Source organism: Choloepus didactylus, chromosome 11 (assembly GCF_015220235.1).
Source record: "Choloepus didactylus isolate mChoDid1 chromosome 11, mChoDid1.pri, whole genome shotgun sequence".
Classification (NCBI taxonomy): Eukaryota; Metazoa; Chordata; class Mammalia; order Pilosa; family Megalonychidae; genus Choloepus; species Choloepus didactylus.
In genome coordinates, this window is record NC_051317.1 from 2224134 (window position 1) to 2296222 (window position 72089).

Genomic DNA, 72089 nt, shown 5'->3' on the forward strand with positions numbered 1-72089 from the left:
CAACAAAAATAGCTATTGTTTGTTTAGCATTTGCTTGTGCCAAGAACTTACCATATCTAAGCACAGTGAATCTTGATAATCACTCTGTGAGATGGAATGTATCCATTTATAGATGCAAAGACTGAGGCCCAGAGAGGTACAATAATTTCACCAGGGTTACACAGTAAATAATTGTCAGAGCCAGGTTCAGTATTCAAGACCAGATCTGCTTGATTGCAGAGCACGTGATCTTAATGATGAGGGGAGCACCCGATCTAAATCTTCTCCTGTGGTAGCACATTTCTGCCTTCTGAAGCCTCTTACAACCATGACAGCTAGTTGATCCTTCCTCCAAACCAACGAGGCAACACTGAGGAAGTCATACTAGCTCCTCTTTCAGAGAAGGAAACTGAAGCACCGAAGGATTAAGTGACTTGCACAGTGTGGTGGTTCCCAGTATTTTCTGAGTTCATGGGCCTCTTTGGAATACTGGAATTTCAGGGACATACTCAAATGGATTCCAAAGTGAACACTGAATTTTAGAAATAAGTTTGGGGGATGATATCAAAGTTTTGGATGTGTTTACTAAACACATGCATGAAGACATGAATAGAGATGTCTATTTTCAGCTCTGCATCCTCAGCATCTCCTCCAGGACTGGATACCCAGAGCATCCTTGAGCCTACTTTGTTGATGGAAGGAGTAAGCCCATTGAGTGACACTCAAGATCTCAGTGACTCCCCAGATTCTGTGGAGGCCTGGGGTGCAGGAATGTGGCATAGCCTCAGATCAAATAGTCTCCCATGACTTCTCAAGGGCTGCCATTCCCATTCAGGCCAGATAAAGGGGTGTGGGAGGCCCTGGTTGCACCTGCAATGTAGCTCCAGAACAACAGCAGGTCAAGATGCCTTTCCCAAGTTTATAAAGGCTGGTGCTAGGATGCTTTTTGCTTCAAATAATTTTAAAAAGCTGACCAAAAGTGCCTTGAGCAGTGAGTTCATTTATTACTCCACATTACTTGGAACTTGGATGTTCCAGGGTGGGTCAGCAAGGGCCAGGCTCCTCCCATCTTTCCCACCCTTTGAACGTTAGTGTGGTCCTGGGCTTGTCCCTTCCTGGTTGCAACATGGCAGCCATAGCCCCCAGCATCATGGTATCCACATGGACATAGGGTCAAAAAAGGATGTTTCCTTCCACAAATATCTTTTCATCAGGGACATAAACCTTTCCCAGACTCCCTTTTCTAGCAGAATTCTCTTCAGATCCCATTCTCCAGGAATTGCTCACATGCCCACATGCAAGGGAGCCTGGGAAAGACAGTATCTAATATTTTCAGCATCTAGGATGGGGAATGGGTTCTGCCTGCAAGGAGGAAGGAGATGTGTTGGTAAATGGCTGTTGATTAGGCAATCAATAGCACCTGCCCCACTGGCAAAGAAGCATCTATGGTCCAGGCCTCCATCACAGTTCTGCAGCTGACTCCCATGTGGGACATGGAACGATGTGGCCAAAGGAAGCTCCTGCTGGGGTCAATCCCCTACCCTGCCCATCGTTCCACCTTCTCCCTTCATCCCTGAGGGGATGGGAGCTATAACATGGAGATCCTTATTGCAAAGACTGGCTACCACGAGCATCCACAGCATGCCACCTATCTATTTTTTTTTTTTTTTTCAATCATCCTTGTTTTCCAAATAAGGAAATTGAAGCTCAAAGAGTGACTTGTTCAGGGTCACATAGATGATGAGGGAGAAACCGGGTTTTTTGGCCCTGAACCTGCCTTCCTAGCAGCTATGGTTAAATTGCCCTGATATAAAGTCTCTGAGACTCCAATTCTAGGGCCTATTGCTGGAGCCCTGATTTTCATTTTGCTAACATCTTCCTGACTACAGGGCCGAGCAGACAGTGCCCTACTGTCCCTCAACCTGGCCTGACCTCAGCTACCCCTAATCTAGGCTCCGTCCCCTGGCTGGCTCCTTTGCTCCTCCGTTACTTTCTGTGTGTGTGTGTGTGTGTGTGTGTGTGTGTCAGGGAGGGGGCACATACACCTGCCACCTTCAGGAGTGCCTCTCTCCAGGCAACTCAGACCCATAGCTGCTCCGCGTCCCCTGCTCCGCCCCTGGCAGGCCTGGGAAGGCACACGGGCAGGCAATCAGACCTGATCTTGAAATTGCCGATGTGGAAAATCCAGAGGAATGAATCCTGTTGGCTCTGGGCAGGTGCAGCTGTCACTGTCCCCAGACCTATGTTTGAGCCAACTGGGTCCCTCTCTCGGGCTCAGGCACAGGCAGGGGAGACCGAGGGTGCCGTGGGACAGCAAGGCAGCAGGGTGCTTTGTGCATGCTCGCACAGACATGCCCAGGCCGGTCCCAGCAGCCCCTCTGCTAGAACAAACCTGTTCCCCACCTTGGAAAGGAAACCCCATGGACGGAAGGAGGCTGCATCTGCCAAATAAACACAGTTAAGCCTCCGTGGTGTTCATCCCAAAAGAAAGGCTGTCAGACTCCCCCAATCTCCAGGGTCAGGCTCTTTGGGAAGTGACCCTCTCCTATAACTAGCCCTCATAAGAAAATTCTGGCTCAGGAGAGAGCTGTCAGACCAATGGCAAATACCCTGTGGCGTCTTGCCCACCTCAGTCTCCACATTCCCTTTTCTGGACCTGAAATGTCCAAAGAGGAAGGATATTCCTTATTCAGTGGAATCCTACTTGAGGCAGGAAGTTGGTCACCCTGGAATCCAATAAATATTTTTGGAGCCCAGCAGTGGTTTCAGGCTGTCCTCCCAAGCTTGAAGCACTGTGGCCGTGGCACCTAGTTAAACATCCATCCATCTATCTGTCCTTCTATCCACCTGTCCTTCCAACAAGCATCTGCTGAGTGCTGCCATCTGTGTGTCAGGCCCTGTGCTAGACTTGGAAGATCCAGAGTGAGCAAGACAGGCACATCCCTGCCTGAGCAGAGTTTATAGCACGGTGGAGGGAAAGACAGGCAAGCCATGATCACGAGAGATGGAGCTAAGTGTCTTGAAAGAGGTCCTGAACCACTGAAGACTGGCATGAAGCAGCCATCCATGCTTTACCTCAGAGCTTTGAGTTTAGCTGGGCTTGGCTGTCACCTCTGCTCTTTGAGGCACAGCAAATGCTGCAGGAATCTCCCCAGGCAGGGAGTGATCAGATTTGTGTTTTTAGGAAGATCACCTTGTACCTGAAAGGGTGAGATTGGAGAGAGAGACTGGCTGGGAGACAGATCCAGAGATGAGATGGTGGCAGCCTCAACAGGGCTATTGAAGAGGGTATGGAGAGCAGGTGGAGAAGGGAATGGATAGGGATGGATTTGAACAATATTTAGGAGGTAGTGCCAATAGGACCAGATGAGTGATGAGATAGATGGTGGACTTTAAGGAAGAGAGAGGCTCAAGGGTGATGCCCACATTTCAGAGTTAGGCAATTGGTTGGGGCCCTTCATTGAGTTAGAGAATATAGGTTTGGAGTTGGGTGGTTTGGTTGGCATTATCCACTTTAGGGCACACTGCTTTTGAGATGCCTGAAAGACATTTAGCCAGGGCAAGCAGTTAGAAATAGGGATCAGGAAAGGTCTGGGCTGGATAGAAATTAGGGAGCCATGACCCTCAAGCCTGGTCTTCTCCTAGTGTTCTCTATGCCTGCAAATGTCATCACTACTAACCATGTCACACAAGCCAGAAACTGGGAGATGTCTCTAACCCTCTCTCTTCCATGCACCTCATTCATTCCATTACCAGGATCTGCCCATTCTGTCTCTAAATACCTCTCAAGTCTCCCCATTTCTCTCCTTCTCCACTATTACTCCTAGTTTAAGCCATGACCATGATCTCTTGTCTGGTTGTCTACAAGAGACGTCAAATTTTTCTCCCTGCATCTACTCTGCTCAGTTTCTAATCCATTCTCCACACTGAAACCAGAGTATTCTTTATAATTCATAAAACTGATCACCCTCTCTCCCCACTTAAAGCATGACAAAAGCTTGCCCACTCTCTCGGGAGGAATCCTCGCCATGACATACAGTCTTACATGGTCTCCAGCTCCATCTTGCACCAGGCTCCCCCTCATCCTCTGTACCCCCAACCCACTGCACTCCTCTCCTTCCACATGCTACTCTCTCAGCCTGGAATGTTCTTCCCAACCTTTTTGGGCTTATTCACTTCTACCTCCTTCATACAACAGAAAAATCCTACCTCCCTCACAGAACTCCCTGATGAGGTCATTTCTCTCAAGGATGGGACCTCAGAGCCACATCTTTGTCCTTATCATGTGGGAAATACAACATTCATTGTAGGAGTCTTTGATCTATCATCTTCCCCCACTAGTCTGAGAGTAAACTCTAGGTAGGGAAGGAGCATTTCCTTTTTTCTTCATGTTTCTTTTATTTTATCACTAGCTCCTGGCACAGAACCTAGCACAGAGGAATTAATAAATATCTGTTGAATCAATGCATGTTGGAATGAATGAATAAAAGGATGAAGGAATGAAGCAAGCCATGGGAGCTGACGGGATCACCCAAGAAGAGGGGGAAAACAGGGAAGAGGATCTGGAACAGGATCCTAGGGGACCCTAATGTTTACAGGGTAGGTAGATGAAGAGGAGATCCCCCAAGGGAGACTGAGAAGGGAAAGGGAAAGAGGAGAGCAGGAAAGAAGAGTGACATGGAAACCAAGGGAGGGCATAGACTTAGGATGGAAGAGATTATCAGCAGGGTCTAATGCTGCTAGGAGGTCAAGTAGGAAGAGAATTTAAAAGAGGGCATTTGCTTTTGTAAGTAGAAGGTCAGGAGTGGCCTTGACAGGAACTGTTTTCCCCAGAAGGGGCAGACACTAGATGAAGGGGTTCAAGGAATGGATGGTAAGTAAAGAAGCAGAGCAGGGAAATGAATGGTGAACACTCTTACGAGTTGTTGGCCAAGAAAGGAAGGAACAAGACAGACAGGTAGAGTCTCCATTAGGGGTGGGCTTTTTCCTTATAATGGAGGTGTCCAGAGGGAGCTGGGCTCAGGGCCCCACCAGGAATACCAAGGGGCCACCCAGAGTTTAGACATCTTGATCTGGACTCTGAGCTACCAAGCAACAAGCTCTTCCCTTCTGCACAGGGAGAGACAGTGGGAAAGCAGGATCAGAAAACAGGTAAAGTTGGAGGAAACATTCCAAGGGCCAAGAGGCAGTGGAGAGAGTACTGCCAGAGAGGGCAGGAGAGAAATCTTTTCTCAAAGGTTTTCAAGAGCCAGGAGACACATATCACCATCTGGACTGGAGTGGCTCCTCTCCACAGAATGTTCTGGAATCTAGAGTTTCCTGCGGGAAAAAGCAGAGCTTAGAAGACAATGTTGGTGTTCTTTTGGGAGGAGGAAGGTGGTCAGTAGCCATTCACCCCTGTAATTTTGCCCACTCTGAAAAATGAGACCATCAAGCCACTCTACCCAACAAACAACATGGCGGCCATAAAAATGAACAGTGGCTCACACGATGGCGGTGCTTCTCTGGCCTCCAGGTGCCCCATGTCCACCCTCAAAGACCCCTGAAAGTGCAGACTCCTGGGAGGGCAGGATGGGAAGCAGCCTCACAGGAAATCTTATTCTGTATTTGCCACACTTAGCCATTGGGGCACCCTCTACAAGATCCTGTTCTAATCAGGTAACATAGTACATCATCATCAACATTCTGCCATCCACCACCTGGACCATTATTTACTTGATAGTTCTTCCTTTTAAAAAACTGTTTTAAAAATAACTTAAATAAATTTAATTGCATTTTAAAAGAAAAGCTGTGTCACTACTGTGAGTGGAAAACTAGATTTAATTGTGTCTAGAAAGTAATGGTAAAAGTAATACAAGGAAATAGTATTCTCAAATTTCAGCTAGATCATGCTGCCTGCTAGATGATGGGCTGAAGACCTGAACCCCTTCCTTTTTTTTCTCTTTTGTGATTTTAATGGAAGCAATGCTATTTCATTTTTTAAAAATTCTCTTATAAGCACTAAATTTTAATAGCAAAGTCAATTTTTTGACAAGAAACACTATCAAGAACTTCCTTCAGGAACAAAACAATGCTGTTCATTCTTCCTAACATCCAAATTGAAGGTCTACCCATAAAAAGATCCCACACAGAAATAAAAAGTAACAAAAACCACATTCTAAGGATTCAGTGCATTCAGCAGCCTTCACTGTGCTGCCTAATCATCTTTTAGCTGACTTTCAAAAAATAACACCCTAGGTCATCAAAATATACATTTTCCATTTGCTTTTTTAAAAATTAAAAATAATAATTAAAAAAAACTTTAAAGCAATTCTCAATCAATTGCCTGACTCATTTCGGTTTCACCTAAAGCTTACAGAGGTCAGGATGGCTATTTGAAGAACACATGATTAGATAATATTAATCTTCAAGGTTTAGTTTTCTTCCAAACAGTGTAAAATACCCACAACTCCAAGTTTGAAGGGACAAAGACAATCTTCGAGAATTCCACAGGGAAATACAGGCCCCAGAGCTGTTTTCATAGTGTCAGGGCTTTTGTCAGATTAGCACAGTTCCCCTGTTTAAAATATTTCTCATCCTGTTTCAACACTCTCCATTGAAAGGTCAAGAATCAGTCTGAGAAACTCCCATGTGGAATCTTCTTCCGGAGATGTGGAGATTGGAACAGCTGTCAAATCATTAACCACGTAATCAAACTTTCTCCCTTCTTTGGCATTATTTCTTCAGATCTGGGATACGGTCTTCTATTAGAACCTGATAGCATTCTCCTTTAAGATTGTCCAAGACGTCTCCACAAGTTTCTCACATATATTTCTTACACCCATCAATCACCATTTGGTCAATGTCTACCATAGAGACCATCTTTGGTTTCAGTTTGACTGTTTTACATAATATGCCCCCATCTCCACCACCTAGAATCAATGCATCTTTGCCAGTTAATCTTCTTTTCCACTGCCCATGATATATGCCAAATCACTCTCTGCCAAATTAACAACCTGCTGACAATAAGAGTATTCTACAATATTATACATTGCTTTGAGTGTAGAATTTTAATATTCTGATAAGGTGAGTCTTCATCAAACACCACTTCATCTATGTCATACTCAACCAGGCACCCATCAGCAGTGAGCCAGGATCTGTCCATGGCACTGCCTCGTGCAAGGGGTGGTAATTGCAACACCCTCCCTGGACTGTCCTGACTCAATTCTTTCATTCTTTCTTTTACTTTATTCAAAAGATTGGCAATTTCTTCTTTGCCTTGTGCATCACTGTCATAACCCTGAAGGTCCACCAACACCTATCCATGTGGGTAAATTCTCAAATTGGCAAAGCTGCCTTTTTTGTTCGTGTAGGTTGGCTAAATAGCCGTGGTCCTGCCAGGTGTACACTGACTCCGTCATTCCCTGCTCCTGGGAAATGGACTGGAGGTCTATTAGAATGGTCTTGCCCTCAGCTTTTGCACCAAGCTTGAAGTCGAGGGTGTGTGCCCCGCAGCTGCCACTGTGCAGCGAGGCCCTGTGCCATGCCTGGGGAGGTGGCTGTGGGAGACTCGGGGCTGTGCGGGGTGTCAGGCTGTGGTGGCCTGAACCCCCTTCTTTAAAGGGGAGGAAATGAGTGTCAGAGAAGTGTAAAAGCCACAAGCCCACCCAAACCAAGTGTCCTCCTTGCGGGAATATGACTCAGTGGTGGTTACTATTTTACGATCTCCTCTCACACCTCTGAGTGCCTTTTTTCTAGGAATCCTGAGCAAGTCCAACCTTTTCATCTTCCAGCTGAGGGAGTAATGCCAAGGGCAGGTTGAATCATCAGGCCACTCGGCCAGGTGGCGGAGCTGGAACAGAATGTAAACTTCCCGACTGCCGAGGCACCTTACTGTCCTGTCCCAGGAGGGGATGGCCTTGGGGTGCCAGTGGGGAGAGGGCTGCTGTTGGCTTGGGAGAGGAGAAGGGCAGTGTTCCCCATGGAGCAGTGGTTCTCAACTGAGGGTTCTCAACCCAGGGGACATTTAGCAGTGGCTGGAGACAATTTTGGTTTTCACAATTGAAGGGGTAGGAGGGTGGTGGATGCTACAGGTGTCTAGTGGGTAAAGGCCAGGGAAACTGCTACCCATAACCATCCCACAACACACAGGACAGGCCCTGCTACAACGAAGAATGACCAGACTCAAAATGTGAATAGTGTTGAGGTTGAGAAACCAAGTAGTGAAGTGGTTCAATCGTGGTGGCTATAGTGCCAGATGCTGTGTTTCCAATCTCACTGCCACCACTTAGTTCTGGACTAAGTGGTGAGTGTTTAATTAACCACCAAGTACTAAACTTGTTTGGGCAAGTTACCTAGCTGCTCTGGGCCTCATTTCAAATGAGCTAATGCACATTGTGCATTTAGTATGGTGCCTTGAGTGGAGGCATTTTGTAAAATATTGAGCAGTCTCCAGACTTGTTCACCCATCAGTTCAGATGGCCACACCCTGGGTGTGTGAGGGAGCTGATGTTTCCCAGGCACCTGCTCAGCCATGACCTCTAGATCAGCTAGCTGTGGTGGTGGGAAGGATAATCAGGCTCTGACTATATTCTAGGCATCAAGGTGTTTTCCATGCATTAGCTCATATAACCCTCACAAAACTCCTGCCAAGTAGAGATTTTATTCCCATTTTATAGGCAGGAAAACAGACTCAAAGAGGTTGAGTGAATGAGTGTGTTCAAGGCACTAAGAATACACAGAAAAATAAGACTCATCTGAGATTTCCAGACCTTAGTCAAGTAAGGGAAACAGGAGAATAAATCAACACAGTAAAATAATAACAGAAACTGTAACTACCAAGCCTGCCTCATCTGATATGCATAAAACAGATAGTTGTTGAGCATCTACCATGGGCCAGGTCCTGTCTTGGTCATCCAGGCTCCTGTCATTGAGTTGCTCACAGTCTAGTGGGCAAGACAGATTACAGGACAATGTAGTCCTACAGTGTGGTGGCTAATTTCACGTGTCAACTGGGCTAGGTTATGGTGTCCAATTGTTTGGTCAAGCAAGCACTGGCCTGATTGTTGCAGTGAGGGTATTTTGTAGTTAGATTTGCAGCTATAGTCCACTGATTGCATCTATGATGGATTGCATCTACAATCAACAAAGGAGATGGATTTCAGCAATGAGGGGGGCCTCCTTATCCAAATCCTCAGCTAGAACTGGGAGTTTCAGCAGTCAGAAAGAAGAACTTCTGTCCCTACTTCAGTCACTGGTTTCTCCTGGTGAATTTAACTTCAGCTTCATCAGAGTTTCCTGTTTGTGGACTGCCCTATAGAATTGAGACTTGCCAATCTCTACAGACATGTGAGCCAATTCCTATAATAAATCTCTTCATATTTACACAAGTATGCTCTGGTTCTCTGAGAACCCTGACTCATACAAATAGGTACCACCTGCTCATGCCTGACACCCAGTGGCTTTTCTACCACCCTCTGTCTGTAGGTCCCAGGCATCCCTTTGAACTTCACGCCTCCATGAGTGGTCAGCAGTCAGCCCTGGGCTTGCTCAGCATAGGGGAGAAGGGCCTTTGCATTGTTTGAATATGGTGGAGACCTGAGAGGTGGTAGCCAGAAGCTTGTTCTTCTGAAGCCCAGAGAAGTAATAGACAGAACTGAGCAGTCCTAGAGCAACACCCCAGACCTCAGACAGCTCCCTGAGAGCACTTCCCACCCATCCAGGTAGGATCTCCTTGCACCCATGGGATCTTCAACCAGGAAAATACAGGTGCCACTGTTCTCTGAGTGAGCCTGTGACATGTGTGTCTCAAAGGAAACGGAAGAGGGAACTTAAAAGGACAGTCTCATAAAAAGATGGTCCCTGCAGGGACCCAGGGAGGTTCATTCACTTTTCCTAGTTTCCTTTCTAAGTTTCCTTCAGTGAAACCCAGGCAAGATGTGGTTCCAGAGAACTCACATTTTGCAAAATATGGGCCAGTGGATCCCACTCTGCTCATCATAAGAGTTATTGTAGGGTGCCAGCATTTCAATAGATTGCCCGATTATTGACTGCATGCTGAACAATTAACACATCTTGCACATTTATGTTCCCCTGTTTTATGGTTCCGTTTATTCCACAAATTTTCACAGCACATCTATGAAACACCAGGCACTGTACTGCAAACCAAAGACATACTGGTGATCCCTCAAGAAGTACTCTAAATAGAAACTATTTTTAGGATTAAAATGGCTGGGGGTGGGGTCTCCTGCTTTCAGCAGTAGACAGTCTTTTTAGAGGAACAACACAACAGGCCACACAACTATGACATGGAAAGTTCTGAGATAAGAGTGTTGGGCAGCTGTCCACATTGAGCTGGGATGTCCCAAAATGCCTCCCAGATGTGGTGGCCACTGACCAGACAGGCTTCTCACAGGCAGAGTTGGAGAAGTTCCTTTAGGTGGAGAAAAAACTCTCAGGCAGATATCATGAGGATTAGTTAGAAATTTTGCCATATTCCAGTCTCCATGTGAGTTCCACAAATCACATATGAAAAGGGCTTAAATGAGGCTGGAGCTGAGATGCCTCCCAACCATTCCTTCATCCACTTATTCATTCATTCAAGAAATATTTAATGTGTATTTAATGTGCCCAGTGCTTTACATAAGCTCTCTCCTCTATGACTGCCAGCATTTAACAGATATGGAAACTGAAGCTCAGAGAGGTGAAGGGCTTTGCCCAAATTTGCACAGCCAATAAATGTTACTGAGCAGACTTGCCACCTTCAGCTATGTGACCTTGGAAAGTAACTTCAGCAAGCCTGGGTTTGCTCATGTGCAAAACGACTGTGATGAACCCGACCACACAGAGCTTCTGTAAAGCTTAAATGAGAATGTCCCCCATGGACACCTTTAGGATATTTCAATTCTCCTCCCTTTTCCTGGCTCCAAGGGGTCCGAGCCTTACCTCCCTCTAGAACCAGGCAGGGCTTACTCTGTCGCTGTGAATTAGCCTCCTCACCCCCGACCCCCCATTCCTGACCTTTTGGGGGCATCTAGGGCAGTTCAGGGCCTTGCCATCCAGGTCCCTGCCAAATGCCCTGGGGGTAGCTACCCTGTGGGGAGGGTGGGTGCTGCCCTCCGCCAAGAATTTAAGGACTCAGAAACCCGTTTCCTCATATCTCTGTATCTGGGCACTGCTGCCGGAAACTAGCAAGGCAATAAATGTTTTAAATGTAAGGCAATAAAAATTTGGAAAAAAAAATTTTGAACTCCTGCCTAAGTGCTAGCTCCTGAAAGGACCTGTTTGTCTTAAGTGGAGCCAGATGAACTGGTTTTAATGGAAATGGCTGGTACCAGTCAGGCACCTGGCTCAGCCTGAGAGGGGTCCCCACTGCCCCCTGACTTCTGAGGGCTCTGCTTCCTAGTGCTGGGGTAGTGTGCTCCCTGAAAAATACCTCCCTGGGCCCCTATGGGCTGGAAGACTCAGAAACCCAGCTTGCAGAACAGGAGTCAGATGAAGGAGGTAAGAGAGGGGAAGAGAAGGTGACATCCCAGGTTAGCTCCACATTTTTAGCACTGTTTCTTGGAAGCTTTCATAAATGCATTGTTTCAAATCTCTCTAGCATCCCTATGAGGTAACATCAGGGACTGTAATGTCAGATAGACCTGAGACTTATTGGTTTTTGACAGGGCTAGGACTAGGGTAAGGCAAGGTAGGCTCGAGGGCACAGAATTTAAGAAGGCACTCACTCTCAGGCTCCTTCTTGTCAGTGTAGGTTGGCATCTGACAGCAAGGATCTCCTTGAATTTTGTGCCTGGGTGCCTCACCCTGGTCTGATATTATCAGTCCATTTTACAGACAAGGAAACTGAGGCTTAGAGAGATCCCATAGCTAGTAGGCAGAGCTGGATTTGAACCCAGGCTAAGGTGGGGGTTTAAACTAAGTGAGGGTTGAGACAAGGCATTTGAATTTGTGGTTCGGTGATGAGATGAAAAGGTGGGAGTGTTGCAAGATGAGGTGGCTTGGGCCAGGGTGGTAGCTTTGTCCAGCATTGCTGTCAGGTTCTGGATGTGTCCTGAAAGGAAATCCAACTTCTTTGAGAATCTGAGGGATGCTAGAGAGCATCTCCCCCAAACTGTCACTCCTCACCCCCCCTCTACACATACACAGATACACAACCTGTTTCACACACTGTCAAGGGGTCCACTGACCTCTCTGAAGTCATCCTTGGTCTCGGTGGGAAAGAAGCACACGATTTTAGGAACTTGTTGCTCTGTGGGTGCAGCATCAACAGGAGCCCTGGACCACACTTTCTGTATCCTGCTTTGCTCAAAATTTATGTCCATTGACCCCTCTCCCTTCCCTTCTCTTTGCACGGTGCAGAAACCTGCTGGGATGGCACAGCCACTGGGGTTCCCAAGGGTCTCCCCACTCTCCCTGGCCCCTGTTGGAGAGGCCCAGATTGAATGTCCATGCCATGACCTACACCGTGGCAGTGGCCCTTCCTGCTGTGGGCACGTCCACATGTTACAGAAATGGGAGGGCTAGTGCCACAGATCAGGAACCCACCAAAAGGGTGCAGAACCTGTGCATGCTTTTGCCATGATCCTGATATAGTTATTTGTATCTAGTCATTGTCTTCCCATTAAATTGTTTGATCTTTGAGGACAGAGGATAGGGACCTTGAATTATTCATCTCTGAATAAGAGATGGAAGGAAGGATGGAAGGGAGAGGCAGAAAGAAAGGAGTTATAGTTGTAGTTACCATTGGCCTGGCTAGGACCTCTTTCTCTATGGACTAAGTAGCTTGGGAGAATATGAAGGTGGAGCTGCAGATTGTCTGAAGCAATCTGGAGGGAGAGATGGATTGCAACACAGAGAGATGGAGCTGAAAGCCTGGACATTATCATTTGAGCTCCTGGATCCAGCTGTACCTGAAGGCCCTTCCCAGTTGTATGAGTTAATAGCTTTCTGTTTTGTCCTCTTATCTATTTTTTCCTAATACTAGTTGCATGGGGTGTCTGCTGCCTGTAACTAGGAGTCCTGACTGATACAGATGGGGAGAAGAAATGGAGAGGGAAGGGAGGGAGGAAGAGAGAACAATTGGGAAGTCTCTTGTGTACGGTGAGTACTTTAGTGCTTGTGCTAGTTCAGATGCAGTTCAGCTCCTAAGGCCTCTGCAGCTTCTTTTGCGATGGATCTAGGCTTAGAATGTGGCCTCCAGGGTCTGTTGGAGTAGAGGACCTTAGGGAGGCTGGGAGGCTGAAGGTGGCAGGGTGCTGGGTGGGCAGAAGCCCCGGGGGAGGGGTGGAGAGAGGATTAGTGGAAGCCTGAGCAGCAGCTCTGGGTGTTTACAGTAAACAGAAGACGGGTGGCTGGGCCTCCCCTGGCCCTCAGAGGGGAGGCAAACTGTTGATGGAAAACTCCTCCCTGCCACCCCTCTGGGTTATTAAACTGGGTTGGAGGGAGGAGTGTGGGCAGGAAGGAGTGCCATAATCACCCCTCTTCCCAGTAACCTTGACCTCTTTCAGCATTTGGGTTATCCCCCTGAACCTCCATTCTCCCCTGAAAGACCCTATGTTTTGAGCTCTCCCCAGCCTCCTCCTCCCACCCCAATCTCCCCAAATTCAAAGATCTAGGTTGGAGCCCAGAGATGTGCATTTTCTCAGATTTCCCAGGTGAGTTTCATGACCTCTCAGGTTGGGAAGCCACTGGGTTAATTCAAACCCCTTTATTTTACAGATGGGAGACTGAGGACCAGAGAAGGAAAAGGGCAGAGCAGAAGCAGAGCCTAGCACCCAGGTAGCCCAAGCTGAGTCGACAAAACTGTATTGATGTCTCAGGGCAGGGGCCGTGAATATCCAGCAGGGCCTGGAGTTCTGTCTGGAGAAGAACGGAAGGTACTGGTGTTCTGGGGCCTCCCTCTGCCTTTCTAAACTTGCAGACCTTGAAGAGCAGGGAGAAGCTCTAGAGGCAGGCTTCTGTGCTCTGCGATGTACTGACTGTGTGTTAAGTAAGAGTAAAGTGGCCCTGAGTGAGGGCTAAGGAGAAAACAGTCCACCCAAAGGCAGGGGCCAGATGACAGCCTTGGAGTGACATCATCTGAAAGCACCTCTCTCCTCCCTGCATCTTTTCAGGTTCTAGGGAAGTCTGACCCCCTATGCTGGTTTGGATGTATTATGCCATGTTCTTTGATGCAATCTTGTGGGGGCAGACATATTAGTGTTGATGGGACTGGAATCCTTTGACTGAGTGTTTCCATGGAGTTATGACTCAATCAACTGTAAGTGAAATCTTTGACTGGATAATTTCCATGGAGGTGTTGCCCCACCCATTCACAGTGGGTGTTAATTGAATCACTGGAGTCGTATAAAGGAATTCACAGACAGAAGGCCCTCAGAGTAGCTAAGAGTGATATTTTGAAGAAGAGCTGCAGCTAAGAGAGGACAAAACGCCCCAAGAGCAACATTTTGGAGAACACCATTTTTTTTTTTATTAAATTCAGTTTTATTGAAATACATTCACACATCATACAATCATCCATGGTATACAATCCACTGTCCACAGTATGATAACATAGTTATGTGTTCATCACCACAATCTATCTCTGAACATTTTCCTTACATCAGAAAGAACCAGAACAAGAATACAAAATAAAAGTGAAAAAAGAACACCCAAATCATCCCCCCATCCCACTCCATTTGTCCTTTAGTTTTTATCCCCATTTTTCTACTCATCCATACACTAGATAAAGGGGGTGTGATCCACAAAGTCTTCACAATCACACTGTCACCCCTTATAATCTACATTATTATATAATTGTCTTCATGAGTCCAGACTGCTGGGTTGGAGTTTGGTAATTTCAGGTATTTACTTCTAGCTATTCCAATACATTAAAGCCTAAGAGGTGTTATCTATATAGTGCGTAAGAATGTCCACCAGAGTGACCTCTCGACTCCATTTGGAATCTCTCAGCCACTGAAACTGTTTTGTCTCATTTTGCATCCCCCTTTTGGTCAAGAAGATACTCTCAGTCCCATGATGCCGGGTCCACATTCATCCCTGGGAGTCATACTCTGCATTGCCAGGGAGATTTACACCCCTGGGAGTCAGGTCCCACGATGGGGGGAAGGCAGCGAGTTCACCTGTCGAGATGGCTCAGTTAGAGAGAGAGAGGGCCACATCTGAGCAACAAAGAGGTACTCAGGGGGAGACTCTTAGGCACCATTACATGCAGGTTTAGACTCTCCTTTGTGGTAATGAGCTTCATAAGGGCAAGTCCCATGATCGAGGACTCAGCACATCAAACCACCAGTCCCAATGTTTGTGACAACATCAACACCAGTCAAGGTGAGGGTGTCCAACACATCCGCACCTTCCCCCAGATCCTCGGGGCTGGGGAGGGGGAGGCTGTAAATATATTTTTTATTATCTGCCCAAATTACTCTGGAATGTGTCACTATTTCGCTCCAGCCTATACTAACCTACCGTATCTCACTTCCTATTCAAAGTTCCATGCAATTGTGTGTTTGAACAAATCGACTGTAGGGTTGTACCATTTAGAAAATTTAGATCCTGTACTAAATAGATATCTCTTCCCTTGGTGTCATATGGAAGTTGAAGTTTTAAAACACAATCAGTTTCAACCTTTACCCTTTGGCCTGGCTTGCCCTGGTCTTAACCAGACCTGCTTCATTCATATCACTAATTGAAGTCTGGGCTCTTTTTCAGCTTTTTTTTTCTTTTTTTAACAGCAGCTGTATGCACTAATACTGACATTCATATCTGCCAAGCTCTAGCGCTGAGTTTCAGGCGTCTCAGAGATATGCATTGTTCCAGAGACCAATCAGGTTATACGCTAGGGGATCAGCATCTCAAAGTTTAGAGATAGGCATTACAATTCAGGGATACAGTTAACTGCTGTAAGAGCTTACAATCTAGGGACTGTTGCAATTATTATGTCCACGTTAGGCTATGGAGAACACCATTTTGAAATGCAATCTGGAAGCAAGAGGACACCAGCCACGTGCCTTCCCAGCTAACAGCGGTTTTGCAGATGCCAATGGCCTATCTCCAGTGAAGGTACCCTGTTGGTTGATGCCTTACCTTGGACCTTTATGGCCTTAAGACTGTAACTTTGTAACCAAATAAACCCCCTTTATAAAAGCTATTCCGTTTCCTGGTATTTTGCAAACAGCAGCATTAGTAAACCAGAACACCCCTAAATAAGAGAGAGGTACTGTGTTTTAATCCCTTGCTGCTCAAAGTAGGGTCTCTGGACCACTGGTATCACCTGGGAGTTCAGAGAGTTGCAGAGTCTCAGGCCCCACCCAATACTTATGAATCACAGTCTGTATTTTAACAAGACCCTGGGGTTGATTCTCACACACATTTAAGTCTGAGATGCACCACCACACCCCAATAAATAGCATGAAACAAGGACAGATGATTCCAAAGCAACACAAATTGGCCTAATTTATGTATTTAGATGGGCTGTGAAATATCTGGTATCAAGTACATTTTTGCAAATCAGATCTTGGTATAAATCCACTGGAGGAATTGGCTAGTTAAGACAAAACAACAGGAGAAGCAGCCAGAAAAAAGCAAAGAAAAAATGGCTTGATAAAGGAAGCATCACAACATCCCCTAGGTATTTTATATTTTTTATTAAATTTACTTACACTGAAGCATGGCTCTCCAGCTCAGGAACCTACACCTGTTATATAGCTTGCATTAGTTTAGCTGTTGGTATTACCAGGAGCTGTGCTAGGCATTTTGTATGCTTTCCTGTATGGGATCCTTACTAAAACCTGATCAGGTACATACAGCTACTCTTCCCATTTAGCAATTAATCAAAATAAGACATGTTAAACAGAAGTCACTGATTTTCACATTTCATCTTCCTTTTACTTTTGCTTTATGATTCTTTCGCTACCATCTCCCACACCCCATCCACAGGCCCTGACCCTCAAGACTTTGAGCCTCCAAAGTTGCTGGACTTCCAGAGGTCAATGAAGACTGATGATGCAGTGCCTGCCTTAGGCCTGCTGCCTGCTGGATAAGGGGCCAACATACTCCCTGCTCTGAGTGGCTCCCAGCCTGGCGCAACAATTTTGAACCAGTCCTTGTTTGCCCTGGACCTTGAACAAGGTGACATAGCCAGGAAGGTAACTTGGGCAAATCTGAGGATTTCTGAGTATTGGTAAACAATTCTCCATGGGATTCTCAACTTTCTACACATCTTGCAAACTGGCTGCCTATGTTCCAGATTATCTTTCCAAGGCTGTTCATAGAGTGAGCAGCCTTGGAAGACTGATGTAATGTCTTCCTTCAGAGCAAAGAGAGAGTTTGTTTACCAACCAGTATAATAAAGAGACTGCTCCCTCTGGAGCAAAGCTCAGGGAAGTTTACTGTCCATTAGAAAATATTTGGGTCCCCTAAGCTCGAGGTTGTTTTCTTGTAACCTACCCTACAAGACCCACCTGGCCCTCTTCATTCACCCTTTGGAGACCAGGGCAAGGGAAACTGACACAAATATGAAGCTCATGCTTCCTGCTGAGCTGTGAATAATAAAGCCCTTTGTCTCTGACCCAGGAGTCTTATATCTTCTGCTAGCACCCGTGAAACTGGAGCAGACAAACTTATTAGCTTGGAAGTAAGGTAAAATCTTAGATCTTTCATAATTCTCAACACTGGGGTCTTCTGGTTCATGGAATTAAATAAAGTCCCACTTTCCTTAGTAGCAGACCCAGTCCCTTCATTAAGAAATCTAGAGAAAAAATCAGTATAGTGTAAAGTATAAAAGCATTGACTCTGGAGTCAGAGGACCCTGGTTTGAATCCTGGATCCTGAGCCAGGGCAGGTTTTTAACCTCACTGAGCCTCAGTGTCCTCACCCATAAAGTAGGGTTAAAAATTGCTCCTGCTTCATAGGACTGTTGTGAAGATTAAACGAGATGAAATAACACAATTAAATGAGTGAGTGCTCTACAAATGTTAGTTCTTATCTTCTAGCTTGTACTCCTGCAGGTAGGCCATGGGGCTGGACAGAACAGGTTATGGTGGCTCTGGAGAGTGTAGGGCCATCCAGACCAGCTGCAAGGCGCCCCCTGCTAGGGCCCCAGATGACACTTCAAGAATGTATTAAAACACCTCACCTGTCAGTTTTTCTTGAATCAACAAGCTCATGTTTTGTTTACAAGAAAATGTCACGGAGCCAAGACTGAATAATTATAGTTGCTGGTCAGTTGTTCTTTAGGGTAAAAATGACATGGTAAGAATAGAGGTCACAGACGTCACTTCCGTCTCCCCCGATCAGGAGGCCCAGTATCGCAGAGCCCCCATGGAGAGCTCACGTGGGGCCCTGGCCTTGATAGAGCTGTCAAATGCATTGTCAAATGCAGATAGCAGGAGGCTCATCATAGAAGTGTAGGGCTGGGAAGTATGTTGTGGCTTAGGCTTCTATGAGGCATCAGATGAGGAGTCTAAGGCTCAAAGAGTAGAATGAGTTGCCCTAGGTCACATGGCGAGTTAGGTGGCCAAGCCAAAACCCCATGCTACAGCAGGGCCTGGTCAGGTGACATCCTGGTCAGGTGACATCCATGACATAAGCAGGCCTGGGGGACTGCAGGGTGAGAGACCACATGTCTGTCCAGGAAGCAGCTGTTATTCGACTCCCCTGAAATGCAGGCCTAGTGTTTCCAGATCCTTCTATTTTTTAAAGAAAGCCAGAAATTTGTACAGTTACATGAAATCTCTTGATATTTGAATAACGGCAATTCATTCAATATATTTAAGAGACTGTGTGCTGCCATAATCACTTAGTGTGACTTTTTCTGAAAACTAGGAAAGGTTTTTAAATTGAAAGCTCTTGAAGATTAAAACAAGCCAAGTAGGAAAGAAGATGGAGGCATGGAGAGGAGTGAAAGTTAGTTAGTCCCCCTGGAACAACTAATGAACAGCCAGGAACAACTAGAAAATAATCTGGAATAACTGTGGGGGGACAAACATGACCGTCTACTCATCATACACCACATACACCAACCTGAATTGGGAGGAATGCCCGAGATTGCAGCATAAAATCTGTAAGTAAAAACTGTGGACCCAAGCTGGGAGCCCCCTCCCCCCATGGCTTAAACTGCAAAGCTTCACTGTGCTAGAGAGCAGCACTCTCTGAGCAAGCGAGTATAGCTCAGCTGAGCTCCAACTGGGGTTTTAATTACAAACTATGAATCCCCAGCAAGCAGACAGAGGCTTTTGGTGATGACTGGCCTTGGAGAGCTGGATGACCTCTCTGGGAGGGAGGGGGAGCCCAGAGGACCAGGTGCTGTCTCTGGCCAACAGGTGAAACTAAGGGGGGGGGGCTGCAGACTGACCCTGGAGGGGGTCTTTCTATCCCTTTTTCAGCTCAGTGGAGAAATCCTCAGCCATTTTCAATTCCTAGCACTCAGACCCAGACAAGTGTGGAGATAGCAGAGTAAGAGACAATTTAAATGCAAATGACCTCTCCCTGGGGGGTATATCTTCCCTAACAGGAAAGAGGCAGTGCAAAGCTCTACTACCTGCCTTCCGTTCAGAACCAGACCCCAGAGCCTGGGGGAAAACAGCCATGGGCCACACCTCCTTACACTGGTCTGGAGCTACAGGCTGACAGGTGCCACCTGGTGGGCAGAAAAGCACAATGACTCGAGGCCTCACAGGGTGCATCAATCTTCTAAGACACCCTCAGGGAGACCTGAAACTATTGCCTCCTTCCAAGATCTGAGCCCATTCTGGTCTAGGAAAACCTGATTGGGGTAACCAAGGAGGCCAGATGCCTAGACAGCAGAAAACTACAACCTACACTAGGAGGGGTGAAGTTATGGCCCAGTCAAAGGAACAAACTTACACTTCAACTGAGATACAGGAATTTAAACAACTAGAGCTGGATCAATTCAGAAAGTTTAGGGAAGATATGGCAAAAGAGATGAAGCATATAATGAAAACACTGGGCGTACATAAAGTAGAAATTGAAAGTTCAAAAAAGCAACTGACAGAATCTATGGAAATGAAAGGCACAACACACAAGATGAGGGACACAATGGAGACATATAACAGCAGATCTCAAGAGTCAGAAGAAAACAGTTAGGAAATGGAGAACAAGGCACCTGAAAACCTACACACAAAAGAACAGAGAGAGAAAAGGATGGAAAAATATGAGCAACACCTCCTGAAACTTAAAGACAAAATGAAATGCAGGAATATACGTGTCATTGGTGTCCCAGAAGGAGAAGAGAAGGGAAAAGGAGCAGAAGCAATAATAGAGGAAATAATCAATGAAAATTTCCCACCTCTTATGAAAGACATAAAATTATGAATCCAAGAAGCACAGCATACTCCAAGCAGAATAGATCTGAATAGGCCTATGCCAAGACACTTAATAATCAGATTATCAAATGTCAAAGATAAAAAGATAATCCTGAAAGTAGAAATAGAAAAGCCATCCATCACATACAAGGAAGCTTGATAAGACTCTGTGCAGATTTCTCTACAGAAACCATGGGGGCAAGAAGGAAGTGGGGTGATATATTTAAGACACTTAAAGAGAAAACCACCAATCAAGAATCCTATATTCAGCAAAACTGTCCTTCAAATATAAGGAAGAGCTTAAAATATTCTCTGACAAACAGACAATGACAGAGTTTGTGAACAAGATTCCTGCTTTACAGGAAACACTAAAAGAAGCACTGCAGACAAAGGAAAAGACAGGAGTGAGAGGTTTGGAACACAATTTTAGGAGATAGTAGCACAGCAATGTAAGTACACTGAACAAAGATGACTGTGAGTATAGTTGAAAGAGAAAGTTTGGGAGCATGTGGGACACCAGAAGCAAAGAGGAAAGATAAAGACTGGGACTGTATAACTCAGTGAAACCTAGGGTGCTCAATGATTGTGATAAAAGGTACAAATATGTTTTTACATGAGGTAGAACAAATGAATGTCAACATTGCAAGGTGTTAAAAATGGGGTGGGATTGGGGGAAAAATACAATCGATGCAAACTAGAGACTACAGTTAACAGAAACATTGTATTATGCTTCCTTTAATATAACACAGGCAATATACCAAAGCTAAATGCATATGGGGGGAACATAGGGGAAGAGTATGGAACTCTTGACATTGGTGATGTTGTCTGACTGTTTATTCTACTTTAATTTAATGCTATCTTTTGTTGCTTCCTAGCTATCGTGTTTTTTTTTCTTTTTTTCCTCTCTTTCTTTTTTTCTTTTTCTGCTCTCTCTACCTTCTTTGACTTTTCCTCATCCTTTGTGGAAGAAATGGAGATGTCCTTATTCAGATAGTGGTGATGGTTGTGAATACATAAATATGTGACTATACAGGGAACCATTGATTATTTACTTAGGACGGAATGTATGGTGTGTGAACAAAACCATCTTAAAAAAAAATGGGTTGATGAAGAAACCTTGAGGGCACTATATTGAGTGAAATAAGATGGACACATAAGACAAATATTGCAGGGTCTCACTGATATGAACTAATTATAATATGTAACTTCCCATAGACATGAAATGTAAGTTATCAAGATATAGAGCGAGGCTAAAGAATGGGGAGAGGTTGCTTTTTATGAGCAGAATGTTCAACTAGAGTGAACTTAAATATTTGGAAATGGACAAAGGTAATGGTAGCACATTGTGAGAATAACTAACAGTGCTGAAAGGTGTGTGAAGGTGGTAGAAAGGGGAAGCTCAGAGTCATGTATGTCACCAGAAGGAAAGTTGGAGGTTAAAAGATGGGAATTTACAAAACAGTGAATCTTGTGGTGGACAATGTCCATGATTAACTGTACAAATATTAGAAATCTCTCTCATGAACCAGAACAAATGTATGACACTACAACTATAAGTTATTAATAGAGGGGCATATAGGAAAAAAATATATACCTATTCCAAACTATATACTACAGTTAGTAGTATTTTAACATTCTTTCATCAACAGTAACAAACGTACTATACCAAAACTATGAATCAATAATGAAGGGGGGCATGGTTAGGGGTATGGGAGGATCTGAGTTCCCTTTTTTTTTTTTTTTTGTCTTTATTTCTTTTCTGGAGTAGTGAAAATGTTCTAAATATTGAAAAAAAAATTAATTGTGGTGATGGATGCACAGCTGTATGATGGTACCATGAGCAAGTGATTATACCACTTTGGATCTTTGGATAATTGTATGGTGTGGTTCCAAATCTGTTCTAGTTTGCTAATGCTGCTGGAATGCAAAACACCAGAGATGGATTGGCTTTTATAAAAGGGGTTTATTTGGTTACACAGTTACAGTTTTAAGGCCATAAAGCATCCAAGGTAAATGCATCTACAATCGGGTACCTTCACTGGAGGATGGCCAATGGCATCCGGAAAACCTCTGTTAGCTGGGAAGGCACGTAGCTGGCATCTCCTCCAAGTTCTGGTTTCAAAATGGCTTTCTCCCAGGACGTTCTACTCTAAAATGTCACTCTTAGTTGCACTTGGGGTATTTGTCCTCTCTCAGCTTCTCTGGAGCAAGAGTCTGCTTTCAACAGCCGTCTTCAAAATGTCTCTCATCTGCAGCTCCTGTGCTTACTTCAAAGTGTCCCTCTTGGCTGTAGCTCCTCTTCAAAACGTCACTCACAGCTGCACTGAGTTCCTTCTCTTTGAGTCAGCTCATTTATATGGCTCCACTGAAAAAGGCCCACCCTGAATGGGCAGGGCCATGCCTTCATGGGAATATCTCATCAGAGTCATCACCCACAGCTGGGTGAGGCACATTCCAAGCAAATCTAATCAGCACCAAAACGTCTGCCCCACAAGACTACATCAAAGATAATGGCATTTGGGGGACACAAGACATTCAAACTGGCACATGAACAATCTCAATTAAAAAAAAAATGGAAAAAAAAATCCCAGTAAGTGAAGAGCCTCAAGACATAAGCATACGTTGGCTTTTCCTCTCTTTGAAATTAATATTCAAAGACTTCAGTTGAAACAAATTGAAAACCCTGGATACATCCAAGAGATGTATTTCAATATTTAGGCTACAAACTAGGCTTTCATCTAGATAGGGACAGGGGAGCTTTGGGAAAATAAATCAAGTGACAGATAGCAGGCTGGCCCCTGCTCAGGGCTAGATTGAAGCTAGGCAGGAACGGGTCATATCCTGAGGGTTTTCCTCTGAAGGCAAAGCAAAGTGGTGGGGGTGGGGGTAGCGATGAGAGGCAAGAATATTTCTGGAGAATGCTGAGTGATCAAGAGTCTATAGAAGACATTGGACCCAGGGATGAGGTAGCCCCCCAACCCCCCACTCCCACCTCAGTAGATTTTTTTCTTGAAGGAGAAGAGGAACTGCATCACGGGATTTTAATTTTGGGAAAATTAAATAACCTGGTTGTGCCTGTTTGAATGTATTGTGTCTCCCAAATGCCATTATCTTTGTAGTTTTGTGGAGCAGACGTTGGTGCTGGTTGGATTTGCTTGGAATGTGCCCCACCCAGCTGTGGGAGATGATTCTGATGAGATGTTCCCATGGAGGCATGGCCCCACCCATTCAGGGTGGGCCTTGATCAGTGGAGCTATATAAATGAGCTGACTCAAAGAGAGGGAACGGAGTGCAGCTGAGAGTGATGTTTTGAAGAGGAGCAAGCTTGCTAGAGAGGAGCGTCCTGGGAGAAAGCCGTTTTGAGGCTGGAGCTTTGGAGCAGACGCTGGCTGCCTTCCCAGCTAGCAGAGGTTTTCTGGACACCATTGGCCATCCTCCGGTGAAGGTGCCCGGTTGCTGATGTGTTGCCTTGGACACTTTGTGGCCTTAAGACTGTAACTGTGTAGTGAAATAAACCCCCATTTTATAAAAGCCTATCCATCTCTGGTGTTTTGCATTCTGCAGCATTAGCAAACTAGAACACTGGTCAAAGAGTGGAGACAAGAAATCAGTGAAATCAAGTGTTCTGGTTTGCTAATGCTGCCTCTTTGCAAAATAACAGAAAATGGATTGGCTTTTATAAAGGGGGTTTATTTGGTTACAAAGTTACAGTCTTAAGGCCATAAAGTGTCCAAGGTAAGGCATCAACAGCAGGTTGATGGCCATTGGCATCCGGAAAAACTCTGTTAGCTGGGAAGGACATGGCTGGTATCTGCTTGCTTCTAGATTGCATTTCAGCTCCTTTCTCAGCTCTTGTGCATTCTTCAAAGTGTTGTTGTTGGGGTGTTTTTTCCTCTCTTAGCTGCAGCTCCTCTTCAAAATGTCACTCTCAGTTGCTCTCCAAAATGTCACTCACAGATGCTCTGAGTTCCTTCTGTTTGTTAGCTCTTTATATGTCTCCAGTGATTTAATTCAGACCCACTCAGAATGGGTGGGGTAACAACTCCATGGAAATTATCCAATCAAAGGTCTCGCCCAGTTGATTGTGTCACATCTCCATGGAAACTCTCAAGCAAAGATTCCAACCTAATCAACACTAATACATCTGCCTTCACAAGATTGCATCAAAGATAATGGCATTTTGGGGGCCATAATACATCCAAACTGGCACAGCAAGAATCTCCCACAATCTGTAATTGAAAATGTTGGAGGAAAAATTTTTACATTTGGATCTTACAGATTAGGAGTACACACAAAAGTGCTGATACAGATGCGTTGTATGTTGCACCAAGACATGTTGATCCAAGTGACTTTTTCACCTCATTCTATGATAAATTGAAATTACAGGAAGAAGTAAAAGATTTAAGAACTGTTGAAGAGGCATTCGTACAAGTTATCAAACTGTGTTTTGATGGGACAGAGATTGATATTTTGTTTGCAAGATTAGCACTGCAGACTATTCCATAAGATTTGGACCTACTAAACGACAATCTGCTTAAAAATTTAGATTTAAGATGCATAAGAAATCTTAATGGTTGCAGGGTAACTGATGAAATTTCACATCTAGTACCAAACACTGACAACTTCAGGTTAACTCTGAGAGCTATCAAACTGTGGGCCAAACACCACCACATCTATTTCAATATATTAGGTTTCCTTGGTGGTGTTTCCTGGGCTATGCTAGCAGCAAGAACTTGTCAGCTTTATCCAAGTGCAATAGCATCAACTCTTGTACATAAATTTTTCTTGGTATTTTCTAAATGGGACTGGCCAAATCCAGTGCTTTTGAAACAGCCTGAAGAACACGATCTTAATTTGCCTGTATGGGACCCAAGGATAAACCCCAGTGTTAGGTACCATGTTATGCCTATAATCACACCAGCGTACCCACAGCAGAGCTCCACGTACAATGTGTCCATTTCGGCACAGATGGTCATGGTTGAGGAGTTTAAACAAGGTCTTGCTATCACAGATGAAATTTTGCTGAGTAAGGCAGAGTGGTCCAAAGTTTTTGAAGCTCCAAACTTCTTCCAAAAGTACAAGCATTATATTTTACTTCTAGCAAGTGCACCAACAGAAAATCTATGCATAGAATGGGTGGACTTGGTGGAATGAAAAATCCAAATCCTGGCTGGAAGCTTGGGGAAGTATGAATTTATTTCACTGGCTCATGTGAATCCCCCAGTCATTTCCAGCTCCCAAAGAAAATCCTGACAGGGAAGAATTTCTTACAATGTGGTGATTGGGTTAGTGTTTAAAAAAACAGAAAACTCCTAAAACCTCAGTGTTGACCTCACCTATGATATTCAGTCTTCCACAGATACAGTTTATAGGAAAGCAATAAACAGCAAGATGTTTGAGGTGGATATGAAAATTGCTGCAATGCATATAAAGAAAAAACCAACTCCATCAGCTACTACCTAATCATGTGCTTCAAAGAAAAAGCATTAAAGATAAGGTGTCGGATTGACAGCCCTGAATGACAGCAGCCTTGATTTGTCTATATCAGCATGTCTTTGCCTTTACATACTAGGGCTATGAAGACCAGTCCATCGAATAGTTTTGACAGCTCTCAGTGAACCAGTCCTGCTCCAGCTGTAACAGCAGCAGCTGTGACCAACATACAAGCTACTGATGTTTCTGCACCACAAGTAAATTCTAGTGAATGTTCAGGGAGTACATCAAGTGAAAGCATTACTCAAACTGCCACACAACCAGCCATTTTTTTCAACCACCAAAACCTAGTTTCCAGAATTGTTTCTTTTTTTAAAATTACTTTATTTATCAAATTAAAAAAAAAATTTCCAAACAAAATAAAGCAAAGCTATGGGAAAAACAAATATCCTGAAATAACTTCATTCCTTCCAATATACCCCTACCATACTATGCCAGTTTGGATATATTATGTCCCCCAAGAATAAACCATGATCTTTTAATCCAATCTTGTGGGATATGGGGAGTAGGTTGTTTCCACGGAGATGTGACCTACCCAACTGTAAGTGACACTTTGGTTAGGGTGTGACCTCTGATTGAATGTTTCCATGGAGGTGTGGCCCCACCCATTCAGCCTGGGCTTGATTAGTTCACTGGAGTCTTATAAAGGGGCTCACAAACAGAAGAACCTCAGAGCTGCAGCTGAGACAGACATTTGTTGGAAACTGATGCAGACATTTTGGAGAATGCCATTCTGAGACGCAACCTGGGAGCAAGGAAACGCCAGCCTCGTGCCTTCCCAGCTAACAGAGGTTTTCCCGATGCCAATAGCCTTTCTCCAGTGAAGGTACCCTATTGTTGATGCCTTACCTTGGACACTTTATGGCCTTAAGACTGTAACTTTGTAACGAAATAAACCCTCTTTATAAAAGCCAATCCATTTCTGGTGTTGTGTAAAACAGCAGCATTAGCAAATCGAAACACATACCAAAAGAAAATTAACGAACCATAGTGACACCTGAGTATTCCCGTATCGTTAAGATCACCCTCAATACCTTGTCTTGTCTTACCAGAGTTGTTTCTTCAACACATCTGGTAAACCAACCAACTAGAACTTCGGGAAATGCAGCAACAAAAATACCTAATCCTATGGCAGGAGTCAAGAGGAAATCCTCACCTCACAAAGAGGATCCCAAGAAAACCAAATTGAAGAGGATGAAACAAGTGGAGATGCTAACTGTCTTGCTCTGAGTGGACATCATAAAACAGAAATGAGGGAACAACTTGATGCAGAGACAAATGCAACTCAACCAGAAACTACTCAGGCAGCGGCTTCTCTGTTGGCCTCTCAGAAAACATCTAATACAGAGCTTTCTGATATCTCCGCTCTCCCTGCAAATCCTATTCCTGTTATCAACAATTCAATAAAGCTGAGATTGAATCCATAAAAACAACCTCAGGGGTCCATAAAAAAATGTCTGCCTACTCAACCTGTTGTCTTCAAATGTTAAAAAAGGAGAATGGAGGGTACAAGACTAGACCTGCCTAAAAATGGATTTAGTTTTTTGGTGACCTCCCTTACTGGGCTAATCAGCTTGATTGTAAATCCTGGAGTACTATTATTAATGTCTTAGCAGTAGTTGCATTAACTATTTCAAAAGATTATTGCCTTTTAAAAAAAGAAAAACACCTCAAGCTGTATTTGTATCCATAATTGACATCTGGATTGGGTTTATGTTTGATGCAGTATTTGGAAATTTTGCAATACAAACTGGCATAAGAATTCCTTAATCTGATGATGCACTTTTATGTATTTTTTAGAAAGTAGAACTAATTTTAGATTTTCAGCTTGATGGATTTTCAGTTTTTTCTTGAGGAATTTTCCTTACCATTAGTCTTCAAATTGAATACCATCATGCAGTGGTATACTGTTAGACTTCAAAGACAGGATAACAATACATCTATTTCAGTCCCTGTGAGGTTGCTGTAACCCTTAAGAATGAAATGTCAACTCTGGGATATATATTTGACATCGAAAGAATAATTAGGAAATACTTGGTTATGATGGGGTCATAATTAAGAAATGATATATTGATTTAATTTATAGAATTATTTTGCAGTGCATACATATCAGCAAACATCAAATATTTTCTTTGAGCTTGTCAGAGCTCCGTATTCTTTCGCCTTCAATCTGTTGCCTTTGAAACAAATACTTTTTGCTCCCTCTTTTATTTATTTATTTTTGTGTGTGTGGTTGTATGCACAAGGTAGAAGGACTTCTTTCATTTAAAAAAAAAAAAAGCCAGTATTTTCTTAAGCCATGATGTGAAACCAGTGACGCTGTGGCCACATGACACAGAACACTAAATTTTGATCCCATGGCTGAAACTTTAGGGTGATTAATAGAAATGTCTGTGAAACATGATATCTATCTTGGATGGCCATTTGGTCTTTGAATATGAGAAATTTTGTACACACCACAGAATTCCTGTCTATAGTAAAGTTGATTTTCAACTTTAAACATGTGGGAAAAAAGGCATTTTCTCCAAGAATTTTAAACTAACTTTTATTTTTAAATGGTTTAACAAATTTTGCCAGTAAATTTTACATATAGAAACATTTAAAAAACCATTCCTAGCACACACTTGACGTCTACTAGCCCCCCCCCTTTTTAAATTTTGTTTTATTCTATCAAAATATTAGGAACTCCTTTGTTCCTAAAAAAGAAAAATTCCTCATAAAATTCCTTTGTTCCTAAAAGAGAAAAATTCCTCATAATTAAGCAGTAGAACATCCATTTCTAGGAAGTAGGGGGGATGCCAGATGTTGATAAATTTACTCTTTTTTAATGTGGACAAAGCAAACCTAACAGATTTTTCTGATGAGCATGTTTTATGAATCCTCCATTGTACTGTATTCCAGCACATGTGCGTCTTTCACATTAAACTGCAATTACTTAAACTGTTTCCCATCCTTCTAAATTAATTTTCCAAAGCTGGCGTGTAGTCTTTTCCTCCTTAGGTTATGCATTAATTAATTAAGTCTTTTCACCATTACTTTATGATGTCTAGTATACGATATTTCTACTTCCCACATCCTCCCTCTGCACAGTCATCTTGCCCTCCCTCCCAGCACCTGAGAAAAAGCTGGTCATGCTAACAGGTGAAGTGTGCAAGATGTCTGTGTGTTTTGTGCAGTTTCAGAGTTAGACTGAAATTACCAGTCACAGATGTAGTCTTGTCATTTTGTTTACACATTGGGGAAAAAATTCAGTTTATTAAACGTTTCATGTAACTGCACCCAAGTTTTGCCAAACTGGAAACTTGGACCTCTTCCATGTAGCGACTTTTTAATTCTAGTTTTCATAACCTGGAGATTAGACTGTTGCTTTCTCCTGACAGATGTAGTGTCTCATGACTGGAGTTTGCTTTGTTTTATAGTATCTGTACTCCTTGTATTTTTCAAGAGCTATTTTGTAAACAGATGATGTGTTTTTCCATTGAAAACATAATTAAAAGAAAGCACCAAAAAAAAAAAAAAAAAAAAAAAAACGTCTATAGAGGAAACAAATCTATCAAAGAAACTCGGAAGTTAAGAAGAAAAGCTGGACAGATGTCTTCTTTCCTAGTCTAGCCAAAAATTCTAGTAAAGCTGCAACCCCAATCCATCTTGGCTCTCAAGGAATCTGGGTTCAAATCCCAGTTCTACTACTTGCTAGCTGCTGCAATTTCTGACAGGATTGAACCTCGCTGAGCTTTGGGTCTCATTTTCCCATAAATAAATACAGCTATTGCAAGGGCTATCATGAGAAAGAAATGAGATAAACAACAACTCTCAATTGCTGAGTGCTGACTGAATCAGCCATGTAGCTTCTCATTTAACCTCACTTCTCAGCATTATCATCATCCTGCTTGTCAGGGTGCATTTGAGCCCCCAACCCACAGGAGGTACTGAATCATTGGTACCTGTGATAGTGTCTTTTGTCTTATCATTATCATTTCACTACAGGAGACTTGCATTCTTCAGAGTCCTGGGGTGGGAGGCAGCTTCTCTAAAACCTATTATCAGGACTTCCCTAAACAAGCCGGCTCTGTAAGAATCTTCCTATAAAATATACCTAGTCTTGTCCTTATGCTCTAACCTTTGAATATATTGAGCATTCTGGAATAAAAATAGATTGCCTTCTTAACTAGATTTGACGATTTTCCTTTTACATCTACGAGCTCTCACACAATGCTTGCCAAAATACTGGGCCTTGTGCAACAAATAAACTTTGTAAAAAATAAGTTTATTGTTGTTACCCATTATAAAAGTAATTTAAGCTTGTTATAACAGAGTGGGAAACTACAGGTAGAAGGAAGAAGCAATAAGCTCTGAGAGGGCAGTGGGCAATGCTGTGTTGTACAAGTGCCACTGGAAAGCAAAACCCAAATCCACACCTGGAAATTGGAGGCTTGCAGGTGGCTGCTTTCTTCGCCAGACTCCAGCAAACTGTGACAGGTGTCTTATTCAGCCCTCAACCGTGTCTTGCTCATCGCAGTACGCCCTGCATCTAGCACACTGGCAGGTAAAGGCCTGAGTGTGGTATTGCCAACCTCCCCTACTACCCAGCGTATATGCAGAAATGTGTGTTTGGAAATGGGGGTGGGGGATGGATTTCCGTTTGTCATCACGACCCAAGTGTGACATTGACAATTTGTGGGCAAGAGCCAGGGGTGTGAGGGACAATCCTGCACACCCAAAACTCTAGGAGCACATCCCATTGAGAAATACTGCGTTTAGTGAAGGTGGAAGTGGAGGGCAACAGGTAATAAAGCAATATGCTCACTAGCAAACACAGAGTTATATGTGCGTATATACATGGGACAAGTCTGGAGGAACATGGAACTCCAACAATTAATAGTGCTAACCCTCCTGGCAGCGGAATTACAGATTTAGAATCATTTACGTTTCCTCTGTCCCTTTGCATATCTGTATTTTAATTTTTTTCTGCAAAGAACTTATATGATGTCTAGGAGACGAGGAACAAAATTTAAGTATTTCCTTTAAGGTTTTTCCCAGTTTAGGTAATGTTCATAAACACAGTTGAGAGGCTGATGTATTGAAGGAAAAAACAATCAGATGGAGTAATGGATCAACCTACTGATGGAAACCCTTTTTAGGGGCAGCAGATTTGGAATGGGTCACCTTACCTCCTCCTTGCACTGGACTTCAGAGGACCAGTAAGGCTCATAAAGAATCCTTTATCTTTCTCCCCACCCAGATCCCACTGTGTCTCAGGCAGGTGGCTCGGTGGGGGTGGGTGAAATGGAGAAGGCTGCTTATCAGCCAGCCTGGAGCAGATAAACCATCAAGGCTTTCACCTGACTCAATCAAGGATCTCAGCCCTTCTTGTGTTTCCTTGTGTTTCTCCTCTCTTCTCCCAAGATTCCCTAGACAGCCATCTGATAAGAATTTTGGCTGTTTAGTTTGCATGGTCCTGACAATTTTCATTCAAAACATATGCAAATTCTGAGGGCAGGTTGCTGGGGCCAGTGGTTGCCATGAAATGCTTCTAAACTTTCAACCAAATGAATCTGTTAACCCCAAGAAGAGCTTTTGATTTGGGGCTCTATTTGCATCAAAAGGACACGTAGGCCCCTGTTCATTCCCAGCCCCAACTGGAGGGGGAAAAGGAAAATTAGCAAGTTGACACAGAGGACTTCAGTGACTTCCCCAAAGTCACTCAGCTACTTGGCATCTAGGGAAGGGCCCTGAAGCTCTGCTCACTGGCCAGTTGGGCCCCTGTGAGATACAGCCTGAGGTGGAGCTCTGGGCAGGTTCCCAAGCCACCAGGCAGTGGTCTGATCCAGCGCTTACCAGAAGTAGGCTTTTGGGTCCTCTCGGGCACCTGCCCGGTGTGTTTATACAGCGGCAGCTGGTTGTGGCATTAGTGCACAAAAGAAAATGGCTGCACAAATCCGGCTGATGAGTTAGTTAAAGCTCTGAGAGCTGGGCAGTGCATCTGAAGTCGTAACCCGATACCCTGCCAAGGGAAAGGGCTTAATCTCTGGGCAAGCTGGGGGAATTTAGAGGAGGCTTTTCCTGCTTCCTCGCCCAGACCTGGCGGCCTCAGGCTAACATCTCTTAAATCCGAGAGAGGGCATTTGTTCCGAGCAGCACCAGTTTCATGGGTGTGTTACCTGTGCGGTCACAGGGAAGCCTGCTCTTGACTAAATGCTCTGTTGTCACTGACTTGAAATGCTTCAAAATTTTTCAGCACGGGGCCCCTTACACTACTCAGCCGGTCCTGCATCTGAGTTACAGCAAGAGACTGAGAGCAGGAGGCTGTGGCCTGGGGATGGCCTGGGGTAGCTGCAGCTTCTTAGCTTGGCATTCAAGGCCCTTTCCAATCTAGTTTCCTGACTATCTTTCCAATAATCCCCACATTCCACACTCTTGGGAATGTATTTCTTTCAGTCAAGGAATTTGTCATGCACCTCCCTGCCTTTGCATGTCTTGCTGCATGCCTGGTAAACCCTTTCCTCATCGCCCTGCGGACTCCTATTCATCCTTCAAGACCTCAGAGGTAGACCGTATTTTCTCTGAAGCTTTCTTTGAAATTCTGTGGCCAGAGTTGGTAGTTCCATTCTCAGTGATTTTCAGAGCCCTTACCATTTCCCTGTGGCAATTAGTGAATCAAATGATAAATCACTGGGTGATGATGCATCTGTCTCCCAGGAGTGCTCTTTAAAATATTTGGCAAGTGGAGTGGCAGAGGCACCAACCAATCAGTAGCAGGGTCCCCTGAGGCAGCCCTGCAAGCTAACCCTTCACTTGCTGGATCATGGGAATCAGAGGGCCTCGAAGGCCCAGGGCAAAGTATTTCATCCTTTTAAAAGCAGATCTGGCTATCCTGGTGCATCCTGGCTGACCAGCATTTCTGACACTTCCCCACTTGGCCGTGAGCTGACTTCTAGCAGCGCCTGGGTCTAACTCATCTCTGGGTCCTGCTGACAGGCATGGCCCAGAGTCAGTGCTCAGAAAGGAGGGTGAAAAGGCTTGGGGAGAGGCAGTGAGTTCTATAGGGACCTGAGTTCCTGGCATCCTTCTCAAAGGAGAGGGAATAAAGAGTCTGCTCTGAAATCTGGAGACCTCATCACTCAAGCTTTCCCCAAAGAACTCTCCACTATTAATGAGTCCAGCAAACCAAATATGTCCTGCAGCGGTTGTGAGAAAACAAAAGAAAACGGAGGTAGTCCCAGGCCACACGCATCCACACAAGACTCAGAAATGCACGTTCATCCACAAACAAACATGCAAACAGGCACAATATGCAGGCACATTTATACACGGGTGCCACAGACACACCCAAACACACCACACACTCCAAATATTCCCCCACCCTCCCTAAAGCCCGCAGTGACCCCGAGAAGCCAGTGTGTGACCGAGATGAATTAATGGAATGGTCAGAAGTTGGGGACCCAGGAAGTGGGAGGGTTTAGAGGCTGGCTGAACTGGGGCAGTGAGGCGGCTGCTCTAGCTGGAGCAAAAGAGGAGAATCTTATGTGACCATGGGGGAAGGAGGGTACAGAGAGAAGGCAGCGGGTGGGGAGGTCTGACTAAGGGGAAGGGGCCCACATGTAGAGGGGAGCTTCCAGGTGCAAAGAACACACTAGGTCCTTAGCGATGCTATCTCCTTTAATTTCAGACCTACCCTATTAGGTGGGGTTGATGATATCATTGCACAGATCGTTCTCTGTCCAATGCAGCCACTTGCCCAGGACTCTCCCACCACCCACCCAGGAAGTGGACCTCACATGGGGCTCCGTGTCCACTGGATTCAAAATCCCAGGTTAGTTCTACCCAGCCACCCATTTGGGCAAGAAGGTGTGCATTTTGACCTTTACTCCCCCTCTGCTCTGTTTATGCTTCTCCCCTTCATCAAGGATGCACCTGGAGTGAGGGCCTTCCTCCCACTGAACCCTAGTTGGGAAAAAATGGGCAGTGACTATAGGAAGCGGGATTTATGCTAGACTGGGTTTCTCAACCTTGGCACTTGTTCTGGTTTGCTAATGCTGCCGGAATGCAAAACACCAGAAATGGACTGGCTTTTATAAAGGGGGTTTATTTGGTTACACAGTTACAGTTTTAAGGCCATAAAGTATCCATCAACAAAGGGTACCTTCACTGGAGAAATGCCATTGGCATCCGGAAAACTTCTGTTAGCTGGGAAGGCATGTGGCTGGCATCTGCTTGCTCCCAAGTTGCATTTCAAAATGGCTTTCTCCAAAATGTCTGCATCAGCAGCCAATGGCCATCTTCAAAATATCTGTCTCAGCTACAGCTCCTCTCTCAGCTCCTGTGTGTTCTTCAAAGTGTCCCTCTTGGCTGTAGCAAGCTCGGTCCTTCCATCTGAGCTTATATAGTGCTCCAGGAAACCAAACACGGCCCATGCTGAATGCGTGGGGCCACACCTTCATGGAAATTATCTAATCAGAGTTATCACCCACAGTTGGGTGGGGCACATCTCCATGGAAACAACCTAATCCAAACTTTCCAACTTAATCAACACTAATACATCTGCACCTACAAGAATGCATTAAAGAATATGTTTTTTTCTGTGGGACATAAGATGTACAAACCGGCGCAGCACCGTTGACAATTGGGACTGGATCATCTTTTGTTGTGGGAACCGTCCTGTGCTTTGTAGGATGTTTAGTACCGTTCTTGGCCTCTACCAGTCAGATGCCAGTAGCACACCCCTCCCCCAGTTGTAACAACCAAAAATATCACCCCAAATTGCCAAACATCCTCTGGAAAAGGTGCGGGGGTAAAATAACCTCCAGATGAGAACCACTGGGCCCGACAGATGGCCAGCTTTGAGGCTCTGGAGGGGATTTCACTGGTCTATTGGCCCCTTTACAAAGACTTTTCAGCCATCCAGTGGATACCTGTCCCTCCAACCTGGGTGCTGGCAAGTCAGGCTGGGCATCAGGGGGATGGACATCATGACCTCCAGAGGGCCTTCCAGGCCCTGCAAATCTGGCAGGGGGCCGGGCCCACCCTTCCCTATGGCTGACTAGGCGCCCATAGGCACACTTTGTCCAGCCAGCTCCCTTCCGCCCGCACCCCCAGGATGGGCAGACCTAAAGGCCAATTATGAAAATTGAAAAATCCAGGTCTTGGCCTCAAATGAGTATTTTCCTTTGGTGCTTCCATTCTCCTATAATAAGCGCCTGGTCACTAAGGAATCCCAGGAATGCGGCCTTGATAATGAAAAATGGCACCCAGCCCAGAGAGGCCCACTCTACTGGCAGAGAGGCCTGAGCGGCCCCTCCCCTGCTGGGAGGCACTTGCTGAAATTGGCTGTCCCCACTCGGCCCTGGGCCTGCGTCCATATCCCTGTCTCCAGCTGCCTCTGCCTGCCTGAAGGAAGCAAGACTTCATATGAATGTTTGGCTTCACATCAAGGAAAACAAAATAAGACAAAACATACCTCCAACCTGTCATTTTTGGGGTGTTTATGCTCTTATTAAATCATCACAACAATGATACTATTATGATCCCCATTTTATGGGGGAAGAAGTTGAGGCACAGAGAGGTTAAGTCACTTGCTCGACTGCTTATGGCTGGCAAGTAGAGGAGCTGGGATTTGAACCCAGGCAGCTGGGTCATTAGAACTGCAGCTCTACTATTACAGGAACCAGCTATCCAGGGGTCCTGGGCTGAAACCTGGGTACAGAGTCCTGGACTTTGATCTGCCCTGGGGTGGCTGGGCTAGAGCAATGCTCAGGAGGGGACTGTGGGCTTCTGGCCCATCTCCATCTCCCTGGCTCTGGGGAATTTGCTGTACCTCAAAAACAAAGGTGGGAGAAGGGCTAATGAGGAGGAAAGACCACTTGGGTGGGCAGGGACTCTCACCTTCCTCAGGGCACCTCCTGAGATACTAGTTCATTTATGTTTTACCCCCAAGAACAGTGTGCCTCAAGTTCAGGAAGCCACTCAAAGGTATTTCCCAGGAATCAGCATAGTGAGGCATTTAAGGCTTGCATCTTGATGGACTAGGGTTGCAGGGCCATTTTTCTATCTGCTAATATGTGCTCCTGGGCAAGTTCCTAAACACATCAGTTTCCTCATCTGTAGAATGGAAAGAATAATAGCTACTTCATAGGGCTGTGAGATTTAATATAACAGTGGATGTAAGGGCTTTAGTCCATGCCTGTCAACCAGGCTTTCTAAGATGCTTGACTACTACTGTGGTGGAGGGGATAGGGGTCATCTAAGTCCTTGGAAGGGAGAAGCCCTGGTGTCACCTGGGGAAGGTCACCCAACCTCACTAGAACTCAGGTAACCCACCTGTAAATTAGAGTTAAGGGCCTTCCGTGGAGTGCATTGGTGAGTGTCAGGCAGCAAGGTTGGCATGGGCAAAGCCTCAGAAGTGGGAGATAGTGTTGACTTGCTCAGGATTCCACAAAGTTTGGAATGCTTAGGGACACAGGGCAGAGGGTAGTCAAGAGAGACTCAGCTGCAAGGTGGATGGGCTCCAGTTTGAAGACTGAAATCATCCCCTGGTTTCTGAAGTCTGGGGCCTTGGCGGGGGGAGAAGTCCCATCCACAACCAAAGTGGCTGGTGACTGTGCCCTTTTGTTCCCAGCACCCCAGGGGCCCAGAACTGGGTTCCCAGAGAAGTGAAGGTCAGGGAAGGAAGGGAACAGCTTGGCTGGGCTGGGGAAGGAAGAGAATTCCAAGGCACAAGGCCCCAGGGGCAGGTACCTCCTCCTCCCACCCTGTGCCTGGCACCCTCCTGGCACACACACACCATTATGTGGTGCTCACAGTGGGCTGATTGTGGGCACCAAGTACCCAGGGCAGGGGCTGAGCTGGAGCAAAATACTACTAATAATAGCTGCTATTTATCAAGGGCATGCTGTGTGCCAGGCCCCTGGCTAACGGCTTCCCAGGCATTATCTCATTTAATTCTTACCAGGGCCCCATAGAGAAGGATTATGCTCCCTATTACATGAGGAAATGAAGGTTCAGAGGGGTTGAGTGTTTTGCTCAAGGTCACACAGCTTTCAGGATTCTGCCACAGGCAATCAGTACCAAGGGCTTCACAGGCACACTCTCTGCAGTACTTCCAGAGGCCTGTTCCTCTTAAATACATGCCAGAAGTAGTGTGGGGACCCCCTAAACCTCCTTGCCAACCTCCCTTCAGAGTTTATTCCATAAAGTCAAGTCAATTCAACATTTTAGTGAGTGACTTTTATAAACTGAGTGTTCTGGTTTGCTAATGCTGCCATTTGCAAAATACCAGAAAATGGATCGGCTTTTATAAAGGGGGTTTATTTGGTTATGACGTTACAGTCTTAAGGCCATAAAGTGTCCAAGGTTAAGGCATCAACAACAGGGTGCCTTCACTGGAGGACGGCTGATGGCGTTGGAAAACCTCTGTTAGCTGGGAAGGCATGTGGCTGGAATCTGCTTGCTCCTAGGTTGTGTTTCAAAATGGCATTCTCCAAAATGTCAGTGTCAGCTTCCAATGGCTGTCTTCAAAATGTGTCTCTCAGCTGCAGCTCCTCCAAAATGTCACTCTTAGTTGCTCTGAGCTCCTTCTGTCTTGGAACCCTTTTTATAGGACTCCAGTAATTTAATCAAGACCCACCCTGAATGGGTGGGGTAACATCTCCACAGAAATTATTCAATCAAAGGTCCCACCCACAGTTGATTGAGTCACATCTCCATGGAAACACTCAAAGGATTTCAACCTAATCAACACTAGTACATCTGCCCCCACAACATTCCATCTAAGAGCATGGCATTTTGGGGGACATAATACATCCAAACCAGCACACTGTGCTTCCCATATTTGATATACTAAGACATTTTTATTTTAAGATGCACCATGGTTTTAATGATAACTTGCAGAAAAGAAAAATAAAGGAAGGGCATATTAGTGGAATGTGCTCTGAATCCTGCCACTGTACATCATAGGAATATGGAGCATCTCAGAATGGAGGAAACACTGGGCCAGGTTCTGTGTTAAACATGGCAGTGCAAATATGGACAATGTGGCTCATGGGCAAATTCATGCATCCATTGATTCTTTCAAGTGTTCAACATATTTTATATAGATATTGTATTGGAGTACAGTTTTACATAAAACAACATGCACACATATTCAGGGAATTTTTCCGTATTAGTGTACCCCTAACCATCACCCCTCCAATGAATATTTAAGAACTATTTTTCAAATGCTGGGAATAAAATGGTGAACATGATTGATAAGGCCTCCTCCCACGCTGGAAAGTTAAGTCCAGTGGGCAGGAAGACAATAACCAATTAAATAAACAAAGAAGTCCTCCCAATTATTGCAACTGCCTTGGTGTTCTGAGACAAAGCAATCAGTGTGTGAGGATAAAGAGAAAAGAAGAGGCGTATCCATTTTAAATAGGGTGGTCAGGGCAACTCTTCCTCATGCAGTTAGCTGGAACCTGAAAAAAAATGAGTGTTGTGGTCAGGAAAAAACATTACAAGCAGAGAAAACAGAAGGTGCAAACAAAGTCCCTGTAGTGGCAAAGGGCCTTGCTTTGGAGAAGACCAGTGTGACTGGTGAGATGTGAGGAACGAGTAGACATGGCTGGAGAGGTGGGCATTGGCCGAGTCATGCCAGGCCTCACCAAACAGCTGAATGTGGCAGGGAATTTAGATTTGCTTCTGTGTGCAGATATGTACTATCTAGCGGCATTGGTGCTGCAGCAGAGAGGTCAGAGAAGGCTTCATGAGGTGGTGGGTTCTGACTGCCAGGTGGGCAAGGCAGGAAAGGGCATTCCAAGGTAGAATCCTGGGCCCAAGGGCACAGAGGCCTGAGGCCAGAGGGCTGGCTCAAGCATTGGGTAAGGGGGGTGAAGAGAGGAATTGAGTGGCAAGTGCAAACAAAGAAGCAGAAGAGGCAACCAAAGACCAACCCTTGGTGGTTGTATTAGTTTCTGTGGCTGCTATAACAAAACCGGAAAGTGTTTAACAGGAAGCCTTAAAACAAGCTTAAAACTGCAGACACTTCTCTCAACAGTTCTGGAGGTGAGAAATTTGAAATCAAGGTGTCATCAGGGCCCTGCTCCCTCTGGAGGCTCTAGGGGAGAAGGCTTCCCTGCCTCTTCCAGCTTCCGATGGCTCAGGTGTTCCTTGGTGTCACTCTGATCATCTCCTCTGTTTACACATGGTCTTTTCTTGTAGGTTCCCTCTGCGGGTCCCTTGCCTTTTTGTAAAAGGACAACAGTCATTGAATTTGGGGCCCACCCTAACTCAGTGTGACCCCTTCTTAACTTGATTATATCTGCAAAGACCCTATTTCCAAATAAGGTCACACTTGCAGGTTCCAGGTGGACATGAGTTTTGGTGACAAACTATTCAACCCATGGCAGTGGTCGCCAGAGGAGTTTTGATTTTTGTCCTGAAAACAGTGTTTTAGGAAGATACTCTCGGACAGTGTGTAAGGCAAATTGGTAACATCCCAGATGTCGTATGGGATTAGTTCCAGAGGCACTGGTCACAGTGGCGGAGGGCAGGGGGTGTTTGTCTCTCTGAAAACTGTGAGGGGGTCTCCTATTAGCATCCATGGTGCCATGTACAGTCCCCAGAGTGCTCAACAGCATGTCTGTCCCTGACATCTTAAATTGTAGAAAGGGGCTGGGTGTTACACTGAGGACCACAGTGCCTGGCCATGGCACCATGGCAGGTGCTCAGGAATAACTGATTTCCATCTCATGTAGTCCTCTTAACCCCCTGCATCCATCCACTCCTCACCTCTGCAGCTGCCCCTCCCTGGGCTCACTTAGACTCCATACACCTACCCAGACCCAGCTATACAGCGTCACACTACAGGCCCAGGGGTTTAGGCAGACGTGGGGTCAACTCCTGGCTCTACCACTTGTTTGCTCGGTGTCATGGCCCAAGAGGGCTAAAGAAAGCACCGGACACATTCTGAGACATGAGCTTTTATTTTGGGGCTTACCTACAGGGTGAGAGGTGGGTCACATTGCCTGAGCCTTGTGTGGCGGGGGGCAGGCTCCACACTATCCCCAGTGAAGCAGCTCAGGGGTGACATCACAGTGTTTTACTTTTTCACAATCATTACTAGTGGGTGCCTGTCTGGTGCAGGGGCTGTGGCTGGGGTTCCGGGTTGGCTGAGACTCCCAGAAAGAACCACAATTGCTTGAGGGCCTTCCACCTACAGGAGCCAAGGAAGCCAGGCCAAGGGGCTCTGCCAAGCCTGGCACCAGCTCTGCCCACTGGGGAGGAATTGGAGAAACAGGGCTCCCTCAGCTCTGGGCACTTGTGTCCCACGAGACCTCAGACTGAATCCAGAGGGCGCAAGCCCAGGCCCTCCTGTGGTCGTGCCCTAGAAAGTTCTGGGGAGGACTGGAGGGATGCAGAAGGAGAGGTCTGCTTCTGCAAATCCTTGCTTGGGCTCTTGACCTCACAGAATCTGCTGAGTCCTCAGCCCGGCTGAAGAATAGGGTGCCAGGAGGGGAAGGGAAGGGGAGTCATAGGGAATTGTGGAAACTGAGGCTGAAGCACCAACCCGGACTCCATCCTTGGAATCCAAGAACATCTGAGAACATGGGGAATTAAAGGCAGGGTTTAAACAGAAATGGGACACAGTCCACCTAGTGTTCTAGAAAGATCTCTGGGGCAGTGTGGAAGGTGGACCCAATTTGGCATCACCTATGCGATATGGCAGGCATCCAGAGGCTCCTGGGGGATCTCGAGTGGCTCATGCCCCTGAGTGGTGGGACAGTTTCTGCTCAAAGCAGGCCTCACTCTGAGCTTGTCTTTTCCCTCCTTGTGCAGAACCCTCCTTCCCCACCCCGCACCCCAGCACTCATCAATGTTTCTGTCCTGGCTGAATTGCAAACTCCTTGAGGGCAGAGACTCTGTCTTATAACAGAGTGGATGGTAGGTGCTCAATAAATGATGGAAGCTTTAATGAATGCCCATCTGGAACCCAACCCTGTGGCTCATGCATCACCCCCTCCGAATCCCCTCTTCCCATTTTGGACCCACCTTCCAGGAGCTCACACACTTCTGCAAGAAGCAGGATGCTTACAGGCCATGGGGTTTGGTATGAGGCAGGCCTGGGGTTGAATTTTGCTTCTCTGACACTTACTTGCAACCACTTTAAATACAAATTTTGATTGATTGCTTCATTCATTCATTTTTTTTTTTCTCTTCCCTGGCCTATTCCTCACACATTTATGGGGTGCCAGACTAAGCCAGCCTGTTTTCACACAACACGGAATGGGTTGGGATTCCTGCTTGTTACGAGGTCACTGCTTAGGGTGGGGGATTCACCCTGATTATGTCAAAACCATGCAGTGAGGCCTGTGTTAGGAGAATTATTTAAGCACAGAGTTTTCAGGAAGCGTGGGGAGGGAAACCCAACCCAATTGGGTCAAGGGGCCCCTGGCTTTCTGCTGAGTTGAGCCTGAATGATGCACAGCAGTCACCTAGGCAGGGAGCAAGGACTGGTGGGAGAAAGCAGCCTGGGGAAGGGGGTCTGTCTGGCATTGCCAGGGCAGCCCTCCAGCCCAGAGTGAGGCAAATGAGAGATTTCCCAATAGAGCAATCCTCTGGCACTCCTGCTGGGAATTGGTTATTTTTCTTTCGCAGCTTCTCCGCATCCAGGCCACCTGCTCATCTGGTTCTTGCCATAAAGAATTCACCCTGTGCCAGGCTGAAATGAGGCCTCCTTAACCCTGCATCATGCCCCAACCCTCACTCCAGCTTGGCACACATCTCCTTCAGGGAGCCTGAGCCAAGGGGGAGGGGCTTTGGAAAGGGGGCTTGAAGCGGGACAGGGCAGGGAGGACTGACACTGTGGACAGCCATAGGACAAGGTCCTCAGAGAGCTGGCTACTGGAGAATGGCAGCTCTCCTCATCCACAGAAATCCATGCCTGCTCATGCAGGCTTAGGTGTTCTGCCTTGCTGTTCCCCTCTGTAAAATGGTGGTAGATAACCACATTTCAATGAAATGCAATTTAACACCTATTTATTGAGCTCCTTTTACATGCCAGGCACTGGGCTGGCCTCTGGGGCCTTAAGAGGTGAACGATGCAGACACAGCCTCTGCCCCCAATGAGTTCTCAGTTCATCTTCTCCCAGCTCATTGCTTGGCCTTTTCAGGGCTATGTGGGAGGAAGTGAGGTGATAGATTAGTGATGTCTGCAGGGCACAGCAGGGCAAAGTGGCAGGACATGCGCTAAGTATCAAGTATCAGCTAACTTTGCCTTAGATCAACCAGGTCTTCTGGTTGGGGACATGCCTTGTGTAAGCAGATACCAGATCATCCTATCAGAAAGGGATCTGGCATTAGATGGTACTCAAAATGATCAGGATTATATATTTCCCCTGGCTGAGGTGAGGAGGGTTGGGGTGTGTGGAGCAGTGGCAGCATTGGTAGCTTAGTCATCATTGGCTGAATGAAATAATCCTGAAGCTGGAAAACCTTTGGGAAACTTGGGGAAAGTGAAGGCAGTGACTGGTCACCTTTTTCACTTCCCTCTTCTGCCTCTAGGTAGGACCACCATGAAATCAGCCAGAAGAGGTAAGGCCTGATGCTGGTGAGAAGTCATCCTGGACTGGGATTCTCCTTTGGTTGGAGTTGCCCATTCCAAAGTCCAACAACCCTTCCCATCAGGATCTCCCAGTTACCTTTGAGCCCTTCACGTCACCATTTAACCTCATTCTTCCTGCCCTATCCACAGTGAAATAACAGCCAGACTCCTTCCTCTGTGAGACCAGAATGGGGTCCTCAAATTCAGGTTCTTACTCCTTCTTGCTGTGAGATCTTGGATAATTGCATATCACTGATCCTCAGTTTCCTTATCGAAGAAATGAGAAGAAAATAATAATACCCAGTTCAAGGCATTTTTTTGAGGTTTCAGCTAGATTACAGGTATAAATATGTCCATATTTACAACTTAATAACCCTGCAAAAACTGCTTAATCTAAGAAACAAAAACCTTGAGACAAACCAACAAACAAAAAATCAATTTCCCCACTGAATTTCTTCCCCTCAACTCTTTCTTATGGGTTTTCTTTTCTGGATCTTTAGCAATCACCATTTATTGAGCGCTAACTATATGCCAGGCACCGTGTCAAGCATTTTACATGCCACCTCATTCAGCCCTCACAGCACCCACTGAAGTAGGTATATTGTTATGCCCATTTAACAGATGAAGAAACTGAGGCACAGAGAGTGACTTGCCCACAACGACGTAGTAAGTGGAAGGTCTGTCTCTTAGCCATCATATGACTTGGGTCTCCACACCGAGGACTCCTTTTGAAAGCAGAGCCCAGGACCCTTGTGGATCCCCTTATCCCCTTAGACCACGGACTCTTTGAGGAAAGGGAATGAGCTCCTTTGTCTTTACATCTCATGCACTCCACACAGAGCCTTGCATGGAGTAATGCCACTAATTTTCTAGAAAAAATGAATAAGTGAGTGAATGAAGGAGGATTTTTAGAACCGTCTTCTTTTTTAACAGAGCGGAAGCAACTCTATACTAAGATGAAGGAAACCTGAGCTAAGTTCCACCCTCTGCCCTAAATTCCTGTGCAACCCTCTGGTATCAGTTGTTCCTTTTGTAAAATGGGGATAATAGCATGTTCTCTGCCTTGACATGGAGACTGGGCCAGGGGATCTTTTAAGAACACTTTCAGCTGGAAAACAGCTAGATGATGCTGATCTTGTTCAACTCTGTATCCTAACAGTGCCCAGCACATAGTCGTGTTCCATGGTTATTTGTCGAAAGAATGAATGATGGTTCTTTCCTCAGTCTCTTTCAGTAATTAGAAGCTACAAAACCAACTTTGCATTGGCTGGTCCATGGGCGGGCTAAATTGTCCTGGTTTGGAGCAAGGTCCTCCCCTCTCCTGTAGTGAGCAGCTAAAAACCATTTGGGTGGTTTTAGCTTGTCCTTCAGTTAGGGTGGTACTTCCACAGTCACCCACTGCAGCCTAGAAAGAGTTAAACCTTGGGCATCTCGGGCTGGGTGTTCTCCAGACCTGCCTTGCCCCATTACTTTGCCTCCAGCTGAGATTAGGCCATTAGTTTACTCATAAACAGGTGGCACACTCCACCTGGGCAGCTAGAGATAAGGGTCATTTTAAAGCTGCAGCACTAAATGCCCTCCAGGCCTGAGGCCCACCCACCATCTAGATTTCCTCCAGCCTGAGGTTGTCACTTTCAGGCAGCTCTGCTCTGTCCTTAGGAAACTCCTATATTTGCATTAAGGCTTTTGGGGCCAGGGATGACCACACAGACAGAAATAAATTCCACGATCAGGCTTCCAGAGTCAAAGGAATCTTGGGCCAGGAGGGCATGGGTCAGCTTCTGTCAACCGCCCCCCGCAAAGGTTTCTATCAGATCCACACCTCAGGGACAATATGGGGAGCCCTAATTCCAGAACTAAGGTTGTTGTCTTCCAAGGCTCTAGAAACCTCTGCAACTTCTTATTTCTAGTCCCATCTAATCACAACTTTTTGGCCTTCCTCCCAGGCCCTACTTCCCCGCTGGTGAGATATTAGGGATAACCATGCAACAGCTGAGATTTTTCTTGGCAATCCTGGTTATGAACAGCTTGACTTGTCACATCAGACCAGGGATTGGCCAACTATGGCCTGCAGGCCAAATCCGGTCCACCACCTGTTTTTGTACAGCCCTAATGCTAAGAATATTTCTTTACATTTTTAAATGATTGGAAAAAAATCAAAAGAAGAGTAATATTCTGTGACATGTGAAAATTATATGAATGTCAGATTGCAGTGTCCATGAATAAAGTTTTATTAAAATGCAGACATTATTCATTTACATTTTGTCTTTGGCTGCTTTCCGTCTACAAAGGCAGAGTTCAGTGGTTGTGACAAAGGTCATACATGGTGCTTTCTTTGATTAGCACTTCTGCATGGTGGACTACAAATCACAGTGACGCAGTTTCAATTCAACAGAGTGTCAAGGGCCACTTGTAGAATCTATCTCTGTGTGAAGAGATATTTCCAGACATGAAATACATAAAATCTCATTACAGATCGTCATTAACGGAGGCATTTGCAATTGGTTTTGATGATGGGGAACAGTGACTTTGAACCCCAATTAAACTATGCTAGCCCCCAAAAGGGAATGCCAACTTCCCTTTCATAGGCCTGTATTTTGAATTATTGGACTCAATTATTATTGTTATTATTATATTTTGATTTTCACCAATAAAAACTATAGAGATATTTATCTCTCATTACGTAAGTGCCTAATAACCTCAGTTTTGCCTCTTAGCTCACAAAACCTACACCATTTACTATCTGGGCCTTTAGAGAAAAAGCTTGCTGGCCCCTGCCCTAGGACATTGATCTGTGCCAAAAATTTCATTATTTTGTTCTCCCAACTCCCTGCCCTAGATTTTCTTACATTCAGAGGGAGCCTTTAAGGACCACAGTCGAAATTTTGGTTCCCATGCTCTCACCCATCTCGGGGGCCATGAAAAATGAATCAGAAGACCCAAAAATGAACCCAAATACATCCTGTGTCCTGGCATCTGGGACTGCTCCTACCCCTTTCCTAAGACTCTCCCTTCTCAAGGAAGCCTCTGACACATCAGGGGCTCCTGGGTTTTCCTCTCCTTCGTTCTGACCCCCTATAGGAGAAATTTTTAATCCTGGTTCCTTCATGGATTGACTGATACCAAACCAATGAAAAATTAATTCACTTATTGAGATATTATTCAAGCATCCTGCTAGAGGCTAGATCAGTGGGAGAGTAAATGAAATTTCCTATTTGGAATAAATCCCAACCAGCAGGCCAGGATAAATCTAGGAGCCCTGGATTGGGAGTTGGGAATCTTGAGTGTAGATTGAACTTCACCACTTATTATCTGTGTGATCTTCTTTAAGTTGCTGCCTCTCTCACAGTCTACATTTCCTCATCTGCAAAAGAAGGAGCTCAGGTTCACTTACCTCCAGGCTAGCTCTAAAATTTATTTTAAACTGATTAAATTGGCAATGAGGCACACGGGGAGGGCTAGCATTGAGTGGTGCCAACGGTCTCTTCCCTACCAACCAGTAAAACCCAGTCGCCTGGATTTTCTCATCCCCAGTCTCGGGATAAAAGACCTCTTTAAACCTTTGCAGTCACTCCCCTAGGCCCCTTCCCCCTCCCCCCTCAACCACATGCCCCCAGGGAATTCTGGAGCAGGACTCAGCTCCCACAGCCCGGGGCTCAGCCAAACCCGATTTCTTCATCCAGGATCAATTATTATTTTTTTCTTCTTACCTTAAAGAATAATAATGAATCACACTGTCAACCCCACAGTCCTTTCTTCTATTCACTCTGTCTGTCCTTGGATTTCCTCTTTGGTTGTGTAATTTGGCCTTTACAATATCCTTTCCATGCTAACAAAAATGAAGCACTTGAATGGAGGCGGTAGAGGGAGGTTTGGGGTCCTAAGCCAGGAATTTGATTAGTTCTTGACTCCTACTTCTCTCTCACCCCCCACGTGGTTTCAGTGACCAAATCCACTTCTTTTTTCTCTTAAGAATGTAACAAGTTCATTCCCTCCTTCCCAGACCCATAGCCACTGCCTGAGTTGATGGCTATCATCCCCTCTCTTCATCTTCTGGGACTCCAGTCTCTCCCCTTCAACCCATTCACCATATGGCAACCCCAGGGATCTTCCTCAATGCAGACCTGGTCACCTACCTCTCCCTCCTCCTGAAATCCTTCCATGGCTCCCCATTGCCCAAAGGAGAGAGTCTACATTTCCTTACATATTGGTGACTCACAGCTGAATCTGACATGGTCCATTGGTTCAAAGAGTAATTTCGAAAACTGTATATGGATGTCTTTAGTCAGGACAAGTGCTCAGTCTGGCCCTGAAGAATCTGAGTTTGTGCTTCCACTAGGTCCTTAACTCTCCTCACCTTTTCCAATGGACATTAGTCATGTTTTTGCACATCTGGCATCCCAAACCCCTTTTGGTATGGGAGGAATTCTGGGTGAGTCTTGGTGAGAGGCAGGGCCCAGATGCCCCCTCTTCCTCACCCAGGCAGTGTGGTGGGGCAGGGCCTCAGCTTGGTCAACTGGATGACCCCTCTTGGGCTTTGAGTCTTGAGGAGTGACCCAGACTGAATTCTTATACCTGGTCTTCCTTGACCCTCACTGTTTCCCCAAACCTGGTTTTCTGCCTTATATTTTAGTCAAGAGCCTTCCCTTGGATCCTTTTTCCATTTAAAATTACCCAGTGTGATTTTCTATTGCTGCAGAAAAGATGCCCAGCTGTCACCCTGATTAACCACCTCAGTCTCCCCTTTGCTCCTTGGGCTCAAAGTTGCAGCCATGTTCTTTTGCACCTCTAGAGATTTGTAGCTGCTGGTTTGTGGTGGGAGAGCAGCTGGCCTAGCACGGGAGTTTTCTGTCATGAAATTCTCTTGGGTGGGAATTTCTGTCACTTGCAACCCAAGTAGTCCTGATTAATACAATCATTAAATAATAAAAATTCTATTAAATTAGAAAATATTTACTGAGCATCTACTATGAGCCAGCCTCAAGGGAAGGCCAGCACTGAGCCTCATTGGCTAGCCCTGAGTAACTTGCTAACTCCTAGAGCTGTTTCCCAAGGGAAAATTCAGGGAGCTGCTACCAGATGGCGGGGTGAGGAATAGATGTTGAGCAGACAAGCATGACAGTCTCAAAGACATTGATTATCATCATTGTTTTTTTTTAATTTAATTTTCAAATTATGGAAATCAGTTTTCTTTAGGGGATAAGGCACCCTGGAGAGTAGCAGGCAGGAGACAAGCTGTGGACCAAGTTTAGGAGCATGCCTTCCCCAGTGGGGCTAAGGCTAAAATCTTCAGTGCTGGGAAGAGAGAACATGCTTGGCCATTTGCTTGGAGGTTCCACCACCAGCGACTTCCTGCAAACACCTACCTGGAAGGTAGTCACACTTTTCAGTATTGCAAGAGTGAGAGGGGAACTGAGGTAATTCCCAATTCTATATCTGCCTTCCCACATAGTGTTTTATTCACGGATAGATTTAGGTTGCCCCCAAAACTGAAATTCAGTTAAAGACCTTGCCCTGTCACTGTCTGGTCAAGTGGCTTTTCTCAGGCTCTCCCAATGTCTCTGTGCCTCAGTTTCCTCATTAGTAAAATGGAGTAGTCTGAACTGCACTACTGGCTTTGAAGGATTGCTGTGGTGATCAAACATGAGATTCCGGTTTTGAACAAACCGAAAATGCCAAGTGTAGTGGAAACATAGGCCAAAGTGATTTCAAAAGGAATATTTCCTCAGGTGTCTACCAGTCTAAAACATTTCAACGACTTTAGATTGTTTGTAGCATGAATCCAAGTTCTTTTCATGGTCTACAAAGCCCTGCCTGACCCGCCCCTGGACAAACCTCCAACACCACAACGTGTCACTTTCTCCATCATTGGTCTCCCGTCTGATCCTCAAACATGCCAAGACCTTCCCCGGGGCTTGGCCTCCGTACTGGCAGGTTCCTCTGCTTGGCTCAGAGCTCTTCTCCACTCTCTTCTCATCACTCAGGCTCAACACAAAGCTTGTCTCCTCGCAGAAGCCTTCCCTGACCCATGAACCAAGTTAGCAGCCCTGGTAGACATCCTCACGGCACCTAGGTTTGGCCTTCTTAGCTCTGTTATCAATTGCACTTAATTAATCAATTACTTGTGTAATGAGTTCATTTATGTTTGCCTTTCCTACTAGAATATAAGCTCTTGAAGTCAGGGACTATGGGTGATTGATTCCACTTCGAGTCTCAGAGTCCAATAGAAAGTTCTCGATAAATATTTGTTGGAAAAACAAATGGAGTAAATGCACTCATTAAAGATATTCATTTGGTTCCTTGTCTTTATTAGGTATTAGGATAGACACTGGGGGATGTATATTGTTTCCAAATCAGCAGATAGGGTAGATACTCCAAAGGTAGCTGGGATGAATTAACAGATTCATGGACAAATCTGTTCATTCAGAGAGACTTGGACATAATAATCCTCTATAAACCATAACACAAGACAAATTGCCCATTTGGACCTGACAGAGAAAATTCCCTTTTGATAATACTTGGAGACTTTAAAAGGTCCTGATGCCCTATCCAACATTGTATCTGCAGATCATTATTAAGAACATACTAGTCATTAAATCAACAAATAATTATTGAGCACCTCCCAGTTGTCAGGCTCTGTGGTCTGCCTTGGGGTGCCCAGAAGGGAGCTGGGAATGGGGTGGGGATCTGGGGGTAGGTGTCAGCAGGTGTCCTTAGCCCTTCAGGGGAGATGGGAAAGGAAGGGGAGCAGGGGCTCCAACCTCAGGCCAAACAGCCACTTGTAGGGTCAACCTGCCCTTTCCTGCACTCCAACCTTTAACTGTTGACTAGTATTGTTTTTAGTTTAAAGAAGGGGATGTTCCTGCAGTTCTACTCCTTGTCCTTAGACCAGCCTGGCCTTAAAAGGGTTTGTGATTGACTGTTTCCTCCTCCAATCACAGCAAGCATGGCAACTCTGAATCTAAGCCCCATGGAAAGTGCTGGTAGCAGCATCTGGGTTTGGCTGTGGCTGAGAATCACTGCACCTCAGTAGTAAAGCACCATCTGTCCTCTGCAGCTGGGCTCACAGCTGATGGTCAGCATTGTTCTCCAGCTGCACCCATGGAGCTGTCAGCACCTGGAGGAGGGAGGTGGTAAGGAGTGGGAGAAGTCTTCTTCAAGTGACCCCGAGGGGTCTTTCCTAGTCACTGGTCCCCAGAGAGATGGTCTTGGGAGAAACTCTCAAAGGCAGAGGCACTCTCCTTTCTCCAGGGACTCTATGTAAGCTCTGAGTCTCTGACTCGGATCACCCACCCATCCAAGCTGTTAGAAGCCTTCTAACTTGCAAATGGCAGGGACTCTGGTAGCTGGAGGTGGAGTGGGGTGGAGTGGGGGGATGGAATTCTGGATGGAGCAGCTGTATGACCAGGGCTTAGAGGTGGGAAAGTGCCTGGCCCACTCTGTGACACAGTAGTAGAGAGAGAGAGAGAGAGAGAGAGAGAGAGAGAGAGAGAGAGAGAGAGAAAGAGAGAAAATGATATGATGAATGAGACAGACACACCCTGCTCCCAAGGAGTCTACAGTCTAGTTGGAGACAGAAAATAAACAAGCAAATAAATGAACTGGTCCTGTGCAAAGGGTTTTCTGAAGCCTGATCTTGTTGAATTATCACAAACCACCCTACAAATGAGACATGGATAGCCCATTTTATAGAGGAGGAAACTCTGGCTCAGAGAGGAGAAGTAACTTATCCAAGGTCACTTGGATGGTGAGTGGTAAGGCTGGAATTTGTCCACGCTGGCACTCAGGGAACATTGTTTTCCTCTTTGTCCAGCACATTCTGCAGCTCAAGATTCAGGTGGGATGAGTCAGAGAATTTTTTGGGGGGTGGGGAGGGTGGGGGGGAATGGAACTGGAATTTTGCATGAGTAGGACTTACAGAAACCAGACCAGGTGGCATTGCCATTCTGCTGGAAACCAGACTATCGCCATCTGTATTTTGGCAAAAACAAGCAGTTGGAAGCACTGTGGGCTGTGCTTTAATTGACAGACATTGTTCACGTGTCGCTCTGGGCTGGTTCTGGGGATGGATGGTGGGCCCTTCAACAGCCCTTCAGAGAGCCCAGAACTGAGTTTATTGACAACCTCAGTTGTTTCTCAAACCACTGTTTTTCAGACCCGCCAAGCTCATTTCCTCTTCAGGGCTCTGTACTTTGTTGTTCCCACTGCACTCCTGGAACATCCTGCTATCAGATTTTTGCCTAGCTGGCTCCTTTCCATCCCCCAAGTCTCTGCTCAAAGATCACCTCTTCCAATATCCTTCTCCGAACCTCCCGGTCTTAAATCTTGTTCCCAGTCACTGCCCGACCACTTACCCTGCTTCCATTTACTTTATAGCATTGATCCCTACCTGGCATGTTATTAAATGTTAGTATAATTATAATAATCTGCTTATGTCTTATTGGCTGTTTCCCATTAGAATGCAATGTCCACAGGGCAGGGACTTTGCTTACTGCTGTCTTCTATGACTAGATCAACATCTGGTCCAGAGTAGGTGCTAAAGAAAATCTTTTTAAATGAACCATATTCACAGAGCTAGAGGGACCCCCCTCCATTTTACAAGGAGAAACTTGTCCTTCTTAAGAGACATGGAGGGCGCCATTTGCATTGTCTTCTATGTGAGTGGTGCCCCGTGGAGGACACACAGCTTGGTAGAATTCAATGCACATGGTGCTTCCTCATAGTTTAGGGTTATTGTAAGGATTTAATAAGCTAACATATGCAAAGTGCTTAATAATGTGACTTACATAGAGTAAGTTATCAAATATAAAAATACAACTGCATATATCTGTGCCAGGTAGAAGTGTAAATCAGATGCTGAGGGATATCTGCAGAAGATACAGGGGGTATAAATTAGACAGTAAGCAGTAACCAGTGCTAACACTCTAGTCAGTGGGTCACAAGCTCAAAGGCCTTCAGAGCTGAGCGGGTCACTTAAATGGGTGAAGCAGGCCAAGGTGGCCTCTGAAGAGGGCTCTATCTAAAGGGGATGGCTGCTACTCAGCCTCAGCCATGGGTTGCCACGGGGTGATTTTGGCTTAGCAGCTCCCAAGATTCTCAGTTCTCCTATTTTTCAGAGAAGCCTAAGTCTTGATATTTGTCTGAAATCTCACAGTTTTTAGATATTAACAACTAATTCATTCAGTGCTCTAGAGCTAGCCTTGGCTAGGGTTATATCTCGCTTTGTTACTTCTTGGTGTGAATTGCAAAAGTCTTCTTTTTTCTAATCAGCTGCATTAAGGGATAAATTACCTTAACAAACTGTACCTATTTAAATGTACAGGTTGATGAATTGTGACGAATGCACACACTCATTTAACCACAACCATAGTCAATATGTAGAACATTTCCATCACCCAAGAAAGTTCCTTAGGGTCCTTTCTCAAGCAATCCTGATCTTCTCTCCCACCTTAGACCCGGATTTTGGGTCTAAGGTGATCTGCTTTGTGTCACTGTAGCTTAATTTTGCCTATTCTAGAATTGCATATAAAGGGAATAATATGGTATGCACTCTTTTTTTGGGAGAGTGGGGGGAAGTCTGGCTTCTTGCTCTCAGCATAATGCTTTAAAATCCTTTTAAATTTACTGAGACTAGTTTTACGGCCCAGCTTATGGTGAATATCCCATATGCCCTTGAAAAGAATAAGTATTCTGCATCGTTGCGTGTAGTGTTCTATAAATATAAATTAGGTCCAGGTAGTTGCTAGTGTTATTCAGATTTGCTATGTCTTTACTAATTGCTGAGAGTGTTAAAATTACCAACCTTAATTGTAGAATTGTCTATTTTTCTCTTTCATTTTGCCAATTTTTGCCTTGTGTTTAAAGCTCATTTTAAAATGTCCTTCCTTTGTTCTGGTCATACTCCTAGTCTAAAGGTTTATTTTATCTGATACTAATCTGATATTAACGTAGTCACTTCTGCCTTCTTATGCTTATTTTTGCATCCATTTACTTTCAACCTTTGTATTTATTTAACTATATTTTAGATGCATATGGTTGAATTGTGTTTTTCTGTCCATTCTGAAAAACTGCCTTTTAACTGTATTGTTTAGTGCATCCACAATTAATGAAATTATTGATATGATTGGATCTGGATAATGCAAATTATACTATCACAACACTATAAGAGTATTATATTATTACTATAATACATAATACAATAATATTATATATTATAGTATTGCTATACTAATATTAGTATATAATACTGTCAACTATATTATATTACTATTTTTAGTAGAATATACTATATAATCTTACTATACTTATACAAGTATATTATATAATACTATTATAACACCAAAATAATACTATTTTATTATTTCTTTTCTGTTCCTCTAATTTTTGGATTGTTTTTATAGTTTCTCTATTCCTCTGTTTCTATCTTTTTAGATTATTTGAATATTTAAGAGTTCCAAGTTATCTGTTGGCTTTTTAACAGATAAACTCTCAGTTTACCTATTGGCTTTTTAGTTATACTTCTTTGCATTACTTTTTTTGTGGGCTGCTCTAGGGATTAGAATATACATCTTGAACTTTTCAGCTTATTGAGAATTAAGATTGTACCACTTCACAAACTATACAGAGCAAACCTTGCAAACAGATAGACCATTTACCTTCCCCGTCTGCCCCTGCCCCAGCTCACTCCTTTATGCTATAGCATAAAGCATACGTTATAAAATATACAATAAAATATTGTAAATTTTATCCAAACAGCCCTATGTATTGTAAAGGAGTTGCGCAGAAAAAATACACTTTCATATTTACTCAGATTTTTACCATTTCTGATCTCTTCATTCCTTTGGAAAGCTTTGAATTTCAATCTATTATCATTTTTCTTCACTTTGAACTACATCCTCTGGTGCAGATCTGCTGGTGATAAATTTTCATAATTTGCTTTTATCTGAAAATGTCTTTGTTTTGCGTTAATTCTGGAAGGATATTTTCACTGGATATAGAATGCTGGGTTGACAAATTTTTCTCTTCTTTAATACTTTAGGGATGTACTTCCAATTTCTGTCTTCTTCCATCATTTGTGCTGAGGAGTCAGTAGCCATTCATACGCAATGTGTCATTTTCCTTTGGTTTTCTCTTTATCTTTGATGTTCAACAGTTTGACTATGATGTGCCTAGGTCAGATTTTTTTTTTTTAATATTTATTGTGCTGATTCCTGAATTAGTAAATCAATGTATTTCACTAAATTGGGGGAAACTTTGGCCATTATTTCTCCAAATATGTATATTTTGCCCTGTTTTTCTCTCTTTTCTGATTTTGAGGCTCTAATTACATATAGTTTAGACCTTTTGATATTTTCCCACAAGTCCATGTGATTCCGTTCATCCTTTCTTCTCTGTATTGTTTAGATGGCTGTTTTAAATTGAGTTATCTTCAAATTGAATAGCTCTTTCTCTGTCATTTCCACCAGACTTTTAAGCCAGCAAATGTTTGTTTGTTTTTTTAATTTAAGATATATATTTTTTCAGTTCTAGAATATCCAAGAACAGTGGCAGGAGCCAGGGTTTGGTTGGGGCAGTTACTTTCCAAATTATACCATCTTTTGCTGTCCACCGTGTCTTCTCTTTCCTAGAAGTCTGCTGCTGGGAGTGGGGCACAGAAGAGCTACATTCAAGAGTCATCCTTAGGTTCTACTGGCCCTGTGCTCATACAGTTACTCTTCTTTCATGTCACTAGTTTCTACCCCACGTTGCCAATAGTGGGACATATTGGCATATGCATTATCACTGATACCCCTCGCTGGAGCTGTGATATCAGAGCCAGCTCACAGAATCACATCTCAGACCTTCCCTGTCATTACTGTAAGACCCAACTCCTCTATTATCTCATCTGTGAAATGGAAGACACCTGCTGACATCCACCTCTCAGACCTCTTTTGAGGATCAATGTTTGGTCACAGATGTAAGACAGACAGTAGAAGTTAAAGGGAGCTTGGGGTTCATTGCATTCTGCCCCTTCATTTCCCAGTTGAGTAAACTGAGGTCCATCAGGGCTCAGCCACATTAAATAGGGGGAGGGCCAGCACTTGAACTCAGGGCTTCTGCTTCCCAGTCTAGTGCTCTGTCCAGTGAAACACCATGAAAGTAAAAGCCACTGTAGGGAGTGAGATGTGCCTCGTGCTCTCAGCAGTGGGAGAAGAAACATTATGAATGTCGCAAACAACCCTGTCTTCAACAGTGCCCCTTCCTGTGGATTCACAGCCCTGGAAGTAAAGAAAAGTGTAGCTGCTGATGGTCTCTTCTAGCAGGGATCCCAGGGTCAGCTGTGTCCCTTCCACCCTGTCTGCTGCAGGTGTCTGATAGCAGCACCCTAGCTCTGACTTGCCCCAAACCCAAGAGAGCAGCTGTGTCCCTGTCGTCTTGTCCCCTGTCTGATCAAACCCCAGAAGAAAGCCTTCTTCTCCCCATCATTCTAACAAAACTCTGTGTACGGGATGTTCATCTTGTATTTGTGGTGATGTTTCTTTCCTATCACAGTTTTCCTTCAAAGTAAACAGAGCAATTCAAATGCACAGCCACCTTCACTTCCTTCTCCCCAGAGGTAAGGAGGATCCAGAAAACTGGCATGATGGGGCCCAGCCTGATGGGGAACACAGTCAGGGAATCCAGCTGTATAAAGGAGCTTCAGTCAAGCATGTCGAGGTGTCTTGTATCCAACAATCTGCTCTGAGCTCCTGCTAGACAAAGGCTGTTACGAAAATTATTGCTACTCTTATTCCTATTCCTATTATTTTCATTGCCAGAAAGACCTTGTGCTTCTAAGCCAGCCAGACCTAGGCATAATTCTTGCCTCCTAACCTGTTAAATGGGCCCAACAGCATCTACCTCATGCGACTTCTGTGATGATTAAAGATAGCTGGTATAATAACTGACTTATGGTAGGTGCTCAAAATGTAATAGATACTGCTATAAGGCCTTGCCTTTATATGGCACTTAAAGGTTTGTAAAACCTTTTCACATCCATCAGTCAAATGAATCCCACAATAGCTATGGGAAAAGTCTTGCAATCATCCTCATTTTACAGTAAGGGAAACTGCGGCTGCAGGGTGAGGCCATGCATGGGGGGGTGCACAGTTTTAAGTGGCAGGGGACTTGAAGCCATGGCTGTGCAAGGAGAGGACAATTCCTTTGGGCAGTGGTGAGCTGACTGTCTTTTCCTGCCTCTCCATCCCAGGGAACGGAAGCAATGGCTCTTCGCTCTGTCTTCTAGGGCCTTTTCTCCAACCTGGAAGCTTGTAGTCCATAAGGAAATGGAGACTGAAGGCAGGCACAGGTCAATGGGGTTGAGAGAGGTTTCCTAAGGTACAGTGAGTTGCAGAGCTCTGAGGATCACCCTGGATGTCTGGGAGCCAGGGCTGGGGAGGAGGGTCTCAGGAGACGTGGGTCTCTGTGGAGGGCAGAGTAGAAGTGCCAGTCCTCGCTGGGGACAGCGAGGTCCTTAGCTGTCCAGGGACTGTGTGTTCAAGGACAGTCAGTCCTTGCCAGCAAGGATGCAGAAGGCTGGCAGGTGTGGCGAGGATGAGGAATGACCCCACATCACTGCCCCTGCTCCCCATCGTCTGTGGCCTCTGCTCGCCCTCGTCTGTGGCCTCTGTTAGATGGGAAAGAACACTCAATGTGCAAAGCATGGTCCAACAGGTTCATCCATTTCCATCACTGGGTCATTAAGAAGTGAGAACTGCAAAGGGTGTGAGATGTGGACATTTAGGGAGACATTCTACTGATCATCTCCTGTGTGCCAGGCATTTTTATATACATCCTCTCAGGTAACTCTCGTGGGAACCTTGAAGGCTGTGTTAATCTCCTATTGCTGCTGTAACCAATTGCCACAATTTAGTGGCTTAAAACAATGCACATTTATTCTCTTGCAGCTCTGGATGTTAGAAGTCCAAAACCAGTTGCCATGGGCTAAAGTCAATGTGTTGGCAGGGCTGGTTCCTCCCGAATGCTCTAGGGGAGAATTTGTTTCCTTTTCCTTTCCAGCTTCTAGCAGCTGTCTATATTCCATGGCTTGTGGCCCCTTTCTCAATGTTCAAAGCACATCATTATAAGCTCTGCTTTCATCAAAACATTGCCTTTCCCTCTTGCGTCCCTCTTATAAAGACTGTTGAGATTACATCAAGCCTACTGGGATAATCCAGAATAATCTACCCATCTCAAAGCCCTTTACTTAGTCACATCACAGAAGTCCCTTTTGCCTTGTAAGGTAACTGCTCCGGTTTGCTAATGCTGCCTTTTCACAAAACACCAGAAATGGATCAGCTTTTATAAAGAGATTTATTTGGTTACACAGTTACAGTCTTAAGGCCATAAAGTGTCCAAGGTAACACAACAACAATCAGGTACCTTCACTGGATGACGGACGATGGCCAATGGCATCTGGAAAACCTCTGTTAGCTGGGAAGGCACATGGCTGGCATCTGCTCCAAAGTTTTGGTTTCAAAATGGCTTTCTCCCAGGACATTCCTCTCTAGGCTACAGTTCCTCTTCAAAATGTTACTCTCAGTTGCTCTTGGGGCATTTGTCCTCTCTTAGCTTCTCTGGAGCAAGAGTCTTCTTTCAACGGCCATCTTCAAACTGTCTCTCATCTGCAGCTACTCTCTCAGCTTCTGTGCATTCTTCAAAAGTCCCTCTTGGCTGTAGCAAGCTTGCTCCTTCTGTCTGAGTTTATATAGTGCTCTAGTAAACTAATCAAGGCCCATGCTGGATGGGTGGGGCCACACCTCCATGGAAATTATCCAGAGTTATCACCCACAGTTGGGTGGGTCACATCTCCATGGAAACACTCAAAGAATTACAATCTAATCAATACTAATACCTCTGCCCCCACAAGATTGCATCAAAGAATATGGCTTTTTCTGGGGGACATAATACATTCAAACCAGCACAGTAACAGATCACTGTTTCCAGATTAGGTTGATTATTTTGGATTATCCCAGTAGGCTTGATGTAATCTCAAGGGTCTTTATAAGAGGGATGCAGGAGGGGAAGGCAGGGGGCACAATGATTCAGCCTACCACAAAAGCTGTGGCTGTGGCTAATTTGCATTTAAGAGTGAACTCTGAAATCCCATCTCTACCGTTTAATAACCTGTGGCCTTGGGCAAGTTCAACACTCTGATTCTTGGTTTTCTTGTCTTTAAAATAGGACTGATGATAACTCAGGAGTTTGTTGTGCAGGTCCAACAAGGTTGCCAAGAACCTCAGGGACTACATGGCACATGTTAGGCATTCAGTAAGTGTGAATTCCCTTATTCTACTCCTTTGGGAGAATCTCTACCTCCGAGCTGGATAATAAGCTCCAGGGAAACAGAGCACTCCTGTCCCCCACAACCCCATGGCTTCTAGGTTCAGAAGGTGCATGATAAGCTCTTCCCTTCCCCAGTCTTCCAATGCCAGAAGACTCTGCAAACAGTAGATTCACCGTTGGCTAATGTCAAGGACCACAGAGGAACATCTGGTGCCAGAAGGGAAGGAGCCCCTTGCAACAAAGCAGAGCCTTTGTCCCACGGCAGGCCCATGTGTTATCTAAGAAAGCACAAGCACTACTAAGTCTTGAGAGGATGGCCAGATACTAAACCACAAGAGGATTTAACCAGTTGAGTGAGGTTGATGGTGATGCCATTTGAGTATGAGGATGTGGCTTAATAAAAGCTACCAGTTACTGAGTTATTTTTCTGTGCCAGGTGCTTTACATCATATCTCTTTTATTCCCATTTTACAGATGAGGAAATTGAGGAGGAGGAGGTCACACAGTGGTAGATGATGTAGCTGATACTTGAGCCCAGTCTGCATGACTCCTAAGACTTTGTGCTTTGCACCCATGAGGGTTGCCACAGATCAGAGCTCCCAGAGTGTTCCCTGGCTGAAACTGTGGCAGTTAGCCTCACTAGCTGCATTTGAGAATAGACCAGTTGGAGCTGGGCCTTCCTGAGGGGCCAGGGGCCTCCCTCCTTCTTCCCCTAATGCCCGGCTAAGGGCTGAGCCTTGGCCTGTTGTTCTCCACCTTTGGATGTGGCCCCATCTCTGACTTCGGGTTGGGAGTGGGGGTGTAGGAGGGTGGGGAGGCTGGGAGAGGGTGGAGAGCATAGGGGATGGGGGCAGAGGGCAGTTCAGTTCTTTCAAAAATTAGTTTTATTGTCTTCATGGTTTTCTTTATATGGTAATGAATATTTGTTGCCTTAAAAAATTAGAAAGTACGGATGAGAGAGATGAAGGAGGAGGAAGAGAAGAAGTAGAGGAAGGAGATGAGAAGGAGGAGGGGAAGGGGAAGAAAGGAAGGGAAGAAAATAGGAAATACCCTCACTTCTACCCATTCAGAATCAATCATTATTAATATGTGTTTCTGTGTGTTTTGATCCGCACATTGAAAAATTCTTAGTACATATTTGCATAAATGGGATATTTGACACCTTGTTTTATAACCTGCTCCCCACCCTTCTTCCCTTTCAGTGTATGGTTGACTTCTATTTCTGTTGAGCTTACAGAATCTGTTTCTTCCTTTTCACAGCTGCATAGTATTCATCGTAATTTTATGGCATGGTTTATTGACTCAATTTGCTATCACTGAACGTTCAAGTTATTTTGCCATTTCACTATCATAAACTATTCACTAATGTAAATATTCCTGTGATGGACATTCTTGAACACATATCTTTGCACTTTCAGTTTTTAAAATAAATTCCTAGAAGAAAAATTCCTCAGTCAGAAGAGGTGCACATTAGATAGTTTCATACATACTATCAATTGCCTCCAACTAAAGTCATTGCCCGTCGTTCTCCCACAGCAAGTTTATGAGATGAGAGCACCCATTTTCTCCCTCTCTTGACAGCTCTGGGCATTGCTAACCTGTAGGTGAAAAGGATTTATCAATATCCCTTTTGTGCAATGCTTTGAGTATTAGTGAGATTGGGCATCTTTTCCTGTGTTTATTATCTGTTTGCATTTCTTATTTAGTGAAAATAGATTTTCCCACTTTCTGCTGTGAAAATCTTTATCTTATTAATTTGTCAGAGCTCTTCTTATATTAAGTTTCTTCTCCCTTGTAAACCTAAAACTGCTCTAAAACCAATTTACTAATTTTTTTAAAAAGATGTCTTCTAAATTTATTTTTCCTTTTCAAAATTATTTTGGCTATTCTAAGATATTTTCATCTCCATATAAATTTTGAATCAACTCATCAAATTCTACAAAAAAGAGTATGAGCTTTTGATTGATTTAGTTAAATCTTCAGTTTGGTGAAAATTAACATAAATCTATTGTGGCTTCTGATCTGTAAACACAGTATATATCTTTCTATTTATTCACGTTTTTAATTTTTTTTTTCTCAGCAATGTTTGTGCTTTGCAGTGTACAGATAATGCATTTATGTTATTAAATTTATCCCAAAGTATTTGTCATTTTTATGTCATTGTAAATTGTACTTTCTTTTTATGTTTAACTTTTTATTGTTTCTGCTATATAGAAATACAATTTTTATTTATAGACCTCTCCTCCTGCTAGCGTGCTAAATTCACTTATAAGGTCTTAATATTTTTTATTTATACTATCATGTTTTCTGAAATAAGAATGGTTTAGCACTTTCTTTACAATGTGCATGACTTTATTTTTCTTGCCTTATTTCATAGGAAGGACCTTGAGGACAATATAGAATAGAAGATTTGAGAGCATATATTGTCACCGTGTTTCCTATCTTAGGGGGAATATTTAATCTTTCCCATTGAATGTGATGATAGCTCTAGAATTTTCATAGACACCCTTTACCACATTGACAGAGTTTCCTTCTATTGCAAGTGTGCTAAGAAGTTTTGTCATGAATGTGAGTTTTTTGTCAAATATTTTTCCTGCATTTTGTAAGATGATCATATTGTCTTATGTTTTTAGTCTAATATGGTGAATTACATGAATTGATTTTCAAATGTTCAATTTCTGGGATTAACCTAACTTGGTCATGATATATTATCCTTTAATACATTGTTGGATTCCATTTGCTAGTATTTCATCAAAGATTTCTGCATTTATTTTCAAGATATATGTTGGTTTATTGATTTCTTCCTGTATAATGTGTTTGCTTGGTTTTGGTATATGGTAACTGGTCTTGTAGAATGAATTGGCAAGGGTTTCATCATCTTCAATTTTCTGGAAGACTCAATATTTGTTAGAATTCATCTGAAACCATTGAAGCCTAGAGAATATTAAACTGCTAATTCAACTTCTTGAATAGATGTAGGGCTATTCAGGTATCTATTCCTTCTTGAGCAAGCTTTGGTAGTATATGCTTTCAGGGAACTTGTCCTATTCATCTAAATTGTCAAATTTATTAATAAAGTTTTCATTAGATTCCCTTATTGTACTTTAAATGTCTGTAGGATCCTACTGATGACCTTCCCTTTCTGCTATAGGTAATTTTTGCCTTTTCTCTTTCTTTTTCTGGATCAGTCTGGCTAGAGGCTTATTAATTTTATCATTTTCTCAGAGAACTAGTTCTTAGTATCAATTTTCATTTTTTTGTATTCTATTTGATTGATTTCTGTTTCAATCTTTATTATTTCCTTCCTTCTGTTTACTTTGGGTTTAATTTTTTCTTATCTTCCTAGTTTTTTTTATTTTTTTTTAATTGTGAACTTTAACGTATATACATAACAGAGAAAACTTTCAAAGTATGGTGTCACAAGTAGTTAGAGTGCAAATTTCAAAGACTATCATGGGTCACAGTTCCACATCTTCAGCCATTTCCATTATTGTAAAATATAACATACGTACAGAAAGGTGTCATCTCTCAATGTACAGCTCAACAAGCAGTCATATAGGTAATTTCAAAAATTGTTATGGTTATAGTTCTACAGTTTCAGTTCTTGTATTACACAATGCAAGGTATATGCAGAAAGGTGAAGACCTTCGACGAGCATCTATAGAGCAAATTCCAAGGGATGCTATGGGCTACAGTTCTACCATGTCATTTACCTCTTTCCAGCCATTTCAGCATTCCAGCTTCCCCCAAAAATCTATAATTACATAAAGTTTCGGTGTTTATAGACCTTTGTTAAATCTTAACTTGTTTGTTGCTACCCCTTCCTCTCATCTAATCTCTTTCTCTGACTTTAGGGATGTCCAGACAGGGAGCACCCTAACTTGTCCATATTGAAAGGGGGTGTCCACAGTATGGGGAAGGGGCTTTCTAGTTTTTTAAAGATAGAAGTTAGAAACCTTGCTTTTGTTCATTTTTAATATAAACATTTAATGCTTCAAATTTCCTTCTAGGTACTGCTTTAACTGCATCCCACCAAGTTTAATATATTGGGATTTTATTTTATTTAGTTCGAACTACTTTCTGATTTCTCTGTGATTTTTTCCTTTGACCCATGAATTATTTAGAAATTTGTTTAATTTCCAAATATTTCAAGATTTTCCCAGATAAATTTCTATTATTGATTTCTAGTTCAATTCTATTATGACCAGAAATAATGCTTTGAATATTTTCAAACCTCTTAAATTTATTAAGACTTGTTTTATGGCTCAAAATGTGGTTTATATTGGAAAATGTCCCATGTGCCCTTGAAAAGAATTGTATTCTGCTGTAATTTGGTGAAGTTTTATAAATATCATTTAGGTGCCATTGATTGACAGTGTTGTTCAACTCTCCTATATATTGATTGATTTTGTGACTACTTGTTCTATCAATTATTAAAAGAGGAGGAAATCTCTAAATATAATTGTGGATTTGTCTATTCTTTCAGTTGTATCAGTTTTTGCTCTATTAGTATACTATGAAAGCCTTATAATAACATACTTCCATTTCCCTTTTCCTATCTTTATGCTATTAATGCCATACATTTTATGCCCATATTTGTTATAAGCCCTATTATACATTGTTATTTTTCCTTTAAACTGTCAGTTATCTTTGAATGAGATTTAAAATGAGTAAAACTGTCTTTCATGTTTATCTACATATTTAACCTTTCTGATGTTCTTCATTTCTTTGTGTAGCTTCAAATTTTCATCTGTCAACATTTTCCCTCTGACTGAAGAACTTCCTTTAGCATTTCTTTTGGAACAGATCTCTTGGCAATGAATATTTTCTAGTATTGTTTATCTGAAAAAGACTTCATTTCACCTTCATCTATAAAATGTACTTTCATTAGGTAACAAATTCTAGGTTGACAGTTTGCTTTGGTTTTTGTTTTTTCTTTCAGTACTTATTACTGCTCCATTGACTTCTGCCTTGTATAGTTTTGAATGAAAAGCTTGCTGTCAATCATATCCTTGTTTCTCTGTATATTATGAATCTCCCTCTCCTTGCCTGACTGCTTTTAAGATTCTTCTCTTTATCACTGGTTGTCGTTAATTTAGTTACATCTTTTCATGTTTTGTTTTTTACACTTACTCTGCTTATTCTGCTTTTGATTCATCAAGTTTCTTGGATTTCTGGGTCATCATAAAATTTTTGGCCAATATTTCTTCACATTTTTTCCTCCAAAAAAATATAAAAGGTTATTAACTTTTTGACCTGTCTGCTCTAAATATTTCCCTTCATTTGCATGTAGTTTCTTTCTCTGGTTGTGGTGGTTTTGCCATACAGAGACATCTAATTTGTATGTAGTTGATTTTGTAGATCATTTTTTTATTGTCTTTGTTTCAGTCATCATGCAAAGAAGGGGCTGTGTTCCAGGAACTCAGATTTCACCCTAATGCAGGAGGAGGAGTATCACTGATGTGACTTTCAGTCTGATCACTTCCCTGATTGATTTTCAGCCCCAGCTTGATATTTTGCTTCCCTTACATGCTAACTCCCATTGTCTTGAACTACTTGCGTGTCCCTTGCTCATCTCCAGGTATTGGCCATAAAGTACCCTCTGCCTGCAGTACTCATTCCTTTCTCCTTTCCCAAGGAGGAATCTTACTGGTCTTTAAAAACCTAGCTCAGATGCCATTGACTCCCAGGAGCTTTCTATGGTGGCTTGGAGCTTCTTAAACTTAATCCATACCTGTGGATGTGAACCCATTGTAAGCAGGACCTTTTGATGAGGTCACTTCGGTTAAGATGAGGCCCAACTGAATTAGGATGGGTCTTAAACCTATTGTTGGGTCCTTTGTATATATATTTTTTTAAATCTTCATTTATCGAGATATATTCACATACCACACAGTCATACATAACAAATCGTACATTCGATTGTTCGCAGTGCCATTATTACATAGTTGTACATTCATCACCTAAATCAATCCCTGACACCTTCATTAGCACACAAACAAAAATAACAAGAATAATAATTAAAGTGAAAAAGAGCAATTGAAGTAAAAAAGAACACTGGGTGCCTTTGTCTGTTTGTTTGTTTGTTTCCTTCCCCTATTTTTCTACTCATCCATCCATAAACTAGACAAAGTGGAGTGTGGTCCTTATGGCTTTCCCAATCCCATTGTCACCCCTCATAAGCTACATTTTTATACAATTGTCTTCGAGATTCATGGGTTCTGGGTTGTAGTCTGATAGTTTCAGGTATCCACCACCAGCTATGTTGGGTCCTTTATAAGCAGAATGAAATTCAGACACACAGCCATGGATAGAAGCAGAAGTCAGCAGAACCCAGAGAGACCAGGGAGGGCACCATGTGCATTGCCATGTGTCAGAAAAGCCAAGGACCCAGAACGCCACAGTCTTCTGGGAGAAATCATCGCCTTGATGACGTCCTGATTTTGGACTTCTCCTAGCCCTAAAACCATGAGCCAATATAGTTTCCATTCTTTAAGCTAAACCATTGCATGGTATTTATTTTTGCAGCTGGGAAACTGAAACACCTTCCCTTATCCTCTTGCCTAGGCTAGGTATTTCCTTTGTGTCTCTGCATCCTGCAGTCCTGTGTGCCGGCCCATCTGAGCACATGCCACACTGAACTGTGCAAAGGTGTTTACTCATCTGTCTCTCAATCAGACCATGGGCTCTGTGAGGATGGGACTGTGTATTATCCATTATGTCTCCAATTCCTAACACAGAGCTTGGCACATAGATGCTCAATAGACGTTTGACGAATGACTGAATGAACATGTGACCCACCTGGTGCCAATGTCCTCCAGCCAAAGACCACAGGGATTCACCTGTGATTGAACAAGTTGGGTTATTACTTGTTGCAGCAAAGGGATGTATGTACACAAAGGGAATGGTGGGGTGTCCCAGTAAGACAGTGTTAGGAAGGACTTATTAAAGGACTTAGACTGGTGTTAGGTGTTTAGGGAAGGATTTAAGGTAAGGAGACTGCTCTGGTTCAGATACTGCTAGGAAGTAGAGGTAATTTTATGACTGGGCATCTTAATATAACTTATCTGGAAGGAGGGTAGACTAACTAGACTGAGGCTAAAGCAGCAATGGATAAAGAAGTAGCAATCCCTCCTATTTGCCAGAATGAGGAGATGCTTCAGTCATTTTTGTGGTGTGGACAGTGTTTATGGTTTTACTTGTGCTCAAATGTGATCAGGGAGTTGTCTTGGTCAGTCACAGTGACAGCAGCCTTGCCTGATGTTGATGTTCATTGAGGTTGTTCATGATCAGCAGGAGAATGCCAAGGCCCAGCTGGGAGGGCCAGCCCAGCCACAGGCAGCAGGAGTGGCTTTTCTCCTCCACACCAGCTGTCCACCTGCACCTTCCTCGGTCACCTCCCTGCACCTCTGCTTTCCCTCCCTCCCTTCTCTGCCGGGTCTCCCCCCCCCCCCATTCTCCTCTGCTCTTTTCCACTATCCAAACCTGCTGCAAGACAGTGGCCAATATGGGTGACATGGACAGGGTGTTACACTGTGAAGAACCCTGGACACATGGGGAACTGGCATTTTTGTGCATAGGTGTGTGCCTGTTATTAACAGGCAATGTGGCCCTTGTCCCATCCTTTGTGCTTTGTGGGGTTCAGCTTCCTCATCTGTGATGTGAGCAGGATCGGACCAGATTCCTAATAAGCCATTTTGTGTTGCAACCAGGGGTGCTGAAAAGCTTAGTCATACGCTGTTAAAATTATTTATAGTTTTAGGCATCTATGGACAACTGTAGGAGGTAAACATGTGTGAGAGAGTGTGTGTATGTGTTGTACAATTTTCTGGTGCTTCTAAACCCCACCATGTCAGCAGTCCCCCCATGTTACCCACTCCTAGGGCCATCTCTCAGTTTGGGGGCCTGAGAGCATGAGCCTCTGGGTGAGGTCAGGCAAGTGTGGCCTTTGATTCATGGAAGATACCACGTGTATGTTGCCAAAATGATGGAGCTCTCTAGAAGGTTGGGTTAGGAAAGTATGTTGGGGTGGAAAGAAGAGGGGAGACCTCTTTCCCCTCCTATAATCTTTAGATTTCCTAGGTGATGTGCAATTGGGAAAGGGGTCTTAGCTCCTCAGGATAATTTTTTTCAAAGAGAAACACAAAACTAACAAGTTAAGGATGTTGATTTGCATCAAATGGATAATATAAGGGACATTTCATCCAGACCAGCCAGTATGCCAGGCCCTTTCCACGTATTATCACACTCAATACTCATAAAAATTCTGAAATTGGGTCCATTCCTTATCTCTATTTAATACACGATGGATCTGAGGCTCAGTGAAGTAACGTTTCTTGCCCAAGGGCTAAACGAAGATTCAAATCTAATTCTGTCTAGATTTTATTCTTTCTTTATTTCACTTATCTTTCTCCCCTCCAAGGGCTGGAAGTTCGTAATGATAAGAATAAACCCTCTGTCTTTGCTATATAGGGCAATAGTCCCTCTCCTTCCCATTTTCAACATAAATTTACCTAGACAAGTCTGGGTAATAGACAGTAGCTTTTAAGTTTTGTTTTGTTTTTTTCCATCGTTGATCTTCTTTCTTCTAACAGAAGCAGGCCCAGAGTTAAACCCAGTCATTACTGGACAAAGAGGTACTTGACCATGCCAGGGAAGGGCTGGGAGTGATTTAAGGTGAGTCCTGATGAAGGTTAGTTTTGAACAGTTGTCAGCCCCTCAGTGCATCAAAGAGAATTAAGGAGAGCTGGAGCAGCCCACAGGAATAGGGAGCTGCGAGTGTGGCTGTCTTAGGAACCTCTCCTGGGGAGGAATACATTTAAAAGATTAATGTCCAGCAGTGAGTTTCATGCATTCATTCATTCATTCATTCATTCACTGGTTCATCCATTCGACATTCACCAAGCACATTCACCGTACCAGGCCCTGTGCCAAGGAAGCCATCAAGACCTGGTTCCTGGTCGCATAGAAGTCAGAGGATATAGGAAGCCACACAAGAAGAGAGAAAACCACTACTCGTGGGTAAGGATCCACAGCGGCTATGGGAGCCCACAGGTTGGGTGTTTGCTGGTCAGGAATTGCTTGCTGCAGCATGTGGCTCCTTAAATGGGAATTGAAGGCAGGGGGTGGAAAAGGAGGGGGATTGGGAAGAAAAAGGAGACTCTGGAAGACAGAACAGCTCCTGGAAAGGCTTAGAGATAAGAAGGACAATATGAATGTGAGACACTAATATTTTAGGGGCAGGGGATTTTGGGGGGAGGTACCAATTGGCACTTATTCCAGTGGTGTGTTGAAGTCTGCTCATGCTGGTTCATGAATGCTGATTATTAAATTTTCAAGTGTTTCATGAATCAACTCTTAAACACAGTCATTATTAAAAATTAAATTTTATAAATGCAGTTAGATAAATTATATTAAAACAAAGATAATAAATAAATATACAAAACATCATTTCCCAATTGTTTTACCATGTTACAGTCTTACATATGCTCTTGTTTATTTACACCTATTGTATCTATATGGTGGAAAAACTATTTTATATTGTGTATGTATCTTCCCAATTCTGCATTTAGTTATATCATGTGAATTACCTGGAATTGACCACGTAGGGAGTGTTTACACCATGGGAATAGGCAGGTGCTATAAATTAGGGCTTTTTTTTTCCTGGAGTATGTGTTGTTAAATATTTATCAGCATATCGATTGAGCTTAATGCACATACAGAAAATTCAGAAATCACAAGTGTGAGCTCAATATATTTTACTAAAGTGAATACATCTGTGTGACCAGTACCCGGCTGAAAAAAGCAGAACCTATCAGCACCCCCATAGGACCATCTCATACTCCCTTCTGGTCACTACCCCCTCCCAACCCTCTGCCATTCTCCCCCCACCCCTCCCCCCACCAAACACAAGGATCATCTCTAGCCTGACTTCCCCAATACCTCACGAGCTCTGGGGAGAGTTTCTGCCAGTCCCTTTCCCCATAGTTCCCTTTCCTCCTTTTGGTGTTAACATATAGACATTCATTTTTGCACTATTCTGTTTTAAAATAGTTTAAAATCACTCTAAGAATACAGAAGCACTGGAGAAAAAATAGAAAACACATTTGAGTCTGGTTCAGTCTGATGCTATGCCCAGGGACCTAATCTGAGAGACGAGGCCAGAGGGAGGCAGGGAGTAGCTCAGGACTGGTCTGATGAACCATGCAAATTAATGTGGTCTTGACACTAGAGAAGTGCAGACCACTGAAGGGCTCTACAGAGAGAGAGGCATGGCTAGCTGTGCTCCTTAGGAAGCTCGGTCTCTGCATGGAAAGGGAGAGACTGGAGGCAGGGAGGCCAGTCTGGAGGCTGTCATTGATCAGGAAGGCTGAGATATTTGTGGCCCAAGCCAGGGTAACATCTTTCTGAAGACTTTTATCCCACTTGTATCATTCCAGAGCCTATGAAAAGGGAACTATCTGCACAGTTAGGAGAAGAGAAGATCAGTTCTGCTGCACAGGGATACCGTCTCCTATTCCCAATCAGGGGTGCTCTCCTAGCACAGACTCCGGAGCCAGACATACCTGTGTTTGAGGTCCACCTTTCACATTTACTAGCTGTATGAACTTGGAAAAGTTACTTAAATTTTCTGAATACTGGTTTCTTCCATACCAAATTTAAAGAATGTTCGCTCTGGCCTCAAAGGATGTTGTGAACATTAACTAGTCTACAGTAAGTATTTGTTCCTGGTTAGCACTTAGTGAATGTTAAATGCTGCTGCTGTCTCAGCTGCTTGATGTAGAGGGAAGGGATCAGAGCTTCCCACATAGCTGTACCACCTCCATGATAGACCCTTTGTTTTTTGGACTTCTGAAAGCGAAGGCCAGCCTGCTTGGAAAGAGAAGAACATATGTCCAAGGGGTTCTTTGGGGGCCCACAGAGAAGCGGAAGAAAGGAAATGGTGTCTGCAACATTGCAACATTTCTGTCCCATTGAACCCCAAAGGAAGCACTGAGTTGAGAAGGTTGGAGACAAATGTCAATTTCATAGTGTTTTCACAACAATCCCTGAAAAGAAAATCAACAGACATTTTGCAGAAAAAGCAGTACAGGCTTCTTTCCCCCTGGGATGAAGGGAAGCAAGGTTCAGGGGTGAAAGTGTATGTGTAGGGCAGGGGGCTGAACTTAGCCTTCCACAAGGTCAGGGCTTGGACCTCTGGTGACGTGCTTGCCGAGGTGGCTCCTCCTGATTTGGGTGCTACACCCTCACAGCCATTCCAGTGAGAAGATTCTTAGTGCCTTGTTCAATAGCAGAACTCACTAGTTCCCATTTCCAGAGGAGTGTGAGAGCCCAAGATTTAGCTTGTGTAGACTGGGGTTCATATCTCTGCTCCCTCACTTAATAGCTGTGAGATCTTGGTAGGTTTCCTAAAACTTGCTGGCCTCAGTTTTTCATAGTCAAATGGACAAAATAACAGCACCTATTTTACAGGGTTTTTGTGAAGATTAAACAAGCCTGGCCGTAGTGCCTGGCACAGAGCAGGGGCTCAATCAGTGCCAGCTATTCTGCCCCAGCTCTCTGTCCTTCAGCTCTCCTCCCTTTCCAGCCCTATGCCCTGACTTCTCCATCATCTCCCCAAGGAGGGAATCTGCTGCCCCTCATTCCCATTAAACCCCCACAAACTGGTGTGCTAACATTTCAGGGAATCTGAGCATTTATTTTCTGGCTCTCATTAGGTAAACTGCAGGTCTCACATGGATTCCCCTTTCTTTTAAAGCATCCCCCATGGTGGGTTCCTAGGAGCCATGTACATGCTAAGGGAACCATTCCCCAGCCATAGCCCGTAGAGCTCAGCTTGGGTCAGGGGCTTCCCTAGAGCCAGTCAGCAGGGTGGGGACATGGCCAAGAAATAATGTGGCCAGTTTCTTGGGCTCCTGTTGGTGGAGGAAGTGGTTTCTAGCAAGGGAAGCCTGGTCTAAAAATACAATCACAATACATAAAAATGAGCACAATGACAAAAATCCATCATCTAGCATGTTCTATCATCCACCAGACAATGACTGATTTTTTTCCCCTTGCACTTTTATCCATTAAAATAAATGGACGTATGACACACATATTCTGCTGTGAGGCATACTTCTGTGGTTAGTTTTGAGGGTGAGAGTGTAAGCCAGTGGTTGGAGCCTCTTCACATTAGTTCACATCTATCGTCCTTCGGTTCCAGTCTCACCTCCTCCATGCAGACTTCCTGGTCTCCCCAATGTAAAAGAAGCCCTCTTTCATAGACACTTTCTTCATCTTGTGGCCATGTCTTCAATGTAAAGCTGAACTACAGAGCTTAAATAATGCAAATTTCCATCCATAGCACTCGACACAGGATTGAATCCCTGGCAGAGAGCCAGTCCTTCCTCCTCCTTCCGTTTCCTCCTTGCCTCCCTCTCTCTACTCACGAGTCTTCTCAGAGGAAGAAAACCAAAAGAGGAGTGAGGCCCCACCTGCAGCGCCTGGGCAGAGCAGACTCCTTCTCGACTGGGTCCCCCAGCCCCACCCTTCCAGTGAGCTCCTGGCGCTGCCACCAGGAACTTCTCTCATAACCCAGATGAGCGCTGGCAGGGTTTTCAAACAGCCTGAGCCCCGGGGCCTTCCCTTTACTGCCGGTGCCCATTAAATTCTGGGCTGAATTTTGTGGATGTTGGTTCTAAATATCCCTGCCCCGCTTTGGGCTGGGTTTATCTCCCTTTGGGCTCCTTCACGCCTGTTTCCTCACCCAGCTCCCCTTCCCCTCCCCCCGGGCCCCATTGCAAATCTGCCTTCCGAAAGGAGTGGGGGTTGAAGTGCAATGAGATTTTCGATGGACAGTGTGGGATTTCAGGATCTGTTTGTGGGCAAACTTGGTGGCAGGGGGGTCTTATGTGACAAGAAATTCTGGCCTGGGCTTCAGAGGCCTGCATTTAATGCTGCCTCAGACCCCATCTCTCTGGGGCCATGGGCAGCGTCCCTTCTCCTCCAGCTTCCAGTGCCCTGTCTGTGCAGCAAGGGGTCAGCCTCTTCCTGGTCTGACACTCCTCGGCCCTTTACTTCTCTCAGCCACTACCACTGCCGCCTCTACTGCCAGCGATGTCTATGGTTGACTGAGGAAAGGGAATCTCCAAGGAATAATTTGAAGGGTTTCTAAGGAGACCCCCACTTTTTCTTCTTTGGGTTTCTATAATTTTACTCTCTTGTGTCAAGGCTTGGCTCCCCAGGGCTAGATACAGTGGCTAAGAGTTTCAGCCATGGCATCATCAGTTGAGCTGGGTTTGAATCCTGGCTGTGTGTCCTTGATCAAATCACAGAATCTCCCAGGAGTCAGTACTCTCACCTATTAAATGCTGATAATAACATTCATAGCTTTGAATTATTTTGAGGATTAAATGTGATAAAGCTTGTCAGGTTTTAACACTGTGGGTGGCATGGAGTAAACCTTCAATGAATGCAAATTGTTACCATTAATTATTATTACTATTATTATTATTTTTTACCTCCCCTCTGTCACTCCAGGGAGAGATTGCTCCCCAGAGCCTGCGTGGGGAGCTTGGCATGGCCCGGGTAGGAAACCGGTGTCCCCAGCTTAACCCCTGTTTATGCATGCCTAAGGAGGGGACTCCCAGCTTTCCAGAGTCTTCTGACCTTGGCTGGGGATGGGTCATCCAGCACACATTGTGCCAGGCTCCCCAGTGAATCAGTGTACCCTCTCGAGGGCTGCCATGCAGGTCCTGCCTGCAGAGGGCTTGTGCCTACCCACAGCCCTCGGCGAATGGTGGCTCACAGGGTTGGTGTCACTTCTTTCAGCATTATCCAGATCTGTGCCACTCTGACCCTCAGTTTTCTTTTCTGTACAATGGGACTCGTACCACCTCCCCCACTGGGCTTTCAGGAGGAGAAAGCATCTTAGCTTGGTTAAGAGCATGGCATGAGCTGGGAAGACTGGGATATGCCAAGAACATATTTTGTGTCAGATCTACTTGCACCCACCCTGTGCCCACAGGCTCCCCTCTCAAGGCACTTGGTCCAGTCCCTAAACCAGTGTGGAGGGGAGAAAGTATCTCACCATACCTATTCTCTTCCTGCCTCCTGTCCCAAAGCCCTTCAGCTCCAGGCTACACTTGGCACCCCTTTGAGTCAACCAGGCAGCCCCAAGACAGGAAGAATCACAAGGAAGGGCCACACATTCTGCACAAAGGTGTTTTTTGTTTTTTAATTAAAAAGAAAATAAGAAAACAACACTCCCTCTCCCCTCCCCAAACACTTCCTAGGGTGTGCTGTGATGATACATCACAAGCATATAAAGTACATCAAAAACAAGGAAAAGCAATCCTAGGGGCTGCTGCTTCTGTCTCCCTGCATAGAAGCCCTGCATGGGCAGGGGGGGCTGCAGGCCCTTCCCTTGGGGCCTTTGTTTTCTCAGACAACCA

The 72089-nt window shown here is 44.3% G+C and overlaps 2 pseudogenes; one reads left to right on the forward strand and one right to left on the reverse strand.

Annotated features, from left to right (window-relative positions):
* Positions 1 to 6385: 6385 nt before the first annotated feature.
* On the reverse strand, positions 6386 to 7454 carry LOC119506459 (annotated as a pseudogene).
* Positions 7455 to 23174: 15720 nt separating this feature from the next.
* LOC119506532 lies at positions 23175 to 26964 on the forward strand (annotated as a pseudogene).
* Positions 26965 to 72089: the final 45125 nt, after the last annotated feature.